General features: G+C 52.7%; 5 protein-coding genes across 7 annotated transcripts; 4 read left to right on the forward strand and 1 right to left on the reverse strand.

Annotated features, from left to right (window-relative positions):
• Positions 1-487: 487 nt before the first annotated feature.
• On the forward strand, positions 488-6,405 carry SP6 (Sp6 transcription factor). Its single transcript, XM_041725968.1, has 2 exons — positions 488-622; positions 2,770-6,405. Exon 2 carries the CDS (start codon positions 2,828-2,830, stop codon positions 3,956-3,958), a length of 1,131 nt encoding a protein of 376 aa, XP_041581902.1. The 5' UTR covers positions 488-622; positions 2,770-2,827; the 3' UTR covers positions 3,959-6,405.
• Positions 6,406-10,432: 4,027 nt separating this feature from the next.
• Positions 10,433-14,076, forward strand: SCRN2 (secernin 2). The gene is made up of 8 exons (XM_041725741.1): positions 10,433-10,524; positions 10,921-11,094; positions 11,324-11,505; positions 12,082-12,281; positions 12,731-12,946; positions 13,074-13,239; positions 13,332-13,512; positions 13,772-14,076. Exons 2-8 carry the CDS (start codon positions 10,921-10,923, stop codon positions 13,928-13,930), a joined length of 1,278 nt encoding a protein of 425 aa, XP_041581675.1. The 5' UTR covers positions 10,433-10,524; the 3' UTR covers positions 13,931-14,076.
• A 521-nt stretch (positions 14,077-14,597) lies between these two features.
• Positions 14,598-19,999, reverse strand: LRRC46 (leucine rich repeat containing 46). 2 transcript variants are annotated; one of them, XM_041725744.1, is made up of 8 exons: positions 19,877-19,999; positions 19,432-19,537; positions 17,489-17,597; positions 16,539-16,585; positions 16,157-16,266; positions 15,911-15,980; positions 15,445-15,593; positions 14,598-15,108 (listed from the first exon to the last, which is right to left on the reverse strand). In XM_041725744.1, coding segments are annotated over exons 2-8 (855 nt in total). In that variant the 5' UTR covers positions 19,434-19,537; positions 19,877-19,999; the 3' UTR covers positions 14,598-14,740. The 2 variants fall into 2 exon arrangements, with proteins under 2 accessions (XP_041581678.1, XP_041581676.1); XM_041725742.1 differs by having other exon boundaries at positions 19,637-19,993.
• Positions 20,000-20,043: 44 nt separating this feature from the next.
• Positions 20,044-26,252, forward strand: MRPL10 (mitochondrial ribosomal protein L10). The gene is made up of 5 exons (XM_041725747.1): positions 20,044-20,154; positions 22,727-22,896; positions 23,738-23,902; positions 24,165-24,309; positions 25,270-26,252. The coding sequence occupies exons 1-5, from the start codon at positions 20,103-20,105 to the stop codon at positions 25,524-25,526; spliced, it is 789 nt and encodes a 262-aa protein (XP_041581681.1). The 5' UTR covers positions 20,044-20,102; the 3' UTR covers positions 25,527-26,252.
• A 141-nt stretch (positions 26,253-26,393) lies between these two features.
• Positions 26,394-43,496, forward strand: OSBPL7 (oxysterol binding protein like 7). Of its 2 annotated transcripts, XM_041725745.1 has the most exons (24): positions 26,394-26,463; positions 28,149-28,260; positions 29,570-29,724; positions 29,855-29,980; positions 30,170-30,223; positions 30,848-30,961; positions 31,276-31,386; positions 31,507-31,624; positions 32,286-32,389; positions 32,752-32,844; positions 32,932-33,064; positions 33,147-33,241; positions 33,435-33,530; positions 34,693-34,830; positions 35,402-35,495; positions 36,165-36,412; positions 36,555-36,692; positions 39,975-40,038; positions 40,152-40,230; positions 41,392-41,536; positions 41,640-41,784; positions 41,872-41,998; positions 42,175-42,297; positions 42,451-43,496. In XM_041725745.1, exons 3-24 carry the CDS (start codon positions 29,650-29,652, stop codon positions 42,557-42,559), a joined length of 2,529 nt encoding a protein of 842 aa, XP_041581679.1. In that variant the 5' UTR covers positions 26,394-26,463; positions 28,149-28,260; positions 29,570-29,649; the 3' UTR covers positions 42,560-43,496. The 2 variants fall into 2 exon arrangements, with proteins under 2 accessions (XP_041581679.1, XP_041581680.1); XM_041725746.1 differs by lacking the exons at positions 26,394-26,463; positions 28,149-28,260; positions 29,570-29,724; positions 29,855-29,980; positions 30,170-30,223 and adding an exon at positions 30,262-30,734.
• The last annotated feature ends 24,058 nt before the right edge of the window (positions 43,497-67,554 follow it).

A 67,554-nucleotide genomic window follows, 5' to 3' on the forward strand; every position in this document is an offset into this window, starting at 1 on the left:
GAGGCAGCAAGCGGCGCCCTGAGGGTCGCCCCTGATCACCCCGGGACCCCGCCCCCTTCTCCGGGCCCCCGGGGTCTGAGTCCCGCGTCCCCCGCCAGACCCAGCCGGCTCCGGCGCAATTCTGCGCGCGAGGGGCGGGTCTCGGAGCCTGGGAATCGCTCCGCCCAGGACCCCCGCCCGGGGAGCCGAGGGGCCGGGGAGGGGCGAGGGAGGGGCGGGAGGCGACCCAGTTAGCGAGCCCGCCCCCTCTCCGCCGGCCCGGCCGCCCCGACCTCGGGTCCGGCCGAGCCCGCAAGGGTTAAAGGCGGCGGCAGGTGAGGTGGGCGGGGCCGCGGACTCCGGGGAAAAAGGAGCGCAGGGCAGAGGATGAAGGCAGAGAGCGCGGGTGAGTCACGGGCGGAGCTGGCCTCGCTCGCTCGCTCGCTCCCAGGCTCCCGCCCGCCCGCCGCCCTCCCGCCGGCCCGCCGCTCCTCCGCCGCCCGCCGCCGGGTCTGGTCGCGGCCCCCGCTTGTCCTCGGCCCCGGCCCCTCGCCGCTGGAGAGCCCGCCGCCGCGCAGGGCCCATGAGCAACCGTCGGTAGCGCGCAAGCCTGCCGAGCCCGGAGCCCGAGCACAGCCTCGAGGTAGGAGCCAGGGTCGGGGCGGCGAGGGGCGCGCGCCCCGGGGATCCTCCCGAAAAGCAGCGCCCCGAACTCGCTGCAGCCCCCGGTGGCCTCGGGGGAGGTGGTCCTAAAGAATCCGAGGGCTTAGGGCCCCGGCCGAACGACAACTGGGCGGAAGGGCGAGACGGGGGACCGGAGAAACTGGAGCGACTGGGACAACCGGAGGCCTGGGCCCCTGGGGACTGGGAGCACGGAAGCCCTGGCCACCTGAGCGCCGGTGATCGGGAGAGGGAGACGGCGGAAGGGGGAGGAAGGGTGTCTCTACCCGGCTTCCTGCGTCGGGGCGCGGGAAGCCGAGAGCGCGCGCCCTGCTGTCTCCCTTCCCGAAACCTGGCATCCCGAGACTGGGCTCCCTGGCTCTGCGTCGGGAGAGGCCACTCTGGAGCCTGGGTCGTTACCCCCACGCCAGTCCCTGGGGCAGTTCCCAGACGCCAAAAGCTATTAGGGTCCTAGGCCTCACGGCTCCCGCCCGGCCCCTCCTGGGCTGCCGCGCCTGGGCCCGAGGCTCCATTCCTGCTGCTTCACCCAGTTCCTTTCTTGTGGTAAGGCAGCCGGAGCCTGAGTAGGCGCCCCAGTCCCCCTCTCCCCCCTCTCCCAAACTACCTGGGCCACTTCTTTGGTCGCAGAGGCCAAAGGTGGTAGGGTCAGCGGAGCGGTGCTTTGGAAAGAAGTCCCGGCCCTAAACCACTGCACCTCCTCCTCCCCCACCATCAGAGAAGGCCAGGCGCACGGACTCACACCTGAAGCACCAGGGCTCCCAGGCCTTAGGGAGAGGTGGTGAGAGAGAGGACCTTCAAATCACAGAATCGTGGTTAAGAATGAGGTGGACGTCTTTAGGCTCCCCACAATTTAGGGAAAGGGTAACAGACCGGGAGTCCAGAGATCTGGTTCACAGAGTACATATTTGTTGATGGAACAAGTAAATGAATGTTCCAGTCACCTCTCCAAATACTGCCTCAGTTTCCTCTTTTTTTTTTTTTTTTTTAAATAAGAGGGTTGGCTTGAAGAGTGGTTCTCAACACTTTGCAGCATCTGGGAACCATCTGCAGAACTCCTAAAAATGATCCATGCCTAGAATGCACCCCCTTATATAATCTCTTGGGGGTAATTCTTAATTTCTGTGATTCTGGTTTTTCTTGTTCCCCCTTGCTGTCCCTACTTTGACATCCTTTACCGGGGTGACAGTATTACCTTCCTGAGCTTGTTAGTAAGCTCTTCTCTGGCTGACCCCCTTCCCTGGGAAAGCTGACCCCTCCCAGCTTCACATCTGGGTCTCCCCTCAATTGAAGGAAGGGATGGGTAGCAGCCAGACAGAGCTGGCTGGCGCCAGTGTGGGTCAGGACAGCAGAGGAGGCTTAACTTTCTCTGGTAGGGAGATGTCCCCTGGGAATGGGCACTGTGGCTATAGGGGGGGTGGGGGGGGTGGCGGGGTGAAGTCCTTGCCTGAGGGAAAGGGGTGGGGGCCAGTGTGGAAGGGGATTTGCTGGGGCCATGGCAACCCAGTCAGGCAGAGAGCTGAGGGGAATGGAATGAGGTCTCTTTCTCTAATATCTCAGAACCTGCTTTGGGCTTTGGAAAGTCAGGTCACCTCAAGCTTTGAGTTTCAGAAACAGACCACCACCCTCTCCTCATCTGGGTCCTCTGGTTCCCTAGTTAAACTAGGGAAGCAGAGATGAGTCTCGCTCGGTCCTCCAGTGGGGTGGCAGCCCGTCTGCAGGGGGTAATGCCACTGCCCTTTGTGCCAGCCTGGGCACCTGGGGTGGGGATGGTTTGAGTGCTGTACTGTAGGTGTATCTGACCTACCAGCCTGGGACCAGCCCAACTCTCAGGATTCGTGGAGTCCCCACAGGAGGGATCAGCTAGATGAAGGTAGACTCACCCCCCCATCCTTGGCTGGGAACCTCATATCCTCAACCCTTCCTATGACTCTCAAAATCTGTTTAGGAGTCTTTAGTCCCCACTCAGAGGTGCCTTCCTCTTTTTCGCTTACCGGCCAGCTGCCAGCCCAGCCCAGCGGGAGAGGAGCACTGTGCAGGGAGGGTATCTGGGTTAGGACTAGAAGTGAGTTGGCGACTTTGCTCACTTCACCTCTTCTTTGCCTCCCTTAGGTTCCACTTGAGGTGCTCCTGACCATCCCTGCTCCCCACCCCACCCAGGATCCCGGCAATGCTAACCGCTGTCTGCGGCTCTCTGGGCAGCCAGCACACGGACGCGCCTCACGCCTCCCCACCGCGCCTCGACCTGCAGCCTCTCCAAACATACCAGGGCCACACGAGCCCGGAGGCCGGGGACTACCCCTCCCCGCTGCAGCCTGGAGAGCTGCAGAGCCTCCCGCTGGGCCCTGAGGTGGACTTCTCGCAGGGCTATGAGCTGCCGGGGGCCTCCTCTCGGGTGACCTGCGAGGACCTGGAAAGCGACAGTCCCTTGGCCCCGGGACCCTTTTCCAAGCTCCTGCAGCCGGACATGTCACACCATTACGAATCGTGGTTCCGGCCAACTCACCCCGGCGCCGAGGATGGCTCGTGGTGGGACCTGCATCCGAGCACCAGCTGGATGGACCTCCCCCACGCTCAGGGCGCGCTGACCTCACCCGGCCACCCCGGGGCGCTTCAGGCCGGCTTGGGGGGCTACGTCGGAGACCACCAGCTCTGCGCGCCGCCGCCCCACCCACACCCGCACCACCTCCTCCCGGCCGCCGGAGGGCAGCACCTCCTGGGGCCTCCCGACGGGGCCAAGGCCTTGGAAGCGGCCGCCCCGGAGTCCCAGGGGCTGGATTCCAGTCTGGACGGAGCCGCCCGGCCCAAAGGCTCCCGGCGGTCAGTGCCGCGCAGCTCGGGCCAGACCGTGTGCCGCTGCCCCAACTGCCTGGAGGCGGAGCGACTGGGGGCTCCGTGCGGGCCCGACGGGGGCAAGAAGAAGCATTTGCACAACTGCCACATCCCGGGCTGCGGGAAGGCCTACGCCAAGACGTCGCACCTGAAGGCGCACCTGCGCTGGCACAGCGGCGACCGTCCCTTCGTGTGCAACTGGCTCTTCTGCGGCAAGCGCTTCACGCGCTCCGACGAGCTGCAGCGCCACCTCCAGACCCACACGGGCACCAAGAAGTTCCCCTGTGCGGTCTGCAGCCGCGTCTTCATGCGCAGCGACCACCTGGCCAAGCACATGAAAACCCACGAGGGCGCCAAAGAGGAGGCGGCAGGGGCGGCCCCAGGCGAGGGCAAGGCCGGCGGAGCGGTGGAACCCCCCGGGGGCAAAGGCAAGCGGGAGGCGGAGGGCAGCGCGGCTCCCTCCAACTGAGCTCCTCCGGTACCGCGCCCCCCACGCTGGTCTCCCTTGGCGGCGCGAGAGGAGATGTCCCGCTGCGCTGATCGATGCCCGTGGGGGGCGCCTTGTGTACGGGGAGGAGGTGGTTATTTATTGAGGGGGAGAAGAAGGGGTGCGGGGTCAGGGAGACGGGGCGCTAGGGGTTCTTTTAGTCTCTGGGGCTGGACCAGACGTGTTTGACTGGCTGGGCTGGGAGGAGCGGAGCAAAAGCCTCTCGGTCCTCCCCTTCCTCACTACTTCACTCCTGTGCCTCTGCTGGGGGATTGGGGTGGGGTCCCCCTGCCGCGGCTGGAGGGCGGAGGGGACCTGCTGGAAGAGACGGCGCGTCCCCGGAGCAGAGAGGAGTGGGGCCGCCGCGGGCGCTGGGGGTAGCTGCCTGGACACGTCCTCAGCGCCTGGGAACCGGGACATAAAAGCGCCTCTGGACCCGCCCTGCGGCCCAGGTCCCTTTCATCCCCCCTTATAGTGCTTCTATCCCCATGGTTTCCCCAGGGAAAGCCAAGGTGGAGTGGGGGAGACAGGGGTCCCCCTTCGGGAGGGGTCTCTATCAGGTTGGGAGGGTTGTTGCTGTAGAAATAACTCCTTTGATGTGCCTCCTGATTAACCCTTCCAAACCCACTCTGATGGAGCCATGAAGGAAGAAGGGGAAGAGGCCAGAACCGCAGACAGCTTCCCAGCCAGAGCGGTGGGGTGGAGAGAGCTAGACTGGGGGGAGGAGCACAAAAAGGCCCCTTCTAAAATGAGAGAAATGGATTTGGTGGGAACTAACTAATGGAAGGAACTAACCCCTTACCTCTCTAACTCGGATTCAGTCCTTAATAACTCATGGGTTGTTTTTTTTTTTTTTTTTTTGAAAAATAAAGTTCAGTATAGTTCCCACTCCCCACCTGCTACTTGATCTAGGTTTTCAAGGCAACCAGAAACCCCAGCCCCCACTCTAGCATTGATGTAGTTCCTCGTCCTGGGTCCCCTCAATCATTTGCCGTTCCCTTAGGGACAGAAGGAAAAGGGTTACCTTGGTAGTCTGGGGAGTAGGTGGGGTATCCCAGTGGAGAGACATCCAGTGGTCCCCCTCAGAGTGGAGGACTCTGCCCCTGCCCAGCCATCTTCTGTTCACTGAGAAGCTAAGGCTCACCCTTCCTTTTCTCTACCTTCTCCTTTCTCTGTTGCCTTGCAAGCCTTGCCCCTCCTGTAGGGTGTGTGTTAGGGGGCTCCTTTCTCTCCATCTCAATTCCGGCCAGGGGGACTCCCCTTTCATATGAAGGAGGTGTTCTCCCACTGGAAGGGGTCTGCCTTCTGAGGTGATGTCCAGAAAGCTATCCCTGTCCCTTCCTTTAGATGCTAGAAATACATCCTGGTTGTGATCTTGGAGTGGGGGCTGGGGAGGGGAAAGCCTAGCAGGGGTGGGGCCAGGCAAAGGGAAGGAAGCAGATAGGGGTAAGGATCTGGAACTGGTAGCCTTTTCCAGGCTAGAGGTAGAGGCTGTAAGATTGTCTCTGACCTCCCCTGATCCCTTGCCCCTCTTTCTCCACCCAGAGCCCCATGTGAGGATTAGTTGTGTATTGATTTTTAAGTTATAAGCAAAAGGTATTTTATTTAATATTAGGGCATGTGTGTGTGCATGTTGTTTGTACCTGTATGTGTGTATGTGTGTGTGTCTGTGTGTTTCTCTACTGAGCCTGGGGTCTCCAGCTGGAGAGACCCCACCTTGTTCACCTGTCCAAGGTCCTAGGACTTAGGCCCACAGTGTCTCTTCCTCCCTTGGGGATGCTGGAGCCCAGTCCCAGGACTGGGAGCTAAAAGGGAAGTAGGTTTGGGGTCTGGGTAGGAATATGCATTTGTGTAGAAGGGAGCCCTTCTTAAAAGGGACAGGGTGACTCTCCCTGAGAGACTCATGGGCCTGGGGTAGTTTAAGAAATTATGTTCTTTCTTTTTGCTCCCTCTTTACCCTACCTCTTGCTACCCCAACCAGAGGTCCCTTTCCTCCCTGAGAGGGTTGGGGGCAGGAGAGAGTTGGCATTGCCTGCAGGTTGCCGGGCCAGGTCAGGGGGGGGGGGGGGGAGGACACTATGGGTGTGGGATGCCTTTCTCCACCCATCGAAACCAGCCACCCCCTCCCTGTGCCACCAGGACAGCCCTCCCCAGTGACCATTCTAAAGGGAACTCCAGAATGGGTGTTGGGGCTGGGGGGGGGGGTTACTGGTGTTGCCCCTGTGGAGGACTTGAGCTCTCAGGATGCGGGTGAGGGCTTTGGATGGGTTTTCTTCTGCTCCCCTCCTTTATAGATCTAGGTTGCTTGGCTGTCTGCCCCCTTCTAGGCAGCCCCCTAGAGGAGAAATGTAGGATTTTTTCCTTTAACTGCTGTGAACCCACTTTGGGGGGTGAGGAGGAGGAAGAAACAGCCTGTTTTTTATGCCATAATAAAGTCATCAACCACATCATTGCTTCATTTGTCTTCAGCTCTGGTTTCCTTTTTGACTCAGTGTCCCTCAGTGGTGAGGACCAGGCCGGGCTGCAGGGTGGGGTGGACACTTCCCTTTGATCCCGCAGCCCTGCTGCAGCCTCTCCTCCCTTTGTTTGGGGCAAAGCGGAGCTGATTGAAGGGACAGATCCTTACCGGGAGGTGGCTGGTGCCCGGGGGAGGGAGGAGCTCCCTCAGGGTTGATCACTGGGCTGACTGTCCCTCCCTGGGGATGAGAAGGTTCTAGATATTTCCTTCCTCCTCCACACATAAGCCCCCTCTTTCCCCTCCCCTGTCAAGAACGCTGGTTCCCTGCCTCTCCGGGAGAGAGCCAACCTCCCTACTCAGTCACCCCACCCCCGTGGGGGTGTGATGGGTCCCTCTGGCTGTGAGTGAGGCGGGGGTGACTGGCAGTGATTTCTTCACCCAGGATGATCCCTATCAGGGACAAGGCGATGAAAGGCAGCCAAGATATCTGATGGGCTCCCGCCCAGCTGGAAAGTATGAGGGAAGGATCCTCCTGCAACTCCCAGCTAGAGGGCCTGCCACAGTTACACAAACAGTGCTCATGAACGAATGCACCCGCACTGGACCCACCGGGTGGCCAGGGATGTGCAGAAACGCCCATGTGTACGCACTTTCCTGGGCTGCCCAATGCCTGCTATGCGGCTGGGGCCTAATTTGGGTGAAATGAATAAAAGACCTCAGGAGACCGGAGGGTGAAGCTAGGAAGGTCGACAGAGGAGCCATTTGGCTCGAAAGGGGCAGGTCCAGTATTGCGTCCTTTCACCGTCCCAGCCTACATTTTGACCACAATTCTTATCTTCACTAGTGGGATTCCTGTTTCCCCCACTCCACCCCTAACCCAATTTCCTGGAGCCAAATCTGGTACCCAATTGGCTCATCCCATCACATGCTTGGGAGAATCTGGGGTCACAAAAGTTAAGGCCATTTGGGGATGGGGAGTATCAATGATTTAGGGCTTACAGATAGACACAGAATGATTTTACGGGGAGTAGCTATTTGCTTTCTCTTGCTCCCAGAGTTAGAAACCTGAGAGGAGGAGGGGCAGGCATATACTCCGGTGACCTGGTGCCCGCCCCACTCTGTGGGGTGCCTCTTTTGTGTTCCTACTTCTGGGGGAGTTAGACCCCCAGGAACCCGATGAGCCCTTTCTTCCTTTAGCCCATTGCTGCCCCCAGGGACAAGAGGGCAGCTGTGGGGCCGGCTGGGCCTGTCTGGGCAGGGCTGGGGCCACCCCTCCTCCCCTTGCAGCTCCTCCTGCTGACCTGCATTCTTAGCGGGGGCCTTTGGTGGGGCTCTGATGTTTGCTCACTGGCTCGCATTGGCAGTAATGCTGCTTGGCTGGCCTACCCCCCCCCCCAGGGGGACCCAAGGCCACCACTGACCCCTCAGATCTGGCACCCCCAGTGGGACGATCCTAGAGGGACCAGGAAGGATTTAGGGAACTCAGGCCATGTGGCTGACCCTTTGGGCAACCTCTCTGAGTGGCCACCTCTTCTCTTGGGAGGTGGGAGTATAGGCTCACTAGGATGGGTGAGTGAAATCAGGAATGAGAAAGTGCCCAAGGAGCAGGCAGCCTGGGAACTGCCGCCTGGGGCTGCGCTGTGGCCCACAGACACATGCTTCTCCTGCTGCCCATTCCTGCCCCACAGCGGGCAGCTAGGGAAGTGCAGGAGGGAGGCCCGGTTGGCTGCAGGCCGCTTTGGGCGCTCACGTCTGTCAGCTCACAGCCTTGACATTTGCTTCTGGAATGACCTCCAACAGCAACCACATGACACCTCCCCAACAGCACACCTGAACCAATCTTCACTTTCCATTAATTCTGGTGAGCTCGGGCACCTGGGTGGCTCAGTGGTTGAGTGTCTGCCTTTGGCTCAGGTCATGATACCGGGGTTCTGGGATCCAGTCCCACATCTGGCTCCCTGTGTGGAGCCTGCTTCTCCCTCTGCCTATGTCTCTGCCTCTCTCTGTGTGTCTCTTTATTTATTTAAATAAAATCTTAAAAGAAAAATTCTGGTGACCTCGACAGCTCAGCATCTTAGCAGTATGGGTTTGAAAAACATCTCAGGAACCAGTCTAGCTGTTTTCACCTGGTAGAGGGCATCTTAGAGTCACCCATGGAGTTTCTCAAGACATCCCCACTAACTCTCCAACACCCCACCAAGTTATGTCCTTGGTGGCGCATTAGAGCAGCGCTTCTCAAACTTTACACTGGGGGTGTTAACATGCAACTTCTGATTCAGTAGGTCTGAGGTGCGGCCCAAGATTCTGCATCTTTTTAAAAAGATTTATTTATTTGAGAGAGAGAGAGGGGTGGGGGTGTGGGCCGAGGGAGAGAGAAGCAGATTCCCTGCTAAGTGTGGGGCCCCACTGGGGGCTCAATCTCAGGACACTGACATCATGACCAGAGCCGAAATCCAGAGTCAGATGCTTAACTACTGAGCCACCCAGGTGCCCTAAGATTCTGCATTTTGAACAAGCTTCCAGGTGATGCTGATGCTGGCAGGCCATGGACACTGAGTAGCAGAGTATGAAAGTATGATGTTGTGCAGTGGGGTTGTTGTTGAAAACTCATCCCTCCCCTCCACTCCCCACCCGTGATTGAGAACCACAGATCTAACTCAATGCTGTCATTTTGCCATTGGGGAAACTGAGGCCCTCAAAGAGTAAAATGACCTGCCCAAAGAGACCCTGTAGATCCATAGCAGAAGCAAGATGAGATGCCAATGTTCTGAGTTCCAGGTGATGCTCTTTGTGCCTCCAGCCCAGCTTCTAAGTCAATTCTTCTCTGTTAGGGGCAGTCCCCCTTTTGAAAGTAAAGCCCAGAGACAGCTCCCTCCTCAGGGATGGTTTCCTCTTCAGAATCAGCCTTGGATACCTATAGGCAATTAGGAAACATCTCAGATTTCAGATCCCCCAACAGCCTTATCTGGTACATCTGCCCACAGTCTGCCTCCTGGGAAAGCCTTGGCTCTCATTCTCATCCCAGGAGTGACCCCATGCTGGGATGCTGTGCGGCATGCCCCTCCTCCCCCAAGCAGCAGCCCTGACGGGTTGGCAGGATGGATGTGTGGGAGAAGTAGATAGTCTGCAATATCTCTCCTGTCCCCATTCCTGGAGGGTTCCACAGAGCAAAAAGGTGAAATGCATTTGCTTAAATGCTGGTTATGGGGATCCCTGGGTGGCGCAGCGGTTTGGCGCCTGCCTTTGGCCCAGGGCGCGATCCTGGAGACCCGGGATTGAATCCCACGTCAGGCTCCCGGTGCATGGAGCCTGCTGTTCCCTCTGCCTGTGTCTCTGCCTCTCTCTCTCTCTGTGACTATCATAAAAAAAATTAAAAAAAAATAAATGCTGGTTATGGAGATAGTTTATAGAGGAAAATGACCCAGAAAGCAGAACATCTGGGATCTTTAAAAACAAAACAAAACCAGGACGCGAGTCCTGAGTTTTTTCCTCCAGATGCCCCTAGCAATCCGCGCTAACAAATCTACCCAGTTCTTCTTTCCTCTCTTTTCTTTTTTAAAGATTTTACTTATTTATTCATGAGAGACACAGAGAGAGAGAGAGAGAGAGGCAGAGACACAGGCAGAGGGAGAAGCAGGCTCCCTGCAGGGAGCCCAACGTGGGACTCGATCCCGGGTCTCCAGGATCAGGCCCTGGGCTGAAGGCAGGCGCTTAACCGCCGAGCCACCCAGGGATCCCTCTTTCCTCTCTTTTCATGTGGGCTCCTTTCCACCCCCAGCCTCCACTCCCCACAGTGGCCCCATTGGAAGCCCCCCCCCCCCCCCCCCCCCCCCCGCCCTTCATCGCAGGCTCCGTCCCGCCTGAAGGGGCGCCGCGAAGGGCCGGCGGCCTAGCGAGGTTTCCGAGGCCGCTCGGCTCCAAGAAGCGGTGCCGGCGCGCGCCCTGGTGGATAACCGGGGAACTGCGGCCGCTGGTTCCGGTTCCGCCCCCGGGCCAAAGCCTTCCAGGTCACCTGCGAGCCTCCGCCCAATGACCTGAAGCGGAGGCGGTGGCGCTCGGGACTGATCTGGGGATCTTGCTGGGAGAGAGGGTGAGGGGCACGCCGTATTGGGGAAGCGAGAAAGGGTGGGCAGAAGAGGGGCGCGGGACTCTTGGGGAGGCGGGGTACGAGGGAGGGGGTCTCGCCACTGCCTCGGGGGGCTGGGCTCTGGGTAGGGCAGGGCCCTGGGAGCGTGCGCTCGGAGTGCCCCGACCCCCGAGGCTGCAGCCTGGGGCGAGAGCCGACCCCCGAGGCTGCAGCCTGGGGCGAGAGCCGTGCCTCTGCCGCGCACACCGGACATGCAGTGTGTGTGCGGTGCTGAGCGTCCGGACCCCCACACGTGTCTGTTTACACGTGGTGGGAGAGGGGCTCCCAGGGGCTGAGCCCTGGCCAGGGTGGTGGACAGGTAGCACCAGAGGGACAAGCTCATCTCTACCATCTCCCCAGATGGCTTCGTGTGCCCCGGACACCCCGTGTTCCTGCGATTGTTTTGTCTCTGTACCCCCGGCCTCGGCCATCCCAGCGGTGATCTTTGCCAAGAACTCTGACCGGCCCCGGGACGAGGTGCAGGAGGTGGTGTTTGTACCAGCAAGCACTCACGCCCCTGGGAGCCGCCTCCAGGTGGGTTAGGCCTTATGGGAGTGGCAGAGGTGTAGCAGATCCAGACATTCTGCTAAGACCTTGCTCCTCTGCTGCTCACACCCAGAAAACTGCCACAGGTGGTGGAAAGAGCATGACTTTCTAGTCTCCCGAGCTGGACTTAGCCTATTGTTGAACCTCCTCGTCTGTAAAGTGGGAAGAATAAAACCCTTTCTGAGTGGACTCTCCCTTTCTCCTTCCTTACCTGCAGTGCACCTACATTGAGGTGGAGCAGGTGCCAAAGACTCACGCTGTCATCCTGAGCCGCCCTTCTTGGCTGTGGGGGGCGGAGATGGGCGCCAATGAGCATGGTGTCTGTATTGGCAATGAGGCAGTGTGGACCAAGGAGCCGGTTGGAGAGGGGGAAGCGCTGCTGGGCATGGATCTGCTCAGGTGGGGACCCTGCCCTCCCTCATCTGAAGTCTGAGAGCTGAGTACTGACCCAGGCCATCCTCCCCTCCTCCAAGCCAGGTTCCCAAGGGCCTCCAGCTTTTTGTCCCCGTTGCCATCACCAGAGAGGCTGCCCTTGCTTCTCCCTTCTCCTGGTCCCAACTCCAGTCTGGTAAGGAGCTCCCAAATGTGGCCATTTCTGTGCCTCTCCTGGTCCCAAAACAGGGCAGTGGTTTCAAATTTCTTTTTTCAATAGAAGTGCTTTCCCTCCACCACCACCCCCCAAATTAAATTTCATATGGAGTCCCATTTTAAAAAACCAATAAAGGCAGAGCAGCTCTGGTTGAAGAGAGGCTGGGGGACTCAGTGAACTTCTTCTCTGAGACTGTTTCAGGCCTCTTCATGGGACCCTCAGAGCAGAGCTTGAAAACAACTGGCCTAACTGCTTAATACAACTACCGTTGGCAGATTGTTTATGCGACTTGGGCCTCTCCGGGCTTCTTCTGTCCACTGGAACTTCTGTCTCCAGCCGCTGACACCTTATTGCCCTTCTGTTCCCTGCACCTCTCTTCACACCAGGCTGGCTTTAGAACGGAGCAGCTCTGCCCTGGAGGCCTTGCGTGTGATCACGGGCTTGCTGGAGAGCTACGGGCAAGGGGGCAGCTGCCGAGAGGACCCCACGCCATTCTGCTACCACAACACTTTCCTGCTGGCTGATCGGACTGAGGCATGGGTGCTGGAGACAGCAGGCAGGCTGTGGGCTGCACAGAGGATCCAGGGTGAGAGCCTGGCCCTGGGGCTTGCCTCCTTGAGGTGTCCCTTTTTGTCAGCCTTGGGAGCAGGTGGGATGGATGCAGGGCAGGGTGGATCCAGGTGCAAGCCTCTTGGATAGGAGGCACACCCAAGGAGGTGGGAGATGAGCCCACTGGGGGACTTTTCTCCCCCCCCTTCACTTGCTTAGGTCCTCTTGTGCTCTAGCCTCTTGTGTCGCTTCCTCTGGGGTGCCTTCCTGGACTCCCTGGCTGTCCGGTTTCCCCCTTCTAGGCAAGCAGGTGCCTCCTCATTGCACTCATCACAGCTGTGAACTCACATTTATTTCTGTGATCCTTTTGTCTGTCTGCCTCCCCGTGAGGGCAGGGCTGATCTCTTCCCCACCATGGTCCCGGCACCTGGCACAGCATAGGTGCTTAGTGATCAATGAGCCACCCCCCCCCCACCTCCTCCACAGAGGGGGCCCGCAACATCTCCAACCAGCTGAGCATCGGCACCGACATCTCGGCCGAACACCCGGAGCTGCGGACCCATGCCCTGGCCCAGGGCTGGTGGGGTGGGCAGTGCCCTTTTGACTTCGCTCAGGTCTTCTCCCTGACCCGGCAGCCTGTGCGCATGGAGGCAGCCAAAGCCCGCTACCAGGCCGGGCGGGAGCTGCTGCGGCAGGAGCAAGGTCAGTGAGGGGAGGTGATAGGGAGGGGCCGCAGCGGGGCCGCCTTCTATCCTCCCCCACGGCTCTGGCCCAAGGCCAGGGGCCCCTCTTCTGCCGTGGCGGCCCCTCAGCCTGTGCTCCTTCGCAGGGGGCCTCACGGCGGAGGTGATGATGAGCATCCTCAGAAACAAGGAGAGTGGCATCTGCATGGACTCTGGAGGCTTTCGCACCACGGCCAGCATGGTGTCCATCCTGCCCCAGGATCCCACACAGCCCTGCATCCACTTCCTCACTGCCACACCGGACCCATCCCGGTAACACAAATGAGGCTGGGGAAGGCAGAGGGCCAGGCAGGGGACCTGTGGGGATGTGACAGCCTCTGCTCGTTCCATCTCTGTCCCATCAGGTCAGTGTTCAAACCGTTCATCTTTGGGGCGGGGGCGGCCCAAGTCCCCCAGGTGCTGTCCCCCACTTTTGGAGCACAGGACCCCGTTCAGACCCAGCCCCGATTCCAGACTCAAGTGGATCGCCGGCACACCCTCTACCGTGGACACCAGGTGGCCCTGGAGCTGATGGAGAGTGACCAGGTAACCCCCAGGGAACGGGCTACTCTGGGGGCATGACGCACTTCTCACACCCCCAATTGGGACTCTGGAAATATGAGGGGACCTGGGAGTTGGGGAGAGACTCTAGAGTTGGGGAGAGGAGTCTCTGCCTTCAGAGCTAGCTGCCCAGGAGAATGTCTGGTACCCTGTCCTTTCTCCCGCTTGTGGGGGGAGGCAGGTATCTTCCCTCTATCTGGAGGGAAGCCTGTCCCGGGGACTCATGTCCACCTTTCCTGGGCAGGATCGGGGGCAGCAGCTCTGGCAGAAGCAGCGGGATCTGGAGCAAGAAGGCCTGGAGGCTGCACGGGCGCTGCTGTCCGGGGAGCGGGCTCCACCTGCAGAGAAGCTGGGTGCCCTCTTCCAGGCTTTTGTGGAGAGGGAGAGCCAGGTATATGCCTGAGCGCCATGGTTCCTCCTGGGCTGGGATGTGCACAGGACCCCTGGGGTAGGGTAGTAGCATCAGCATAAGCCCTTCACTCCCCTCAGCCTCGTTCTGGGCAGCCAGCTTGGCCTTTGCCCAAATAAAGTACGTTATTTTCCTGGTCAGTGAACTTGACCCCAGGTGTAGCGGCGGTGGGAGAGTCAAATGAGGGCGAAGGGCAGCCCTGAGCTGACTACAAGGCCTCTGGTTGTCTTGCTGGGCAGCACAGTCTTCTCACTTGGGTGATCGGGAACAGATGGAGAAAGTTGTGGAAGGAGCCCTTGAGGAGAGGTGGCCTCCCCAGGTGTATGAGTGGGTGTGCACAAGAGTTCACGCCTGGCATAATATGGGGCTACTCTTTAGGGAGAATAGAACCACAGGTTTTTGGTCCCTGGCTTGAACCTTGGAAGGGCTCCTTAAGAGTGGCAGTGAGATGTGGCCTCTGTAAGATGGCATCTTCCACAAGGTGATGCCCACTCAGTACCCAGGAAGCCAGGTGGGGACCCGAGGTGCGCCAATTCTTGGGGTCATTCCCAAAAGGTCAGAAACTTGTTCTTTAGAATCAGGTCCTATATTTCTGTGACTCTTTCCCCCTGCCTTGACTGCTTGCTTCCCTTGAGATGCTTCCAATGACATAAAAGACATATTTGGAGCCTGGAAACATTTTACTGAGATAGGTTTCTGCCACAGGTGAGGGGTCAGAGAAGGAGGGGAGGCCCCACTTCATGCCCTGTTCTTCCCCATCCCTTGTTCCCCTGGTACTGCTGATAAGGCTAGGCTGTATGTACTTCATTTCTTGATTTTCTTGGTCACAGTTTTGTTTGTGCCAGGGGCCCCAGCCAGAGAGGCCTTAGGGACTAGGGCTGCTCTGGTCCCCTTCTTTGCCTGAGTGATGCTTTGCTGGCTGGAAACCAGCGGGCAGAGTTTCCTGGTGGCAGAGGTAGCTTGTGACAAGGAAGTGGGCTTGGGGGATGTTTCCTTCCTTTGCCTGGGAGTGACAGAAGGACTGCTGTCCCTTGCCATGGGCTCCCCAGGCAGCTGGGGGAGGTCAGTGAGGGCGGGCTTTGTCTCCATCCTCAGAAGGTGCTCGGTCAGGGCTGCCTGCTGCCTGCGCTCCTTGTGTCTGCTCATCTCCTGCTCTAGCTCCTTGAGGAAGCCTGTGAGGGACCAAGGCAGTGGATAGTAATGGAGGCCCAGGCTTGGCAGGAAGGCCACTGGAAGGGAGGTCTCTGGTCCCCTGGGCAAACTAACCCTCTGCTGTCCCTCATGGGGAGGGGTTGGGGGTTGGGGGCTGAGGGCTGGAGGTGGGGATGGACAAGTCACTCACATGCCAGCTGATAGCTGGCCCTGGCTGCACTGTCCTTTTCTGGCCCAGATGCTGATCTGGGCTTGGGGCTGCCTCCCTAGCTGCCACAGCCATCTTAGCTTCCCCAGTGGCACACAGGCCAGAGCTGAGTTCTAGGGAGGGTGCAAGTCTGGGAAAGCAGGGCCACCTCGCTCTGTGCAGAATGGGCTGCTCAGCTCTGGGAACTCCTCATCCTCATCGCCTGAGGCTTCATCTTCCTCATCCAAGGTCCAGCGCTCTACCACAGGCTGCTTGTCCAGGTCCAGGAGCAATGGCAGGGCTTCTGTCACCAGCTCCCTGCAGTGTGGAAAGAGCAGAGGCCACCCAGGAGAGCACCCATGAGTGGGGAGCCTGGGAGGATGTGCAGACACAAGCCACAGCAACCACACTGGGAGGGGCGGTGTTCATGAGCTGGGAGATGGGGCTGCAGTCAGCCCCAGAGAGCTAAGTGTTGGCTTCATGTGGACCCCTGGGGGTGATGTGAGCTGGGGTGGTGGAGGAGGAGGTGCCGTGGATGGTGATCCCAGGTGTGCAGGCTCAGAGGGACCCATGTGGAGTTAAGAGGGGAAGCTCAGCCATCACCCTTTTTCTTCTCACCCTTAGGTCCTCCTCACCTGTACCCATCCTGGTTGGTGCAGTTGTTTCCAGTCAGGTTGAGGATGAGAAGGCTCTGGGGGAACTCATCTGCATGTACCAGAGAGGGGGAGGAAAGTACCATATCCACCTTCTAGCCCAAAGCCACTGCCTCTTTGTACAGTCTCTCCAGACTCCTAGAGGCTATGCTGCCAATGCAAGCATAGGGATATGGTGGCAGAGAGGGGGGAGGCTTATCCCGTGAGCCAGGGCCAGGGCATTCTTACCCAGCTTCAGTGTTTCTATCAGGTTCTCAGAAAGGTCCAGAAACTGGAGATGTGGGAGGTCACGGAGGTTTTCCACCTGCTTGATTTGGTTTCCTGCCAGAGACAGGAAGCTGCAGGGGGAGGGAGGGGCACAGAGACAGAGCTGAATCACAGAACTACCAGAGGAAGGGAGGAGGGCACCAGGTACCCGGCAACCCTGGTTAAGCAGCCTGATGACAAGTGGGGACACATAGCCTCCCGGGTGAGGGAAGCAGAGTGAGGCTTGCTGCATCCTCAGCGGACAAGACATTAGGTTAGGAGAGGTCTGAACCAGTTCTCTGGGGGCGTTACCAGGTTTCCCTCCCTACCCCCTACCCCAGGCCTGAGCCCTGACACCACATACCGCAAGGAGGGGACGCAGGCCAGGTTCTCAATTCTCTGGATCTTATTCTGCAGAAAGCAAAAGAGTTAGGGAAACCGAGTAGACCATGTCTACTTGTGCAGCTGGAGAGCTGGCACTTTGGGAATGACGATCCTGCTCCCTGAACCGGTTCTCACCACCTGGGGATGATCTGCTTTTTCTCGTGGATGATGAAGGGTATAAACTTGGGGGTTAGCTAAACTTCATTTAAGTATACCGTGCTCACCCCACAGCTGAAGAAGGACCTAGAAATCAAGAAAGAAGCCAAGGGGCCATGGGGAAATACAAAAGGCCCTGGTGGTGGCTTATGCACACACAGGGAGTAATGAATATATATTATTTTTATTTGTGAAGTTTCTGTGGGGAAAAGTTAAAGGAGCTGGGTATATTCAATGTGGAGGAGACTGAAAATCAGCCAGTCAACCAGCACCACCAAACAATCTTCAAGATTATGAAGGATGCAGAGGAATCTTCTGGTTCCCTCTTCCACTTCTTCAAAACAGGAAATGGGCTCGAGCTATATAATGCAAGAGATTTAGGGCAGACACCAAAAAGAACTTCGAGAGCAAGAGAAGTGTCTGACAGTGATTCAAGAGCATTCTCAGAATCTCTTTTGGGAAGATAGGTTTTTCAATTCAAGAGAATTCCTGATTCATCTGGGAACAGTTACTTTCTTTCTTTTTTTCTTTAAGACTTTATTTTTAAGTAATCTCTACACCCAACATGGAGCTTGAATTTACAAACCCAAGATCAAGAGTCACATGCTCCACAGATGAGCCAGCTGGGTGCCCTATCTGGGAACAGTTTCAATGAAGGTCTGCCTACCTGAATGCCTGGGAATGGGCAAGATGACCTGATTGGTTGCTTTCAGAATTAAACAGACTTGGTCCACAGAGGGTGAAGTGGGGGAAGGGCAGGAGGCAAGAAGTTACCGCTTGCAGATAAAGGCTGTGAAGTTTCTGCAGGCCCTCAAGGTTCCCAATAGTGGTAATCCCCTCTCGGTCCAGGCGGACAGTCTGCAGTTCAGCAAGAGTGTGAAACCTGGAAGAAGGGTCAGCAGATGTTTTAACACAGCGCCACTTCTGTGGCATCTCTGCAGGGAAGATGGGGTGGGGGGAGGTGTTTCAAGCTAAGTGGCTTTGATGGGATGTCAGGAACAATTTCCTGGCTCATGTGGCAGTGTCCAGCTCATGAACTGGGTTGACCTGGAGACCTGGATCTTGGTCAGTAGCACTGAGGCGGATCAGAGGGTGAGAGGAGTAGGGCCCTTCAGGGAAATGGGTGATAAGCAGCTTATGGGTTCCTGGAGAGACTCAGAGGCAAGGAAAGCCTTTGTTGGGCCAGTGCAGATGGTAGAAGCAGGGGCCAGGGAAGATAAGACAATCTATGCAGGAGGATCCTTCCTCATTTCCCTTTGAGTGGCCCATGGAAGGAAAAGCACTTGTTCCATTCACTCATTCATTAATTCCACAACATTTAATAAGTGCCCACTAGAGACAAATGAGTGTCCCTGCCCATCAGTGTTAGGGAAGCAGACCAAACATACATAAATTCATTCATTCATTTATGTTTTTATTTATTTGAGAGAGAGAGAAAGGACAAGCAGAGGGAAGAGGCAGAGGGAAAGGAAGAAGCAGGCTCCCCACTGAACAGGGATCCCGATGCAGGGTTCAATCCCAGGACCCTGGAGTCGTGCCCTGTGCCAAAGACAGACGCTCAACTAACTGAGCCACCCAGGCACCCCTAATTTTATTTTTTATTTTTATTTTTTAAAAGACTTTATTTATTCATGAGACACACACACACACACACACACACACACACACAGGCAGAGACACAGGCAGAGGGAGAAGCAGGCTCCATGCAGGGAGCCCCATGCGGGACTCAATCCCAGGTCTCCAGGATCACGCCCTGGGCCGAAGGCGGCACTAAACTGCTGAGCCACCCGGGCTGCCCTAATTTTATTTTTTTTTTAAAGAGTGAGTCAATATATTTGCAAATAACATATCTGATAAAAATACTGTACCATAGCATACAAGTGATTCAAAATTCAGTAATACCATTGCAAATAATACACAAATGATATATTCATATTATTGCTTAGATATAAAACCAAGAAAAATAAAAGCACATGTTCATACAAAGGATTAGACTTTTCTAATAATGTCCCTAGTAGCTTTACTTCCAACAGTGTAAAACTAGAAACAATCCAAATATTCATCAACACTATGGTATAACCATATGGTTCAATCTTACTCATCAGTAAGGCATTCATTATTAATATATCAGGCCAAACATTTACCACAAGTGGATGACAGACACAAATACAAGGCACTAAGGGAGTACATGGACTGTGCAGTGAGTCCTGAATAGGGGAACAGGCAATGCTTCCTGGAGGAGATGACATATAAGTAGGAGTTAGCCAGAAAGGGGAGAAGGGGAAGAGGAGAAGGCATTTCAAGCAGAAGGAAATAAGGATGAAAAGGGAGCAGACGTCGACTCATGCTAAGGCATTTGGATTTTATTCTGGAAGTACTAGAGAGCTAAGGAAGGCTCTATCAGGGAGTGCCCAATCAGATTTGTCATTTAAAAGGATTACTTTGGCAACAGTATGGTGAGCCTCCACTGAAGGCAGGGAGACTAATTTAAAGTTTGTGGAAAGGTGATGGCTTAAGGGCTTTATTTAAGGCAGTTGAGTGGGCATGGTAAAAAGAATAATGTTTAAGGAGGCAAAATCAATTGGATATTACCACTGATTGGATGAGTGGAGTAAGTAAAGAGAGGGACGAAGATGAGTTGACAACCAGTACAGCCCAGGGGACTGGTCATCCTGTTTCAATCGTCCAGCGCCCCTTTCTTACCCCCCGGCACTCACATCTTCTCCGACAGATCCTCATCCTCAGGGAAGGCCAAGTTCCGCTTAGTGATAAGGGCTTCGGTAATGCACACGCTCCCTTCCTCTGGACTCTGGGCAAGCTTAGCTGTGAACAGATTGGTCCGATTGTTCCATTTCCTTATTCTTGGAAGCCTGACCCTACCGTTATCCAACTGTTCTACCCGTCACCCATTCCCCTACTCACCTCCGGGCATGATCTAAAGGCTACTGGCCTGGCACAGAAGAGAACTAAGGGAAGCCAACCAACTTGGACCACCTCGGGGATGGCGGAACTCAGGAGGTAGCAGGCGAGAGAAGCTCGGAGACTCGAGGGACGAGGGGAGGTGGCTAATTCAGAGCCAATTAATGAGGTGGGGTAGAAGACAAAAGTAAATCGAGGCGGGAGCTCTAGAGTTTTTTGAGGGGTGCGAAGGGGTTTGCAAACCTGGCGGATTGTGGGTAGAGAGAGTGGCGGGTGCGGATCGAGAGAAGAGCCGAGCTCAACGGGCAGAGCGTCGTTGCTAGGAGACTGGACGCCGGGTCGGGCGCGGGGGCCGGCGGGCTCAGCGCACGCGGATTACTGCTCCGGCCGGCCTCTTCCGGCCCCGGGACTTCCCACAATCCTTAGCTCCTTCTGTCTCTCCCGCCTCCCGTCCGTTCCTCCGGTGGCGATGGCTGCGGCCGTGGCTGGGATGCTGCGAGGGGGTCTCCTGCCCCAGGCGGGTAAGGAGCGGCCCAGGTCCTCACGGCGCGTTCCTGCCAGTGCTCTTTAGTTCTCCCCCGTCCTCCACTACTGATCCCCTCCCGTAATCTCGTACTCCATACTGCTCGCGGTGACTCCTGGTCCCGCCAGACTGCTGGCCTCCTCCCTCCGTCTCATTCCCTGTGGCTGCAGACGCTAGTAGTAAGAGCAGCGCAGCAACAACGTCTGCGACGACCGCAGTATTTCTTCCCTCCGCCCGAGTCCCCATTCCTTCTCTGGGCTTTTATAACCCACCACCCAGCTCTTGCTCACCTCCAGTTCCCTTTGCTTGAACCACTGCCCGCCGCGATCTTGGCGCTCTGCCACCTTTTTACGGTCTCAGCCCCAAAGTCCCCGCTCAGGCCTGTCCTGGCCACATTCTGCAAAGCAGCTTTCCCCTGTTAAATCTGTATTTTGCATCCTGTTTATGGACCCCTCTTCACCTTTCACAATCGGTAATTTTGCATTTGTTTATGTATTGTCTCCTCTATTAGACTTCAAACTCGGTAAGGACAGAACCATGTTCATTCAGCATAGCCAGCAGGTGGCGTGGTGCTTGGCCTTAGGCATGCAATAGACATTTGTTTAATGAAGAATTTTGAGCACAGAATACAGGCTAGGCACAGTGACAGATGATTTAGTATTATCTCATTTAAATCTTAAAGCACCTCGAGAAGAAGTCATTATCTCCTCTTTAGAGTCGAAGAAATTCAATTTTCAATGAGTGGCCGGTCAAGGTCACAGCTAGTAAGTGACTGAAGAGAGATTACACTCTTGTTCCATCTGTGGGGTGTCTGGGTGGTTCATTCGGTTAAGCATCGGGCTCTTGTCTTGGTTTCAGTTCAGATCATGAGATCAGGGACGTGAGATTGAGCCCTGCATAGGGCTCTTTGCTGTTGAGCTTGGAGCCTGCTTGGCATTCTCTCCCTCTCCCTCTGTCTCTACCCTGCTTTCTCTCTCTCTCTCTCTCTCTCTCATTAAAGAAAAAAAAATCTGGTTGCATCCGATCCAAAGCCTGTGTTCTTAACTTAGGTGTTGTGGCTGCTGGCAGTAAAACCTCTCCCCCCAGCAAACCTCTGTGCTCTTTATTAAAGCCACCTTCTAGCTGCACTTTTCCTTGAGATCCCATCCCAATCTTGGGAAGGGCCGGAAGTGGGAAATGCTAGTGTGGGTCCTTTTGTTGAAGATGTAGGGGTCACTTAGGCTTACAGCTTTCGAGTGGCTCCCTTGTCTTCTGAGGGGTGCTCTCCACCAATGCCTTTAAACAAGAATTGAGGGAAAAGAGGCTTGTTTGGGGGAGTTGTGAGGGCTTCAAATCATAGGAGAAGGCTTTAGAGCAGTGGTTTTCAGACTTCAGCATGCATCTGGAACACCTGGAGGGCTTATTAGAACCGCTGTTTGTTGGTCCTCCCTCCTCTCCCCCCCAGTGCTTCTGATTCAGTACGTCTGGGACAGGCCCTGAGAACTTGTAGTTCCTTTTTTTTTTTTTTTTTAAAGATTTTATTTATTTATTCATGAGAGATACACACAGAGAGAGGCAGAGGGAGAAGCAGGTGCCTCACAATGAACCTGATGTGGAACTCAATCCCTAGACCCAAGATCACGCCCTGGGCTGAAGGCAGATGCCCAACCACTGAGCCCCCCAGGCATCCTGAGAACTTGTATTTCTAACAAGTTCCCTGATGATGCTGATGTCGCTGGCTGGGTGGCAGCAGCACATCTTGAAAACCACTGGCTTAGACCAGGGGTTGGCATACTGTGGAAGGACTGGTCACCGTGTTTTATAAATAAAATTTTATTGGAGGGATCCCTGGGTGGCGCAGCAGTTTGGCGCCTGCCTTTGGCCCAGGGCACGACCCTCGAGACCCGGGATCGAATCCCACGTTGGGCTCCCGGTGCATGGAGCCTGCTTCTCCCCCTGCCTATGTCTCTGCCTCTCTCTCTCTCTCTCTCCGTGTGTGACTATCGTAAATTAAAAAAAAAATTAAAAAAAATTTTATTGGAATACAGCCACAGTCTACGGCCATACCACCCTGAACGCGCCCGATCTCGTCTGATCTCGGAAGCTAAGCAGGGTCGGGCCTGGTTAGTACTTGGATGGGAATACAGCCACATTTACTTGGTTCATATTGTCTGTGATTGCTTTCATGATACAATGGCACAGGTGAGTAGTGACAGACTGTATGGTTCTCAAATTAAAATATTTACTATTTGGCCATTTAAGAAAACATATGCTCCCCCCCCCCCCTTTAATGTGTTCAAAAGTACTTTCTTCTTCATTCTCATCTTTTTTCCACATCTCTGTGCATAAAGAAGAGCTGGAGAAATGGAAGCCTCAAAGGAGCAAGCAATTGACCTAAGGTCACCCATTAAAGAGAAGACAAGTTTGGGGAATTTAGGATTCCTGGTAGATAGTTTCTTATCCCACTCTCTTGTTGCATCTAGCTCTATGAGCCATACTTAGCTTGCCCAGAGGTAGGCTTTTTCTCCGCCTGAAGCCGCCTGAGGACTCCCAGAGGCTGCACGTCACAATGTTGCCATTTCCTCTCCCAGGCCGGCTGCCCACCCTCCAGACTGTCCGCTATGGCTCCAAGGCTGTTACCCGCCATCGTCGTGTGATGCACTTTGAACGGCAGAAGCTGATGGCTCTGACTGAGTATATCCCCCCAAAACCTGCTGTTAACCCAAGATGCTTACCGAGTCCTCCCAGTCCCCCACAGGAGGTAAGGAGGAGACTGCCTGTCCTTGGTGCCTGGATGGTGGATTTTAGTGATCTGGTCTCTGTAGCCATAATGAAGTGGCTCTCCAGGACACAGCCCTCCACATCATTACTTCCCCTCTTTACCCTGTGTGCCAGATACATTAAAATGAAATGTGTACTTGATTCTGCTTGGCATTTTGGGTTCTGTGGATTGGATGGACCTCCTGGATTTCCATTATTCTTTACTTGTCTCCAAAAATTGTGTAAAAGCTCTCCAAGCAGGTGGGGATAGGGGAGAGTATCTCTCCTGTCGTGAAAGGACTTGAAGCTTGTATGTTTTCCTAGAGGAATGGTGTGAGGGTTTTTGTCCTAAGAAATAACAGAAAGAATTTGTACCTTTATGCTCATGGTCAGGCCCACAAGCAATGAACTTTGAGAAACACTGTCTTCAGAAAATGAAGTCTTGTCCTCGGTTCTGAATTATAACTAAGAAAGAGTTATCTTGTATTTATAATTGGTAAAATTATTCAACATGAGTATAGTGTCAGAGGGATAAAGTGATATTTACGTCATTATTGTCACATAATGTTGACTGGGTCAGACTGGTGACCTGGTCAAGGGGACGAGCCTTGTCAGGTCTGACACCACTGCTCTAAAGACCGTGGTCATCTGGTAAAAATGAAGGGTGGAGTGGAGTTTGTAGCCTTTCTTGAAAGGCAGGGCTCCCTCTCTCCTCCAGCACACCAATCTTTCCCACATTTGGGCACTGCAGGGAGCCCCAGCACCTGTGCCCCAGGGGGACAGAAGGACAAGGAGAAGGGCGGTATCTGTCCCCTTAATCATCCCTCCCTTCCCGGTCTCAGGAGACAGGCCTCATCAGGCTCCTCCGTCGGGAGATAGATGAGGTTTTCCGAGAGAACCGAATGATAGCTGTGTGTCAGAATGTGGCCCTGAGTGCAGAGGACAAGCTTCTCATCCGGCACCGGCTGCGGAAGCACAAGATCTTGTTGAAGATCTTCCCCAACCAGGTAGGGAGCAGCCCTCTGATGCGGGTGCCCTATTCCCCCGCCCCCACCAACTCAGACCCCAGGGTCCCTCCCCAGAGAGGGTGCATTTGACCTTTCCCACCCCTACCCCACGACAAGCAACCCTACAGTCTGGTGCCTAAACTGTGGTTGGGGCCCGAGGAGACTTGTCGGTTTGCACCCTCAACCTGATGTGGCCTGTGATTGGGGTTGGCAGCCCTTCCTCCCACTCATCCACAGGAAGCCCTCTTTTTTGCTGTTTCAGGTTCTGAAGCCCTTCCTAGAGGATTCCAAGTACCAAAACCTGCTGCCCCTGTTTGTGGGGCACAACTTGCTGCTGGTCAGTGAGGAGCCCAAGGTCAAGGAGATGGTGCGAATCTTGAAGAGTGTCCCTTTCCTGCCACTGCTAGGTGAGCAAGCACCCCTGCGGGTTGAGGATGGGGGTGAAAGGGAGTGGGTGCCACAGCAGCCTCATGCCATCTGCTAGGTACATGTGGGTAAAACTGGACATTCTTCGGGGGACATCCTCTAATGGATAGGGCCTGAGTTACTAGCACCATTTGTCAAGGGCTGCCGGTGTCACTCTGGAACCTGTGTTGGCTCACTACCCTGCATCTGTCTTTCCTTCCTTCTTTCCTTCCTTCCTTTCTCCCTCCTTCCTTCCTTTCCTTTCATTTATTTTAGGGAGATAGAGTATCCAGGCAGGGAGGGAGAGGGAGTAGGAGGAGAGAAGCAGACTCTGTGCTGAACAGGGAGTCCTGTGAGGGGCTCAGTCTCACCATCCTGAAGCCATCACCTGAGCCCAAACCAAGAGTTGGGACACTTAACTGACTGAGCCACCCAGGCGCTCTGGTCCTGTATCATTTCTGCAGTAGGGGGAAGAAAAGGGAAGGCAGAGAGAGGGCTCTGGAGGGAGAGGAAGTTCAGACACCTTGTGTCTAGCAATGGGGTATGGAACACCGCACAGATGAAGATACTTAAATAGCCCAGGTAAAGGGCACTGATGGGTGAACAACGTTTTCTAGACTCCCCTGATGCTAGGAATCCCCAGGGATGATTCTTCTTTAGAGAAGACTGGTTTCATAGGGAGTCTCCGTGGGCCCCCCACACCTCACTACACACATGCTCTGTGGTTCTTTAGGAAAGTGTAGGAAACCCCGACTTAGTGGGGTTTGGGCCAGCTGAATGTCTTATGTGAGAGTTTTCTGGGGAAGAGTTAGGAAGGAAGGGAGTTGGGTGGGGCAGGAGTGGGAACCAGATTTGGGGGAAGGCTGAGGGGTGCAGAAGAGCAACAGAACATGCATTGGAACATTGGGTTGGGATGTTGTCTTCAGAGGAGAAAGGCTCCAGCTGACCTTGTGTTCTTCCAGGTGGCTGCATCGATGACACCATCGTTAGCAGGCAGGGCTTCATCAACTATTCCCAGCTTCCCAGCCTGGCCCTGGCGCAAGGGGAACTGGTAGGAGGACTCACCTTCCGTATGGCCCAGACCCACCTCTTGCTTCAGCACCAGCCCTTCCAACTGACTGCCCTGCTGGATCAGTACATCAGACAGCAACAGGAGGGGGACTCCGTCACGCCAGCCAGCGAGCAACCTGCCTCTCCTGACCCTGTTCCGAACTCCTAGCCAGCCTGTTGCACCCAGCCTGCCTGCCCATAAACATGCTGTACTCCTGTTGGCTGTGCCAACATCTGGCAGAGATACAGAGGGAAGTGTGGGGAGTGGCACTTGTTACCTGACTTCACTGACCACAACTTCCTCAGATGCAGGGCCACCTGGGGTTGCAGAGACACTCCATTTCCAAATGGAGGCTCTTAATCACTGTCTTTGTCCCTAGTTTTCCCAACCTGAGACCTAACAGGAGTGGGGTTTTGGCTCTCCAGGCCCAGGGCAGAGAAGCTGAACAGAGATTGTCTTCTGCCTCCAGGCCCACAGTCCTTTGTCACATGTGTCTCCCAGCCTATCCCCTCGTGGATCTGATGTGCTGGAATAGCTCACCCAAGTCATTGTGCTAAGAGTGGCATCTGTTGAGAGCCTGCTGTGCCGGGCTGCGTGCTTACCACTTTACGCACATCAGTTCTACTTCTCACCATGTAACCATATCACCCCCATTTTACAGAAGGCTAAAGGGTGAGAAGTTCAATAGTCTGCCCAAGGTCCTGCAGCTAATAAGAGGCTGAACAGGGACTTGAGCCAGGCTTTCTTCTCTGAAGACCAGGCCCTGGATTTCTGCCCTAGAACTTCCTCATTAGGGTTCTGTGTGTGCTTGAATGTTAATTCTCCGCCCTTGGGGTGTGTCATGTTATGGAAAGGTTGGGAGTACTGCTTTCTGATAAAATGGAATGCATTTTACTTAGTCTGTTCTGCTGTTTGCAAGCTTATTCTCCCTGTAGACTTATTCTCAGGGCCCCCTCTGATTCTCACTTCCCCTCCTAGAAAATCCTTCCTCTTTCCGTGTCCGAGGTCTCTTACCTCTCTGGGCCAATCCCACAAATGGCATCTCTTACATGTTTGTCCTTTTCAAGGCAGCTGCCAGCTTTGCTCAGTCACTAACACGTCCCAGGTGATTCTGAGCAAGAGCTGGGGTAAATCAGAATTCTGTATTAATGAGGGGGTCTGGAGGCTCTCAAATGAGAGGAGTCATCCAAATCTTGGAGAACCAGAAGTCCCTAATGAAGGGGGAGAGAATGTTTAACTAGAAGCCAGTCCTTGTCCTTGATTGGAGTAGGGAAGATGGCTGTTGAACTTTCCTCCCAGACTTGGGGCAGTGCCACAGCTTCCTTAGCACTGGACAGATACCAATCTGGTGGTGAAGATCTGCAGCAACTTTTCTGTGGTGTGGTCCAGGACAATTTCCCACAGTGCCCAGCACAGTGCCATATGCCCGAGGGATGCTCAATCAATATGAAGTGAATTAAAAGGCCCTTGAGGCTCCTGGATGTGAGAGCTGGTCTGGCTAGTGCTGCCCAGTGCTCTCCCTGACTCCCAGAACCCTGCCAGGTGCCAACAACACCCTCCTGGGACAGCAGGAGCAGTGCTGAGTTTCTGAATGATGTAGAAAACAGGCATCTCCTGAGAGAGGTGTAAGATCCTCTAGGGTAAACCAAGGCCTGAGTGGGGCTGAGGTGGGCAGGGGGATGTGTGTGGCCCACATCGTTCCTGGATCAAAGAACCCTACATTGCATCCTTCACCTGCTGGTGATGCCTGAGGCCCCGCCATTAAAAACTCACTTCTTTCCAGAAGGCAGCTTCACTGTCCTTAAGACTATCAGTCCATTTCACATTCATTTTAATGAGGTTTAGGCCTTTGTTTCAAGATTTTATTATTTATTAAAAGAGCTCACATGAGTGGGGGTGGGTGGGTGAAGAGCAGAGGGAGAGAATCTTAAGCAGATGCTGTGCTGAGCACGGAGCCCTACATAGGGCTCATCCTCGACCCTGAGATCATGACTTGAGCCGAAAATCAAGAGTCAGACATTTAACCAACTGAGCCATCAGGTGCCTCAGGTTTGGACCTTTCTTAAGAGCTGATTTAATTAGTACTGAACACAGTACTCCAGTAGAAGAGCAGAGATGCTCAGAAAGGGAGGCCTGGGGTACCTGAGTTGGCTCCAGCTAGCCCTTTCTAACAACCAGCTGGTCACTGCTGCAGACCCACTCCTGATCCAGAGACAGCGAGCTGGGGGTTGTGGTTGTGGGTTACGCCTCCAGCCCCAGTGGGTCCCGCCCTGGTGAGGCATCCCCTGCAATGGCAGCCTCTGTGGGGCTGCTGCCTGGCCCTCCCCAGCCGTGGCTGCCCTGCTGACCGTGCTGTTGACACAGTCTACTGTGGTTCCCCAGGGGCGTACATCTCTTCCCGTCAACCCGATACCTCTGCTAGCTCCAAATTTTGCAATCTATTTTCAGATGTAAAACGAGAGGGGGGCGGTTAATAAGGAAATGGCCTTGGGTACTAACTGGGGTCAAACCATGCTGTCTGAGTGAACCCTTTCCCACCACTGGCTTGAGGCCAGCAGCTCCCCAGTCCCCCGCAATCTGTCTGGAACTGAGCCCAGTGGGGACTCTGCCCCCACTCCCAAGCTACCGCGGTGCTGGGGAGTCCGCCCAGCCCTGAGTCCTCCCGGGAGCAGGGGGGCAGAGCTGAGCGGCCGCCCGGAGCTTGGCGGGAGGAGGGGCCGGGGAGGGGGAGGTGGGGAGATCCGGCTGGAGGGGAGGCTCCAACGTCTCCTTCCTTCCTGGTTCCTGCAGCAGCTGCTGCCACTGCTCGGCTCCGTGAGGAGGGAGCGGGCCACTCGGAGACGGTGACTCAGAGGAAGAGCAGCGCGCGGGCCACGGAGCACTGGCGTCCATGGACCCTGGGGTAAGGGGGCTGCGCGGGCATCGGCTGACATTCCCTGGACAAGCTTCCTCCCACCTGAAGCTGGTGGGTCTGCCCCTCCGGAGACTGCGGGTGGGAATGGAAGTGGAGATGGGGCACCGACCTGGCTCACCTCCACCCCGCACCCTCTACTGACAGAGCGTCCCCCTCCTCCCCCCGGCGGTGAGGGGCCAGGATCCTCCGGGGCCAGGAGAAGGGCACAGGGTACCCAAACACCAGAAGAGTTTGGGAACTTTCAATGGCCAGATGCAAGAGTTTCACCCCCCCCTTCCCTCAGTCAGCCTCTTGCATTCGGTGCCCCTCCATCCTGACTTCCTGGCCGCCACGGCCCCACCGTGTCCTGTCCCTTCCTGGCCTCAGCTCCTCAGGTGCTTGCTGCCTCCATTGGAAGATCTGAGCTGTTTGCCCAGCCTCGGGCCAGCCTCGCCCCTCTGGTCCCCTCCCTGTCTCACACACACGGAGCCTCATGCATTATTGATCTCCCCGTGGAGCCAGGATGGCCGGGGCTGGTGCCAAGGGCGTCTGTGGGCACTGCTGCGGGACCTGTGTGGACCTTGGCATGTTCTTGGCCACCTTTTCTCTTGCACACAGTGCCTCCATGGGCCTGGTGCCCTGCTCTCTCTGGGTAGATGGTGCTTCTCAGGAGCCCCGGGGACTGGGATGGTAGAAGGGAGGCTTTGGTTGGGGGACTGAGGGTCTCAGGCGAGCATCCTAGGGTGGAGGCATGGGGAGTGAGGGAGAGGGGGGCTGTCTCAGGCCTCAGTTTCCCCATGCAGAAATAGAGGATCTTGAGACCATTGGTGGGGAGTTGGGATGAAGGGGTTAGGGGTGCTCTACAGAGGGATTGTAGCAGAGGTGTCTCCAGCCCATGACAGCAGGTTGAAGGGATGTCTGGGGGTCCTGAAGGAGAAGCCTGATTGAGATCTTGTTTGTCCAGTCTTTGAATTCCTCTGTCCTTGTTTAGAGCTGCTTTTTTCACTCCCAGGGAATCCTCCAGAGAAAGCACTGAGTGTTTCCTAGAGCCTGAGATGTGGGCCCGAGGTGGGGCTGGGTGGACTTCTGTGGTTTTCTCTTGGCACCAGCCTGTGGGCTGTGTGCTCGTTCAGCTAGTTCACCTCTGTGAGCAGTGGCCACAGCCGGAGGGTGTGGGCAGAGAGACTGGCCCAGGGTGTGGGGAAGGCACAAACTCGGAGAGGCCTGCCAGATGAGCTCTTAGCTCAGTGCAGTAGGGGTTGGGGTGGGGAAGGTGAGAGCAGGGTCTGTGCTAATGGGGTCTCCCTCTTGCTTCCAGGGTCCTCTCAGGACAAGGTGACATCCTTCTCCTTCCACCTTGTTCTACCTTCTCATCAGGGAGTGGCTGCTCCCTTCTCCATGGACTTCCAAGAGAGGGTCCCTAACTCCTTGGCCGAGAACATTCAGTCTGCGAAGCTGAGCAGTGCCCAGCAGGTCTGGGGGAAGGGACGGGGTGGGAGGCAGGCAGTGGGTGGCTAGAGCTTGGCCCTAAAGTTGGGTGGGGGGCGCTTCCCACATGGTCACCTTCCCAGCAGCTTTCCTGACTCTCTGTCCTGGACTGCAGGCCTCAGAGCTGTGGGAGGTTCTAGAGGACCCTCGGGGAAGGCTGGGAGCAGAGGGTACCATGCCAGAGAGGCAGGAAGGCCACCTGCTCAAGAAAAGGAAGTGGCCTCTGAAGGGCTGGCACAAGGTAGAGTGGGCAGGGCAAGGGGAGGGGCCAGATGCTGGGGCAGGCTAGGCGGGAGGCGGGGGAGGGTGTGGGCAACCTAGGGAGTGCACGTGTGTGTACAGAAAAACAGTCCACGTGTTTGCTTGCTCTCTCCTCATGCCCTTTCCTCTCTGCCTCCTGGGTTCTTGTTCCTTCTGGACAATGTCACAGAGATACTTTGTGCTGGAGGACGGAATCCTTCATTATGCGACCACTCGGCAAGATGTAAGTCAGGGACCCTGCTGGGGGTTGTGGGATGAGTGTGGCCCCAGAATGCTCCCAGTAGGCAGAGGACTTCTGGAATCCACCATGGCAGGGTCTGAATACCAGGTTCTCACACATTGCTGGGTGAGGGGTCTTGGGCACGTTCCTTCTTGGGGCCCTCAACACACTTGTCTCTTAAGATGGAGAGAGTACACTCTCCCGTCTGTAGGGTTGTCATCTTGGTGAGGGCCTTTGGGACGGTGCTTGGCACAAAAATAAGTGCCCAGGAAACGGGAGCTTTATCATCTGTGCCTTCATCCCATTCCCGTGCTGGGAATAGGAGCTGAAGGCCTTTGCGCTCAGGCTGTTGCATAGATGGGGTGTTTGCCTTCTGGGCCTTGGGGGTCCCGGGAGTAGTTTTCCTGGCTCTGTGACTCCCTTGAGGTCAGAATGTGACTTGATGTAGCAGGGTGTTCTGTGTACAGGAGGCCGACCAACAAGTCCCTGCTGATACTGCGACTTGGGCCTCAGGGTGAGTCAGCTGCCCAGCCCTGGAGCCTAGAGTCATCTCTGGAAGATGGTGGCTCTGTGGTCCTGGGGACCTAAAAACAGTCCCATTTACCCCCTGCCAACCCTCCACTCCAGATCACCAAGGGGAAGCTTCATGGCTCCATTGATGTCCGACTCTCTGTCATGTCCATCAACAAAAAGGCCCAGCGCATTGACCTTGACACCGAAGACAACATCTACCACCTCAAGGTGACATTCCTGGGAGCCAAGTGGTGGCTTGGGCACCAGCCTAGCAGAAACACCAAGGCACACAGGAGAGAGGGTCTGTCCTTGAGGTTGAGGACTATACAGTGGCCAATGGCAAACTGCCTTTCTTGGTTGTCATGTAAATGAGGGCTCAGACACCTGGGGAAGCTAGGCTCTGCCTCCTGCAAGGAGCCTTTACACAACCTGGGGACTACAGGGAGACACCCTCCCTGCCTGGGGATCAGAGCCCCGACTTCCTGCCCTGTGAAGCTGTCCTTCCTTTCATGCTTCCCTGCCCATCTCCATCACCTCTGCAGATCAAATCCCAGGACCTGTTCCAGAGATGGGTGGCCCAGCTTCGTGCCCACCGCCTGGCCCAGCGCCTAGACATGCCCCGAGGTTCGCTGCCCGGCACCACTCACCGGAAGGTAAGAAGGGCCCTGTGCAGGGGCAGGACTGCCATGGGGACTCAGGGGTGGTGGCTTCAGGGAACCATGAGCCCTGGGGAGGTGGGCACTGCCCTGCCTTATCCTTGACTCACTGCACAGGTTCCTGGTGCCCAGCTTCCAGCAGCAGGCAGCGCCTCGGCTCTACCTGGGGTTGGACCTCGGGAGAAGGTGTCTTCCTGGCTGAGGGACAGTGATGGGCTTGACCGCTGCTCTCATGGTGAGGGGCCTGTAGCACTGCACCTCTGCAGGCAAGGCCCATGCTCTTGGGTCCAGGTGACATCAGCAGCCACAAGGAGGACTGTTAGCTCCATCCCTGCCTCTGGGAACCTGGCTGATGCAGGAGATAGCCATGGCCTCCAAGTCAACTGGGTCTAGTCGGGCCTGCCCTGGGGAGCGCCAGTCTTAGAGAGGAGGGCAGGGCTTGTACCCTAGGCACATAGACAGGACTCAGGGCCCGGACTTCCGAACAAGAAGATACAGAAAACCAGTACGGGGAGGGGTCCTGAGGAGTAGCGCCAGGGACGGGGCATGCTACAGAAGCTGGTTCCTGGAGTGAGCAGCTATGATGTCGGCCTGGGATGAAGTGCCAGCCAGTGGGTACAGAAGGAGTCAGTCTGTGCGGAGGCAGCAGAATTAAGGTGTGTTGTGGAGACAGTGGGGGTTGGGGGTGCCAGCCCTCAGGAAACCAGTGTGAAGCCAAACCAGGGGTGAGAAGTGGGAACTGCTTTGGGCTCGTGGGCTGAGGAGAGGGATAGAGTGTCAGAGTTTCTATGGCTGCCAGGTAGAGTGTTTGGAGGAGGAAGGGAAGCTGAGGGATAGGTTTTGGGGTACCTGGTCAATGTTGGGAAAGGGACTTCGTAATTTATTTTTCCCCGCAGAGCTCTCTGAGTGTCAGGGGAAGCTCCAGGAACTACACAGACTCCTCCAGAGCCTGGAGTCCCTGCACCGAATCCCCTCGGCCCCTGTAATCCCCACGCACCAGGTGAGAGCCATGGGAGGAGGCAGGGTCTTGTTCAGGGGACTCTTCTGCTTGATGCCCTCATGTCCACCACTGCCCTGGGACAGATCCCCAGTCCCCTTGTATGTGAAGTTCCCTGGAGAGCCATGTACCTGCCTAGTGGATCCACCTCCCATGTCCAGACTGTCTTGGGGTTGTCTGCCTCTTTGGGGTGACCCCTACCTGTGACACATACACATTTCCGGGGTGTCCATCTTCTTCCTCTGGGATGTCAGATGTCTCTGAGGCCCCCTCCATGGCCATCTGTCTCCCTCCTGGCTTTTGTGGTTGCTGCCCATCTCCTCACCCTGACTGAGACTCACCCCCCCCGTCCCCCCACTTGCCAGGCCTCAGTGACAACCGAGAGACCCAGGAAAGGGAAGCGCACCAGCCGCATGTGGTGCACACAGAGCTTTGCCAAGGACGACACCATTGGACGGGTGAGGCGGGGTGTGGACACAAGGTCACTCGGTGGGATGTCCTGAAGAAGGAGGCTGTCACCTCCGACCCCTGCCCTTCACCTACAGGTCGGTCGTCTCCACGGCTCTGTTCCCAACCTGTCCCGCTACCTGGAGTCCCGGGACTCCTCGGGCCCTCGTGGGCTGCCGCCTCCAGACTACGCCCACCTGCAGCGGACTTTCTGGGCCCTGGCCCAGAAGGGTGAGTGCGTGCAGGAGGGGCAGCTGGGAGCAGGCAGGGATGGGGAGAGGAAGAGGAGTCTGATGTGTGCCCTGCCCCACAGTGCACAACTCCCTCAGCAGCGTCTTGGCTGCCCTCACCGCCGAATGGGACCGACTCAAGGACCTGCACCAGGGCTCAGAGCTGTCGCGGACAGGGGTGAGGCTCAGGGACCGGGGAGCTGTGGGAAGAGAGGGCTTGAGTCTGAGAGAGGCGCATAGGCCTGGGAGTGAGAGCAGAGCTGGGCCTGGGGAGAGCGTGGTTAGCAGAGGCAGTGGGTGCAGAGATTGGTGTGGTAGGGTGGGGAGGGTTTTGTCCTCCTGGCCCCTGGCCCCTTACCCTCTCCCTGCAGGTCTCTGAGGCCTCAGGTGGCCCAAGGCGCCTCCACTCCCTCTCCGTGTCCTCAGACACCACTGCCGACTCTTTCAGCTCCCTCAACCCTGAGGAGGTAGGAGCCAGGCTGGACTGTGGGGACCATTTCTCCTGTACCTTCTTCCACAGCAGAAGTGAAGGCCCAGCTGGTCTTCAGCCCCAAAACAATGCCCAGAAATCCTAGCTCCATCCCCTTTCCTATAACATTGGCAGCAGCCTCATTGTGGTCATTCCTGCCCTGCCAGTGTACAGAGTGCTTTTACTGTTAATTTGGGGTCCCCTGAGGCCATGATCCTCAAATTCGTGGTGGAGGAAACAGAGACTCATAGAATCTGACCAATGGGGGCCCAGGCTCCCACAGTTGCAGACTGAGGGGACTAAGAATCAAATTGACATGAGGCAGGCTCGCCAGTCAGAGCAGCAGGACTTGGGATGATCAGAGACAAGGAAGTGCGCTTAGAGCAAGGACAATGATATAAAAGTCTTGCTGTAGGAGTTTCTCACAATTGGAACTTCTTCATGGAGCTAGAAGCTACCACTCACATAGTGGCTACAACATGTGGCAACTCACAGGTTCTTTGAGACTCTTTTTAGCAAGTTCATTGGAAATATAAAAGGACCCATGTAATTAATTCACGTACCAAGAAAAAAAGAGGCCCATATACGTGTGATAAAAATTACTATGTTAGTAATTGTAGAAATGCAAATTTTCATTTTTCTTTTATCAAGGTGACAGATGTTTCTTCAGTGATAATTTGGAATCTTGATGAGCATGCAATAAAATAGATCAGTGACTGCTAGAAGAAAAAAAGAACTAAAAACAGAAACCAAAAAAACTGGGACTTAGGTGTTCTGAGCAGACTTGGGGGCCAGGCTCCACGGGTTTCAGTTTGGCTTTGTCACATGCCGGCTTTGTGAGCCTGAGCCTCAGTGTCCCAATCTGCAAATTGGGAGGGGGGGATCATAATTACACCCACTGCATCGGATGAGGGTCAGGATGGATTGTGTTCCTATACACAGAAGCCTTGGACCCAGGCTCAGAGTCTGTGCCCAGGCAGGAAGAGCAGCTGTAATGGAACCCGTGTTTCTATGCTTCCAGTTCATTCCATCATACCTTCATATTCCCGTCTTCTCCTGCTCAGCAGGCTTTCAGACTCAGGCAGTGAGCCCCAAGGTGCTTCCCTCTCAAGGGAACTGTCAGGCCGGGGAGCCCTGCCTGACACCTGTCCTTCCCACAGCAAGAAGCTTTGTACATGAAGGGGCGGGAGCTGACCCCCCAGCTGTCCCAGAGCAGCATCCTGTCCCTTGCTGATTCCCACACAGAGTTTTTCGATGCCTGTGAGGTTCTCCTCTCGGCCAGCTCTTCTGAGAATGAGGTGAGTTGGGGGGGGGGGAGGGCAGGACGCTGGGAAAATTGGATGGGGTCCAGAGAGACTAGTATTTGTAGATTCCCAAATACTTTCCTAATGCCCTGGCTGCTATCTCTGGTAACATGTCCAGACCCACTGGGTTTATGTGGCCCTGCTCAGAAATCTCTGCTGGTGACCCTTCCTCCAGTTTGGTGTGCTTTATCCACATTGGGTTCTCCGGAGACTGCTGCCTCAGCCCCATCCCAGCCATCCTCCTGCGAGCCCATCAGCCCCCGCACTCCCTTGACCCCTGCCCCTCAGACTCTGGATCTCAGCGATGCTCTGCTGCCCTTTCCTTGTGTACTACCAAGTCCCTGAGCTTTCTCCCCACAGTGGGAGGGCCAGGTGTTCCCCTCCCAAAGTGGCAGTGCACACTCTGTGATGCCGGTCTTGCGGCTCAGACCCTCCCCCACCCCAAATACATGTCTTCCCCCTTCCCATCAAAGGACTAGCTGGGCAGAGTCTTGTCAGGCCCTGGGCATTGCCCAGCTGCCTGGAGAGGCCTGGTCTGCCCGGCCTGTCATCTGTCCTGGCCCAGGGCTCAGAGGAGGAGGAGTCGTGCACGAGTGAAATCACCACCAGTCTGTCTGAGGAAGTGCTGGACCTCAGGGGAGCTGACCACTATCCGAAAGGTGCTGCTGGGTGTGCAGCTGTGGAGGGGCTGAGGAGGGGTAGAAAGGGTATTTGTCTACCACCCAGGGCCCTTGGGAGGCAGTCTCTTGTGGTGACGGGTGGGCTGATAGCTTTGGATGCCAACTCCAGAAGTGATCTCAGGAGAGGAGGAAGGCTAAGCTGTGAGCTACAGAATGTTCCAGGAGTGGCTCCGTGGGTGGGTCTGGCTCAGGCCTGGGGGCTAGCCTCCAGGGCAGTCTTCTGAGAAGTTCACATAGGGCAGAAGCCCCCACCTTGCCACTCTGTAGCAGCGTGGCTTTGGACATGTCATTTTACTTTTTGGAGCCTGTTTCCACACCTGTAAAATGGGCTGAATAATCTCTCTGGTGGCTTCAATTTCTGAGTTTATGTAGGGGAGCGGAAGGTTAGGGCAGGGACTCAGGAGGGGCTTCTGGGGTACAGGGTTCCAGCAGTGGGGACCTCCCTCTCTGAGTGGTTCTTGGTCCAGCTGCCCCCTAAGTCCCCCGTTCAGCTGCCATTGGCTTCCCAGCTGCCCCGGCCTGCACTGAGTCCAGAGGGAGGCTTGGGAGTGACTATCTAGGAGCCCCTCTGTGAGTGGGGGTGGGGCGTGCCTTGGGGCTGGCTCCTGTGCCCCAGGGAGCGAGAGTGACGTGTCGGGTGGGCCCCAGGGGCATGTGTTCCAGGTCGAGCTGCAGGACCCCCACGACGCCGCTGCCTGCCAGCGGCCAGCGGGCCAGGAGCCGACGTGAGCCTATGGAACATCCTGCGGAACAACATCGGCAAGGACCTGTCCAAGGTGTCCATGCCTGTGCAGCTGAACGAGCCGCTCAACACCCTGCAGCGGCTCTGCGAGGAGCTGGAGTACAGCAGCCTCCTGGACCAGGCCAGCCGCACGGCCGACCCCTGCGAGCGCATGGTACCTCGCACCTCCCAGCTGGGCTACTCCTGACTTCAGCCCAGGATCCAGTCCCTGCAGGCGGTGGGGTTGCGCCCCGCCTCCTCTGACCCCACCCCCACTCCAGCACCCAGCGGCACCTCCCTGCCCTTCCCCCCCGCAGGTGTACATCGCAGCCTTCGCCGTCTCTGCCTACTCGTCCACATACCACCGAGCAGGCTGCAAGCCCTTCAACCCCGTCCTGGGGGAGACCTATGAGTGCGAGCGGCCTGACCGGGGCTTCCGCTTCATCAGTGAACAGGTGTGGGCCCCTGAAGAAGAGGGTGGCCTCATGGGGCCCTGGGGCAGGGAAGCACCCAGGCTTCAGAGGGGCCAGGGCTTGGAGAGGAGTGCTGGCTCTGTGCTGGGCACTGTGCCACATGGTGGGGGCAGGGGCGGAGGACTCCCTGCTCTGGAAGCTCCCTGCTGAGGGTGGCCAGGACCCAGAAGCTCACAGGCTGCTATTCAACCTCACCTGGGAAGGCAGGCTCTAGAGGCCGATCTTGAGCTAAGTCTTGAGGGGGGAGGAAGTGAAGTGCAGCCGGGAGTACCATGAGGAAGGTGGGGGTGGAGAATGGGATGCTCCAGGCAGTGTAAAGGGACAGATGGAGCATGTTTAGGAAGAGTAAGAGATGCAGCTGGAAGACAAGACGGGTCCAAACTCTGAGGATCCCTGTAGGTGAAGTGCTTGTTTTCAAATGCTGAAGGCAATGAGGAGTCATTGGAGGGTTTTAGGCAGTGGAGTGACACGCTCCGAGTTGCACTGTATAAAGAACACTCAGGCCGTAGTGTGCGGATGGGTCAGAGAAGGCCACTAGGAGGCCATTGTGGTCACCCCTTTAAGAGCTGCTGAGGACCTGTACTTAGCCTGTGGCAACCGGGTTGCGTGGACATTAGATTCAGGAGCTGTTTTGCATTGATCTTGATGGGACTTGGTGGTCAACAGAATGTTGTTACACATAAGAGAGAGGGGAGATGGTCAATGATAGGGAAAAGTCGGGCTTGGCCTTGAATTTATGGTTTGGGGGATTTGGCAGGTATGTGGCAGAGCCAATGAGCAAGATGGAAAGGACATGAGGAAGGTAACAGAATTAGGGAGGCTCCTTGTCTGTGTGGGCTTGACTTCCAGGAGGAGATGTCCAGTAGGCCCTGGGCCACATGAGCTTGGAGCTCCTCAGGGAGCTGGCAGCCCCAGAGTCACCAGCTTAGAGGATGGGTGACATCATGGGTGGCTCCAGGGACAGGGTGTGGAGGGGAGGGGGCAGGGAAGGCAGAGGAGCTCTGAGGCCAAGGGAGTGGGCAGATGGTCCACAGGACTTTAAGGAGGTGTCATTGGTTTACTGACTGAGGGAGGCTTCAGAGAAAGCCTGGGGGCCAAGGCTGGGTTACAGTGGGTGTGTACTAAGAAGTAAAATAGAGAAGAATGCTACTTAAAAAAAAAATTAAGGTAAATGAGGCACCTGGCTCGCTCAGCTGGTAGAGCATGCAACCCTTAATCTCAGGGTTGTGAGTTCAAGCCCCATGTTGGGCAAAGGGATTACTTATAAAAATAAAATTAGGGATACGCGGGGGGCTTAGTCAATTAAGTGTCTGACTCTTGGTTTCGGCTCAGGTTATGATCTCGGGATCGTGAGATTGAGCCCAGTGTGGGGCTCTGTGCTCAGTGGGGAGCCTGCTTGGTATTCTCTCTCTCCCTCTTCCTCCCACCAGCTCATGTGTGAGCTCTCTAAGTAAATAAGTAAATAAATAAATAAAATTAGATTAAATTAAAATAGAGAAAAATTCAGATTATTTCCAAAAGATTTTACCAGGAGGGAAAAAGGATTTCAGCCAGAGGTAGGGATAAAGAGTTGAAGTGTTTTTTTTTCGTTTTGTTTTGTTTTGTTTTGTTTTGGTTTGTTTAGATTTTAAGTGTTGTTAGTTTTGTTTTGTTTTTTAAGATTTTGTTTATTCATTTGAGAGAGAGACGGACAGAGAAGACAAGTAGGGGGAGGGGGGAGGGGAAGAGGGAGAAGCAGATTCCCCCTGAGAGGAGAGCCTGACATTGGACCTGATCCCAGGCCCCCAAGATCATGACTGAGCTGAAGTCAGACGCTTCACCGACTGAGCTACCCAGGCACTCTAGATATTAAATTTTTTTAGTGAAAAGTTCACACAGTCCAATAGTATGGTAGAAAATGACTCCCAACTCACCCTTCTGAGAAGACTGCTGCTGCCACTGTTGGTTCTGTGCATCTGTGATCAAAGGGGTGTGTGTATGGAAAAGAAAGGTTTACTCTTTTTTCAAAAAATATTTCATTTATTTATTTAGAGACACAGAAATAGGGCAGGTGTTGGGAGGAACAGAGGGACAAGCCGACTCCGCGCTGAGTGAGGAGCCGGATGCAGGGCTCCATCTCAGGATCCTGAGACCATGACCTGAGCTGAAACTAAGAGTCGGTCACTTAACCAACTGAACCACCCAGGCACCCCAAGGTTTACTCTTTTTTAAGATGGAAGAACAGGAATTATTTCTACGTATAGAGAAAGAGAAATACAGAGGGAAGGGCTGCAGGACAGAGGGAAGGGAGGAGGGAGGAACCTGCAGGAAGGGGTGAGAGGCAGCAGGAGGAGGAGGGGGCCTGGGCCTGGCAGTGGGTTCAGGGGGCTGGGGTCAGCGTGGGAGCCGTAAGTTGGTAGAAGGAGTTGCCAGCTCTGCTCTCCCTCTGATTGTGGGGGGGTTAATGTGGTTTGAAGGGGACAGATTGGGTGTCAGTCCTCAGAGGAGGATTAGGTGCAGGTGTGGACACAGTGTAGAATTAGAAGTTCCCACTGTGTGCTCTGTGTGTTCTGTGGCCCAGTGGCAGTGTCTAAAGGTCAGGGAACCAGGGACCAGAGGAGGGAACAACAGGGAATGAGGCCATGCAAGGGGTTGTGGCAAGTTGGGGCTGCGGGTTGTCGAGGGTACTGGGTGAGAGGGTGGAGGTGATGGAGCGATCCTAGCCAGGTGGGAAGAAGGTGAAGCTGGGGCGATGGGCCACGACAAAGCAGAGCAGTAGGAAGTCTTGGGAGGAGCCATGGGCCACAGGGAAAGGGGAGGGGGCAAGGCTGCGGGCTGTGGGATACCCGAGTTCAAGTTCCAGATACAGAACCGTTCCAAGGAGGACAAGGCCAGGCTTTTCCAAGGCTGTGTTGTGGAGACTGTGACAGTAGTGAAGGAGAAGATGTTGAGGGAGAAGGTCCTCTGGAGGGCTGGCTTTCAGGCAAGGCACAGGGGAGGACCCACCTGTCACTGCTGGAGGACTTGATAGGCCAGAACACGGGTTCTAGGGCTTTGGGAGGAGTGAATGAGAAGGGGGATCATGAGGCCTCATGAGAAGAGAGAGAACCAGAGAATTTGGGGTGGTGACCAAGGCTAACAGAGACAAGAGCCCTGGAACTAACTAGTCTTCTGGGTTGAAGGGGATCTGGGGATGGGGGTCGGGGACTTTGGGAAGCTGTGGGGTCAGGAGCAGACCCCACGGTCCTCAGGGGCAGATTCAAGAAGCCTCCTCTGCTCACCAAGGTCTCCCACCACCCCCCCATCTCGGCGTGCCATGCGGAGTCAGAGAACTTCATCTTCTGGCAAGGTAAGGAGTGGGGAGCTTGAGGGGGGGCGGGTGTGGGGGTGCAGGGCACGTGGTGAGGGCCGGAACATTGTCTGGTCTAATTTCTCCCTCTCCCTCTCCCAACCCACTTCCAGACATGAAGTGGAAGAACAAGTTCTGGGGCAAATCCTTGGAGATCGTGCCTGTGGGGACGGTCAACGTCAGCCTGCCCAGGTGTGTTCCTAGGTTCCTAGGTGCTCAGCAGCTGGGCTCAGCCCACAGGCCACCCTCCAGGCTGGGGTGGTGAGGTGGGAGGGACAGGATAGAAAGGGCTGGCCAGAAGCCGCTTGAGGTGGGTCAGTGTCTATACATTTTACACCTGTATTTACAGTGTTGTGCATGAAGAAAGGTGAAAAATCTTAGCATAAAAAAAAAAAAAAGAAAAAAAAGAAAAATCTTAGCATAGTAGAGCTGGGAGGGCCCATCGAGGTCATCTGATGCAGTGGCTTTCACACTCTTTTGACCGTGACTCACAGTAAGAAATGCAGTTGAGACTTCACGCCAATGCACAGGCACACCCATACACACACACATCTCCACAGAAACTAAGTGGATCTCAGGACTGAAATACCCTCATTAGCTCATGTCATTTTATAAGTGGGGACCGCAGCCAGAGTGAGAAGGGGGCTTGCCTGGCAGAGGCCGGTCCACAGGCAGGAGGATCCCCGGCTTCCGAGTCAGAAGTCCTGGCCGGGGGTCTTGATTCTATTACTTCATAATTACGTGAGCAACAAAGAGACTTGATGCCTCCCAGCCTCTCGAATCTGCTCTTCTATAAAATAAGAATAATGAGGGCAGCCTGGGTGGCTCAGCGGTTTAGCGCCGCCTTCAGTCCAGGGCATGATCCTGGAGACCCGGGATCGAGTCCCACGTCGGGCTCCCTGCATGGAGCCTGCTTCTCCCTCTGCCTGTGTCTCTGCCTCTCTCTCCCTCTCTCTCTCTGTGTCTCTCATGAATAAATAAATAATCTCAAAAAAAAAAAAAAAAGACTAGTGAGTAGTACCCAGTAGAAGTCGGGAGTAAGGAGGATAATACATGTGACCGGACCTACCCTGGTCCCTGGCACCTAAGGGCAGGGACTCTTGTCTATGTATTTATCCCCATGACTTTGGCTCTCAGAAGCTTTATCAAGTGAGTGGAGACGTGTCGGCTCAAACAGCTGTGACAGCTTCTCTGCTTTATGGATATGTGATCCTTCATGACAGAGGCAGAACTGGGACCCCAGTGTTCTTTCCACAGACCCACATGACCCACTCCCTGGCTCGGGGTGGCACTTGTTCCCTGGGGCCGGTCAGCTGCCCTAAGAGTTCCCTGGGGCCGCTCCATCTCTCTCAGGTTTGGGGACCACTTTGAGTGGAACAAGGTGACATCCTGCATTCACAACATCCTAAGCGGCCAGCGCTGGATCGAGCATTATGGGGAGGTGCTCATCCGGAACACGCAAGACAGCTCCTGCCACTGCAAGATCACCTTCTGCAAGGTGGGCATAGCACCCCAACCCTGCCTGTCTGCCCCCAGTGGCTCACCCCAGGGGAAGGGGCAGGGACATGCCCCTAAGTCCCCTGCCCCCACCCCTACTCTAGGCCAAGTACTGGAGCTCCAACGTCCATGAGGTGCAGGGTGCCGTGTTCAGCCGGAGTGGCCGTGTCCTTCACCGCCTCTCTGGGAAGTGGCATGAAGGGCTCTACCGGGGGACCCTGCCTGGCGGTCAGTGCATCTGGAAACCCAGTAAGTATGGTGGTCAGGGAGGGCCAGGCAGGGCTGAAGGCAGCTACGACACAGTCCACCTGCCCCAGCCCCATGCCTTCCCACCAGACTCAATGCCCCCAGACCATGAGCGAAACTTCGGCTTCACTCAGTTTGCCTTGGAGCTGAACGAGCTGACTGCAGAGCTGAAACGGTCCCTGCCTTCCACGGACACACGGCTCCGGCCAGACCAGAGGTCAGTGGCACATGGGACCCACCCTAAAATCACTGGGCTCCCCCCTACCCCGCATGGGTTTCCACAGAGCTGTACCTGGCCTTCCTCTTGGAGCCGCTCAGGGGGCACAGCTGGGCGGGGGATCGAGGCCTGGGGTCTGAGGGGACCAGTCCACTGACTGCCGTCTGGAAGCTCAGGTACCTGGAGGAGGGGAACATCCAGGCCGCTGAGGCCCAGAAGAGAAGGATCGAGCAGCTTCAGCGGGACAGGCGCAGAGTGATGGAAGAAAACAACATCGTTCACCAGGCTCGCTTCTTCAGGTAACTCTGCCCTCTTCCTGGGTGTCGTCTGCAATCCAGGCTCCTCTCTGCCTCCCCCTGGCACCTTCTTGCTTTGCTTGGGGCCGGCTGTGGAAGGCAGCACCCGGGAATCTTGGCCTTCATTCTGGATGTTCACCCCTCTCCTTCCTCCAGGCGGCAGACAGACAGCAGTGGGAAGGAGTGGTGGGTGACTAACAACACGTACTGGAGGCTGCGGGCCGAGCCAGGCTACGGGAACCTGGATGGGGCCGTGCTCTGGTAGCCCTGGCCTTTGGGGGCAGGAGGCTCACACTCCTTCCTGTCTCTGCCCCCCATGGACACACGGGTGAGGCCAGGCTCCCTCACTCACTGCCCTGGAGACCAAAGGGGCAGCCCTGGCCCTGACTCTGTCCCCTCTGCCGGCCAGAGGGGCTGCATCTCAGCCTGTTGCCCACCTCAGGTTTGGGGTGGGAAGCAGGATCTGTGCTTCCCCAGTCTCGTTTCCCTGGACAACCAGCATGTACGCCCCTTCTTGCTCTGTCATTTCCCCTTCTCACCCCCTTGGGGTACTTCGGGGAGACTCCCGGCTCTCCAGGATCTGTTCCCCATACAGTGCCTTCCTAGGACACAGGGGATCCCTTGATGCTCCCAGGCTTCCTATGCCCAGGGCTGGCCCGAGCTGTGCTGTTGGAGTGAAGGAGTGAAGGAGAAGAGACAGCCGTTTCTTCCATCCCCGTCCCTCCCATGCCCCCCTCCAGCATCTTCTCCCCCATGCCCTGGTCCAGTAGGGCTCTCTTTGCTTGGTCCTTGGCAATCTCTCCTATCCCCCTGGATCCCCTTCTCCCAAACTGCTAAATGCCTGCGGCTTCCAGCTCCTTTGGCCTCGTCTTCAAATGGTTCCCTTCAGTCGCGGCTCAGCAGTTCCCCCCCGAGTGGATGAGGCCTGTCCAAGAGGCAGGGAGCCAACTGAGCGGACAGGGTGCCTGGCCTCAGACCCACTGGGAGTGAGTGTGCACGTGTGAGAGTGCGAGTTTGTGTAGGAGTGTGTGCATGTGTGCGTGTGCCCGCGTACTGCTTGCAGGCGAGCAGGGTTCCCCATGTAGCCCGGACCCCGTGCTGGGCGTCCGCCACAGTTGCTGCTCATTTCCGCACGGTCTGCCTCTGATGAAGGTGAATCGCAGTGACATTCCAAGCTCCAATAAAGACTGTCCCAAACTTTGGCCTGAGACCATTCATTTCAAAGCACATATGCACGGGTCACCTGGGGGGCTCAGTGGGTTAAGCATCTGACTCTTGGTTTCCCCACAGGTCATGATCTCAGAGTCGGGAGATAGAGCCCCACCCTGGGTGTAGAGCCTCTTTAGGATTCTCTCTCCCTCTCCCTCTTCTCCTGTCCCCCCTACCCCCCCCCCCGCCCCGTAAAAGAAAGAAATAAAAATAAAAACACATATGCACAAGCACAGTGGACACCTACAGCTACCCACTCACCTGGGCTAAAAATCCTATGTCCTCTTTCCCTTAATCCTCACATCCTGTCCGTTGTCTCAGATGCCTCAGCTCTGACCCCTTCTCTGAATGGCCCCTGGCTTAGGCTGGGCCCTTTGCAGCCCCTGCCTGGACTATCCCCTTGAAGCCCCTCAGGGAACTTCCATTCAAATGCTGGCTGTTTTTTTTTTTTTTTTTTTTTAAGATTTTATTTATTTGAGGTGGAGAGGGAGAAGCAGGCTCCCCACAGAGCAGATTGTCCGACGTGAGGCTTGATCCCAGGACCTTAAGATCATGATCCGGGGCTGAAGGCAGACGTTCAACCAACTGAGCCACCCAGGGTCCCCTAATGCTGACTTTTAGGGTGCTGTTTTATAAGAGGAGATAGGGTGCCTCATGCCTGCTTCAAATACATCCATTGCTTCTGAGTACCTAGAGGAGAAACCCATACTCTTCAACCAGACCAAAAACTGTGTGGCGCTGTCTCCCTCTGGTACAGAGTGCTGACCCCCACCCCCAGCATCTGTGGTCAGGTCTCTTCCCACTCCAGATTGATGAGTGTTCAAGGAGAGGTGGGAGTTGGCGGGGGGGCGGGTTGGAAGGGACCAAAGAACAAGTTTTGCTCTCCCCACCCAACCCAAAACAGTTCAAATCCCAGCTCTGCTACCAATGTGGTTTTCTTGGTCAAGTGCCTTCCCTTTCAGTTTGGAGACTTCATTCCCTTCTTCCGGCTTCTTTTATGTCAGAGGAGAATACATGGGATGTGGCCCAGTCTCCTGATCTCATTAGCTGTCTCTTAGCCCCTCACCCTGTCCCACTGCAACAATAGGCACCTCAAGCCCTGCTCTGGTTTGATGGATGTGTCAAGAGTGAGCTCCACTTTCCCTGGGTGGGAGTGTGTGTGGCAAAAACAGAGGGGACCCCTAAACTATGGCAGCCCTTCCAATCCTGCTCCTTTTCTTCTCCCCTCCCTCCCCACATTTCCACAGTTTATTTCCAGAGGGTGTGAAAGTTAAAACAAATACGCTCATCCTGACACCATGTACCAGAGAACCTCAACCCATTCCAAAAAAAGCCAAAGCTTGCACATATTATGGTTTTTTAAATACAGGGTCCACTGCCCTCCTCCCCAACCCTTTCCACTCAGAGCAACACAGCCTCCGGCTGGCCAGCTTACATTCCACTTGCACATATTTTAAGAACTGGAGTTCCAAATAGACTGAATTCCAAAGTTAGTTTTCTTTCTTTTTTTTTTTTAAGATTAAAATTTTTTTTTTATTTATTCATGAGAGACACACACAGAGGCAGAGACACAAGTAGAGGGAAAAGCAGGCTCCATGAAGGGAACCCGTTGCGGGATTCGATCCCAGGACCCCGGGATCATGACCTGAGTCAAAGGCAGATGCTCAACCACTGAGCCACCCAGACACCTTCAAAGTTATTTTTCAAATGGAGATAAGAAACTAGGAACTTCTTTGCCCATGGGAACCAGACCCTCTGTGGCCCGACCAGCATCCTCCCTCAGCCCCAGCTGCCAGCTCACTGGCAGGAGAATGGGCACATTGGTTTTACTCCTGTGGTGGCACTCCCTGCCAGAGAGCTGTTGTCTTCTTAGAAACTCTCTCCCTCTGGCCAAGGTATGGTGGGTCATCCCTGACAGGGTGCTCAGGCCAGGCTGAGGGGAGTCTGGAGCTTTGGCCCGGGGCCATGCTCTGTGGACAGTACGTGCAGGTCCCAAAGCAACCATGGGTACAGAGGACAGTGGTAGCCTTTCAGCTTCTGGGAAGACAGGTGTGGAGGTGCTCAAGTCTGGTCTGAGGAAGGAATGGTGGGCCCTATTCTCAAGCCTATCTCAGTCTAATCCAGTGACATCCAGGAGTGCTGCTCACCATTGGGCTTGGGGCAGCCCACCACAGACCTGGACCTCCCAGTCTTGGTTGGAGGATATGGTGGGCCTGGGGCAAAAGGGAGGAATATGGGTTTAATGGCCCCACATCTCAACTTGGGAAAGGTGCAAAGCAGAACACACCCAGTTTGTAAAGCCGGGGACCTACTTCCCTGGATGAGTAAAGGTCAGAACTTGAGAAGCAGGGAAACATTGTGGCCCAAAAAAGTGGCAGAGGGAGAGGAGGCGCACAAGAGGTATGAGTCCTTATCTCACCCACTCTGGGCCCTCCAGCCCCAACCTCTCCATCCAGAGGGAGGTAAAAATGGCCTTTTAATTTTTAAAAAATTTTTTAGAGATTTTATTTAATCATGAGAGACACGGAGAGAGAGGTAGAGACACAGGCAGAGGGAGAAGCAGGCTCCCTGTGGGGAGCCCGATGCAGGACTCGATCCCAGGACCCTGGGATCATGACCTGAGCTGAAGGCAGAACTCAACCACTGAGTCACCCAGGCGCCCAAAAATGGCCTTTTAAAATCGAGCTCTTGCATAGCTGATGGGGACGCCTGGGTCACCAGGGGCAAAAAGGCCAAGAATACGTATACCTCTCAAGTTCCCTGAATTTTCTGAAAAAACAGGTGGTTTAGGGTGTGTGTGCATGTGTCTGTAAGAAACCAGAGACAGGAAACACTGCTGAGCCAGCCAAGGAACTAGGTGTCAAAGATAAACACAGGCAGACATTAAAGGGGTGAAAACAGATTTTATTCAGTAACTGCTGACAGTGGGGGCAAGAGCTGAGCTTCCTTCAATCTGTGCAGAGGTGACTGGGCATTTCAAGGGAGGAGGGATGAGGGATGAAGGAGAAGGGAGGAGGGAGGGGTGAGCAGCGGCTCCAGTAGTCAGAGAAGTAAAATATGACAAAGGATTGGCCAGTGTAAATGCAATTAGGCAAAGGGTGCCTGCTAGCTGGCAACAATCAAAGTCCAGATTCTCTCCTCCCACAGAGACTGGGAGACAGGCCAGTCTTCTTGATGGCCACATTTCAAAGGAATGGCTTTTAGGTCCTTGAGAAAGACACTCCTGAGTTGTAGGAGATACAAGCAAACCTCAAAGGGACAGAGGAAGGAGTCATAATTATAAGCCCTTTTAGGCAGATGCTCTAAGAAAGGTATGTCAAGGGCCTATCAGCAGGTGTTTGCTAGAACAAACACTAAATTCTCCCGGCAGTATTGAGTTCTCTCAGGCACTTTAGAGAAGGTTTGGGGTCATCCTAGGGACATTCTAGGGATATGGCCTTATGCTTTTGTACCCTGTGCTAGAGTTTGGTGCAGGTGGATCAATGATTTGAATGGATTTGTCATACGCTGGGTTCTGCAGTTCTCACGGGCACTTCACGTCCCCTCCTTGAGATCAGAGTGAGGACCTGATCCCCCTGAGGCTGGAGTGGATGTTCACAGCAGAAGGAGGCCAACAGGCCCACACCTGCCTCCCTGCTTCACCTGATGGCATGTACCGAGGTGGATGGTGTAGGGGCTCCCCTCACTCTGCAGCAGAAGGTAAGCAGTGGGAGCAGTGGTGGGTGCCCCCAGATCCTGACTGACGCCATGGTACAAAATCCTCAGTTTGCAGAAAGGATTCCTTCCCTGTACACTAGGGTGCTGGAAGCATCTTCAGCAACCTCAGATAAGTCCAAAACCTAGTCACCTGGCCCCATGATGCCAGGACCCTGAGATTCTAGGTACTCCTGGTTCCTAATATGAGGGGCCTCTCAAAATGATGGGTGGGTTGGGTGAGAAAGGTATGGGTGGAAGAAGAAATTGGAAGGTCGGGCAGGAGCAAGAGAGGAAATCCCGGAGGAGAGCTGGCTTCAGAGGACCAAGGTGGTGAAATTCTCCAAGTGTCCTCAAGAGGGCGCCTGGGTCTCTTGAAAGGATCAATTCAGGCACATCCCGAGCCCACCTGGCAAACGGCTGCACCCACTGTCTGCTCAGAGTATAGGTCCCCGAGAATCTGGCAGTGGTCGAGGCACAACTCAGCAGTGACGAATGACAGTGCAGACTCTGTCTGGCCTACAGTCCTGCAGATTGCCAGGGCGCTCAACCACTGCCCACCTACACTTTGCAGAGAACATTGAGTCAGGAAACCCCTTCTCTGGGAGACCCGGGTGTGCCCAACCTCTGCTAGAAACTGCCCAGGTGGGCTGGGGGAGAGCGGTCAGGCCCCCTTTGCCTCCTCCCTGCAGGTCACTGCCTGCAAGGACAGCTAGTCCAGGACCCCTCATACACACACACATTGCCTTCATCCGAGAACTTTCCCCTGGGCTTCCACTAACACTCCTCCTGCTTCTGCAGCCCCAAGAGCTATCACACATAGGATCAGGAATCATGACAGTGCCTCAGGGGGCTAGGATCTATGGGGCTGAGAGAATGTTCTACCGACCAAGCCCTCATAGATAACATTCTGGGTCGCTGGGACCCTGGAATTCCTGATCAACTTCTAGATCACAGTGCAGGTATCTTTCCCAGTACACTCTGTCAAGGATTGACTGTGCCTGCCACTGTGTTTACCCCCTTCCGATGCATGACAGACATGGGGGGGTCTGCCATTGGCCTACGGCTGGGTCTCCCTACACTGGTGAGGAGCTCAGGGGAGTGTGAGAATTGTACATTCCAACCAGCCTTTTCAGGTCATAATGAAGTTATATTTTGTGACGCCTGGAAAATAAAACATATTTTAAGCCATGCTTGGCTTGTAATCTTTAAGTATTTAACCAAATGATATACGGCCCTCCGAATGTTTGCAGGCCTGAGAAGATTCCTTGCATTGTGCTCCTGAAGGGTATGGGGCAGCAGGGAGGGTCCCCTTGTGGCCTCCTGGGAGGGATGAGATTAGGGATGAGTTTGAAGACAAGAAGGAAGCTAGGCCACTGCCAGTGTGGCCAAGAAGTCTTGGCTGGTGTGGGAAGCCATCTCACCTGGACCCCTGGAGAGAACCAGTGAAGGTGGGAGGTGGGGAAGCCAGGTCATGCTGGCCCTCTCTCCCTTCTCTGTCATTTAGCAAAGCATTCAGGCACAGGGTAGCCTCTCTCCTCCTAGCTGTGCCACCAGGGGCCACCACACTTCCCTTCTGCCACCTGCCAGGCAGCATGGGCTGGGAGGAGCACTGGACTAAGAGCCAGTGGATCTACTGAGTTCAGGGCCTGGCTCTGTAGTTCCCCTTCGCATTGGCCATAATCCTAATAGTCCAGCTCCTTCTTGGATTTCTCTCCTTTGTCAATGAGAGCGCGGGACTCCGCATTCTCTAAGCAGTGGAACACAGGCAATGGTGGCCAGTGTCACCTCTGGCTCTGCTGCCCCCACACCCGGAGCTCCCCCCCTCTCCCCGCCCCATTGCAGCGGCAAGTCCTCCCTGAGAGAGGAAAGCAGAGTTCGGACGAGTGTGGGTGTGCAGACGCCAGTCGTTGCCCTGGTTCCCAACACTTTTGCCAAGAGGATACACCCCAAACGGTGAGGAGGTTCACACACCGGTCGGTCAAGGGAGAGGGGGTAGCACCTTCATCTCCGCGGTGCGCTCACCAGCAGCGTCCTGTCCGGGAGCTGTCTGCGCCCCCCCCCCCCCAGTTAGGGAGCCTCGGGCCGCGGACCTCGTGGCCCAGCCGCCTCCCACGCCCCGGGACACCCGGCCACCAGGGGCCAGAGAGCCCCCAGGCCCGCCGCCCCGGCTGACCGCGGGGCAGGTCGCGGCCGCGGAAATGCGCGCGCGCTCCCGGGCAGCACCTCGGGCGCGCGCTCTGGGGCCCGCAGCCCCTGGCCTGGGCGGGCGGGGCGGGGCGCGTGCGGACGGCGGGCGCGGCGGGAGCCCGGGGCGGAGGCGCGCAGCCCAGCCCGCCAGCCGCTGCAGCCCGCCCGGCGGCCGCGGGGCGGAGCCCGAGGACCGGAGCCGCCCGAGCGCCCGCGCCTCCCTCGGCCGCGCGGACGGAGCGGGCGCGCCGCGGCCTCGGGCGCCTCTGCCCCGGGCGGCGCGGACGCCGGGGTTGTCCCGGTCGCCCCGGATCCGGGCTGCGGGGCTGCGGGGCTGCGGGGCTGCGGGGGGAGGCGGGGCGGCCGTGCTCGGACCCGGGGCCCGCGGCGGGGAAGCCCGGCTGGGACGCGGGAGGGAGGCCGCGCGCGGGGAGCCCCGGCTCCGGGCGGGACGGAGGGGGCCCGAGTCTCCGCGCCCGCAAAGGCGGGTCCGCTCCCAACACCGGCACACGGGGCCGCGCCCCCAGCCTGCACCCCTGCGCACAGAGCAGGGCACCCCTATCCTGGACAGCCTCTTCCAGCACAGCACCCTCTACACCCTCGCCCCTTTGATCTCGATGGATTTGGGATGTGTCAGGGGGTGACTACCTGGCAAGAGGGGTCCTGGCTGAGGGGGTAGCATGGCTCCGAAGAGCCACAGACGGTGAGAAAAAGAGGCGTGGAAGCAGGATTGTCTGAAGGCAGAAAGATTTAGGGCCCCGTGTCTGGAGAGGAGGCGGTGACCAAATTCTCTTTCTTTTTTTTTATTTTTATTTTTTTAATTTATTTATGATAGAGAGAGAGAGGCAGAGACACAGGCAGAGGGAGAAGCAGGCTCCATGCACCGGGAGCCCGACGTGGGATTCGATCTCGGGTCTCCAGGATCGCGCCCTGGGCCAAAGGCAGGCACCAAACCGCTGCGCCACCCAGGGATCCCCAAATTCTCTTTCCAAGTTGTCAATGTCTCTTTGTATTTCTTTTCTTTTCTTTTTTTTTCTTTTCTTTTCTTTCTTTTCTTCTTTTCTTTTTTCTTTTCTTTCTTTTTCTCTCTTTTTTCTATTACAAATGTTTATTTAACAAAAAAGTTCAATAGAAAATGCACATGACCTGATTTAAAAAAAAAAGATTTTATTTATTCATTGAGACAGAGAGAGGCAGAGACACAGGCAGAGGGAGAAGCAGGCTCCATGCTGGGAGCCCGACGTGGGACTCGATCCAGTGTCTCAGGGATCACGCCCTGGGCTGAAGGAGGCGCTAAACCGCTGAGCCACGCGGGCTGCCCATGACCTGATTTTTGTATTGTAGTAAAACAGGTGTTATGGAGAGGTGACACGTGGAAGCAGTCGATTTTTTCCGGTGAACACACCCACCGTTTACACTTGGTCCAAAACTTCTAACATGCTAAGACTATTTCCTCATATTACTACAATTCCAATATTGTTGCCCACTAGCTGCACTCTCTCCTTCTATTTCTTTAAAATTTATTTTTTTTAAAGATTTTATTTATTTATTCATAGAGACACAGAGAGAGAGAGGCAGAGACACAGGCAGAAGGAGAAGCCGGCACCATGCAGGGAGCCCGATGTGGGACTCTATCCGGGTCCCCAGGATCTCGCCCCGAGCTGCAGGCAGCGCTAAACCGCTGCGCCACCGGGGCTGCCCCTTCTATTTCTTTAAAAGGACAACATGGCAGTGACTGGGTGGCTCCGTGGGTTGAGCATCTGACTCTATTTCAGCGCAGCTCATGATGTATCCCTGTGTTGGGCTCAGTCCTCAGCAGGGAGTCTGCTTGAGATTCTCTCTCTGCCCCTCTCCCTGCTCCCTCTCTCTCTAAATAAGTAAATAAATAAAATCTTAAAAAAAAAAAACCCCACAATGATGACATAGCACAAGTCTTTTGTTTTACCCCTCCTCACCTCTGTTAAAAATAATGAATGTTCGGGGCTCCTGGGTGGCTCAGCAGTTGAGTGCCTGCCTTTGGCTCAGGGCGTGATCCTGGGGTCCTGGATTGGGTCCTACACTGGGCTCCACGCAGGGAGCCTGCTTCTCCCTCTGCCTGTGTCTCTGCCTCTCTCTGTATGTCTCTCATGAATAAATGAATACATACAATCTTTAAAAATAAAAAAATGCATGTTCATTGTTGGACAATTAGAAAATAACAAGAAAGGAGAAAGAAAAAATACAAAGAGCTCACTATATCGTATCCCAGGGACTTTTTCTTTTTCTTTTTCTTTTTCTTTTCCTTTTAAAAGACTGTATTTTTAAGTTATCTCTATACCCAAGAGGGGCTCAAACCCACAACCTCGAGATCAAGAGTGACAGGCTCCACCAACTGAGCCATCCAGGTGCCCCCAGGGACTTTCAATAATTAACATTTTCTTCTATATATGTTACATGACCATGCCATACATAGCTTTGCATCCTACATCAAGATCGTGTTTCCATGTCATAGTCTTCAAGACCATGATTTTTAAAAAATATATGGAATATTCCATTGGAGAATAAGAAGAGGCTTAGATTTCTAATCTTTAAAATATATCATAATAATATAGTAATGAAAGTCCTTGAATCTTTGTCCTAATCTGCTCTTTTAAGCTAAATTATTAGAACTGGAATTATTAGATCTAATGTAGTGGTTTCAAGCCTGGCCGCATATTCCATTGCTCTGAGAATTTTTACAAAAGGCCGTGGGTGGGGCCAGGGCCTTTTTTTTTTTTTTTTCTTTCAAATTTTTAAGTTAGCTCATCATTGAAGGTGGGGCTTGAGCTCACCACAGGGAGATCAAGAGTCACATGCTCTGCTGACAGCCAGCCAGGTGCCCCTGGGTCTTGCTATTTTGAAAATGTTCTTCAGGTGATTCTCATGTATAGCCGGGGTTTGCAACCACTGGTTTAAGGGTAAGAATATTTCATCTTAGTTTATTTTTATTCTGAAAGTAATATATACTCCTAGGAAAAATATTCAAACCAAAAGGAAGGTATAAAAGACCTGAGACATAATAAACATCCTGTCCCCACATTCTCTCTTACTCCTGGGTTCCCCATGAGTTGTTTGGTGTTGGTGGCCCTTCCTTTTTATGTGTGTATATAAATACACGTGTATGTTCAAAAACAAATATGTATATGATAAGGATATGGCATGTGAGGCAAACAACAGTGGTCCCCCACTGTTGTTTGCCTCACACAAATAAACAAATAAAATAATACACTCATCATAAAAACAAATCAAACAATATAGTAGTATAAAATAATAGTGTACCCCAAGTGAAATAAAATCAGGCAGCTGGCAATCTGAACCTAGTACCATTGAAACTAAACCACAATTCCAACCCAACCATTATCAGAATTGCCTTTTGAACCCTGGGTTTTGTGAGAAGATGGAATGAAGGGGACACCAGCAAAGAGCAAACTGCACTACTTCCGGCAAAAGCTAGCACTCACTTAGCTATTGCTATAAATTGAATCTTCATGTCCCCTCTCATCAAAATTCATATGTTGAAACCCAATCCCCTCAGGGCGCCTGGGTGGCTCAGTTAAGCATCTGTCTTTGGCTCAGGTTGTGACCCTGGGGTCCTGGGATCGAATTCCACATTGGGCCCATGCAGAGAGCCTGCTTCTCCCTCTGCATGTGTCTCTGCCTCAGGGTCCTGGGATCGTGCCCCACAGAGCAGGGAGCCTGCTTCTCTGTCTCCCTCTGCCAGCAGATCTCCCTGCTTGTGCTCTCTCTCCTCTCTGTCAAACAAACACATAAATACCCAATCCTCAATGTGATGGGATTAGGAAGTGGGGGGATGCCTTGCAGGCTCAGTCAGTAGATCATGCAACTCTGGACTTGGGGTACTGAGTTTGAGTTCCATGTTGGGTGTAGAGATTACTTTAAAAAGAAAAAGGAGGGACGCCTGGGTGGCTCAGTGGTTGAGCGTCTGCCTTCAGCTCAAGGTGTGATCCCAGAGTCTCTGGATCAAGTCCCACATTGGGCTTCCTGCATGGAGCCTGCTTCTCCCTCTGCCTCTGCCTCTGCCTCTGCCTCTGTCTCTGCCTCTGTGTGTGTGTGTGTGTGTGTGTCCCTCATGAATAAATAAATAACATCTTAAGAAAAAGGAAATGGGACCTTTGAGAAGTAATTAGGTCATGAGGGTGAGGTCCTCATAAATGGGATTAGTGCCCTTATAAAGAAATCCCCCCCCCCCCAAAAAAAAAAAGAAATCCCAGAGAGTTGGTTTGCTCCTTCCCCTCACATTGATGAGAACACGGCAAGAAGATGGTCATCTATGAACCAGGAAGTGGACTGTCATTGGACACCAGATCTGCTGCTACCTTGATCCTGGACTTCCCAGAACCCAGAACTGTGAGAATTAAATTTCTGTGGTTGATAAACCACCCATATGGTACTATGGCATCTGAAGGAATGGTGGTGGAAGGGTGGTGACACTGGTGTCCATGTTCACCAACGAACCCTATCCACACCTTGCTTCTCTCTCGGCCCCTAGACTCCACATTCACCAATTGAACCAGCCTCCCAATGGACCCCTCTGCTTCTAGTCCCCCTCTTTCCTGCTGGTCTCCAACCTCAGATCTTCCCACAGTCTGCTCCTACATGTGGAACAATACTTTATGATCATGATACTTCAATTAATATTATTGAAGTAAATTCGAGAGGAAAAAAGTATGTGTATATATTCAATTTGTGATCTGTACCTGAAAACCACTCTATTACACATATTTTTAAAGTAACTTTAGAATTTCTATTGTTATTTATTCATTCATTTGTTCGGGGGGGGGGACATTAGAGTTGTTGCTATTAAAACCAATGCTGTCATAAATATCCGTCTTTCGTGTGTGCTTATGTATGGGATAGTTTCAAGATTAGGGTGCCAGAGTCAAAGGGTACTTCTCTCCACAAGTGAGTGAAAGCAGACAGTGACACTTCAAAGCTTCAGGGACTTGGCAGGAGTGAGTGCTGCTCAGGACAAGAGGAAAACTCTTCATTGTCGCCCCTCACTCCCCCAGCCCCCAACCTCCAACCTTGGAAAAATCAAACGTCTTCCTTGTTGCCTGCCAGCCTTACCCTACTCACACCCAGAGGTTTTAGCAGCGCTGACAATTAGTACATTGCTGCAATTAAAGCAACATTCAGGGGCACCTGGGTGACTCAGTGATGGAACATCTGCCTTTGGCTCAGGTTGTGATCCCTGAGTCCTGGGGGCCTGCTTCTCCCTCTGCCTCCGTCTCTGCCTTTCTTTCTGTGTCTCTCATGAATAAATAAATTAAAAAAAAAAGCAACATCCATAAAGCTTTAGTAACACCTGAAAGTGCTCCTGTGGAATAGAAAATTTTACATCAGTATGACCACAGCAAGGAAAAATGAATGCACTAAATGGAAAGAAATGATCTAAAAGGCAGCATTTATCGTGGTCTTTGGCGACAGGAACATGAATGATTATTTTCTCCTTTTGGCATTTCCACATTTTTCTATGCATTAAGAGGATCGAGTTATTTTTTTTAAATCATGGCATAAATGAAAAGTTGACAGGCAACTTTATAACAGAGGCTTCGAGTGATTACCAGCTGAAGCTACAGATCAATATTGGCATCACTAAGAATGGGACAACCTGACATTATGTGTCTTCTTTTTCCAATACAAGAGTTAAACTTGAATCTAATCAAGGCTTTAGACCTAACTTCATGTTAACAGGAAATACAGAGGACAAAGGTACAAAACACACAAATCTGGAATACGGGACATTGTACAGGATAACTGGCCTAGTTTCTTCAACAAGATAATAAAATGAAGGTTGAGAGGAAGGAAGATTAAAAGTTTGTGGACGTGTGGCACCTGGCTGGCTCACTAGAGGGGCACAAGACTCTTGATCTCGGGGTTGTGAGTTTGAACCCCATGTTGGGTAGAGATGACTTAAATAAGTAAACATATAAATAAGCAAACTTTAAAAAAAAGAATATCCATTACCTCCAAATAAATTCTTAAAAAAATAAAATAAAAGCATGTGGACTTGGGGTGCTTACGTGGCTCAATTGGTTAAGCTTCTGCCTTCGGCTCAGGTCTGGTCCCAGGGTTCTGGGATCAATCCCTGCTCAGCAGGGAGTCTGCTTCTCCCTCTTCCTCTGCTATTCCTGCCGCAGCCTCCCATTTTGTGCTTTCTCTCTCTCTTGCTCACTCTCTCTCCTGGAAAAGAAAAAAAATGTGTGTGGACTTGATCAGATCTAAATTCAAATAAGCCAACTGTAAAAAGACATTCTTGGAACACTTGGAAAATCTGGAAAGAAATGGACTAAGTGTTAGATGACACCAGAGAACTATTATTATTATTATTATTAGGCATCATAATGGCCCTTTGGTTTAAAAAAATCCATATGTTAGAAATGTAGGGTTGAAGAGATATGAGTTCTGGAGTTTAAAATAATAATAACAGAAAGAATAGATTAGGCAAGTGTGCCAAAAGCTTGATAATTGCTAACTTTGAGGGACAAGAATATGGGGTTTCATTGTCCCCTCTACATTGTCTGTTTTATATTTTCATCATAAAAATTAAAAATTCATGGGGATGCCTGGGTGCTCAGTGGTTAAGCGTCTGCCTTTGGCTCAGGGCGTGATCCCAAAGTCCCAGGATCGAGTCCCACATCGGGTTCACCTCGTAGAGCCTTCTTCTCCCTCTGCCTGTGTCTCTGCCTCTGTGTGTGTCTTTCATGAATAAATAAAATCTTTTTAAAAAATTAAAAATTTATGGAACAGGTGAAGATCACAAATAATTGGTGGGCATCTTGGAATAAAATTTCCAGGGGCAGCATCCTGCATGATGCAAAATGGCTTATTTTGAAGTAGCTCCAATGAAATTGCTCAAACAGTCCTAGTAGTGAAAACAAGAATAATGATACCAAAGGAGCAATTTGAATCAATTTGTTTCATAACCCTCTTACACTGTTGGTGGGAATGTGAACTGGTGCAGCCACTCTGGAAAACTGTGTGGAGGTTCCTCAAAGAATTAAAAATAGACCTGCCCTATGACCCAGCAATTGCACTGCTGCTGGGAATTTACCCCAAAGATACAGATGCAGTGAAACACCGGGACACCTGCACCCCGATGTTTATAGCAGCAATGTCCACAATAGCCAAACTGTGGAAGGAGCCTTGGTGTCCATCGAAAGATGAATGGATAAAGAAGATGTGGTCTATGTATACAATGGAATGAATATTCCTCAGCCATTAGAAACGACAAATACTCAACATTTGCTTCTACGTGGATGGAACTGGAGGGTATTATGCTGAGTGAAGTAAGTCAATCGGAGGAGGACAAACATTATATGGTCTCATTCATTTGGGGAATATAAAAAATAGTGAAAGGGAATAAAGGGGAAAGGAGAAAAAATGAGTGGGAAATATCAGAGAGGGAGACAGAACATGAGAGACTCCTAACTCTGAGAAACGAACTAGGGGTGGTGGAAGGGGAGGTGAGCGGGGGGTGGGGGTGACTGGGTGACGGGCACTGAGGGGGCACTTGATGGGATGAGCACTGGGTGTTATTCTATATGTTGGCAAATTGAACACCAATAAAAAATAAATTTATAAAAAAATACATAAAAATACATAAAAAATAGTTTCATAAAACAAGAGAGTGGCAAAGCAGTATTTCTAAATATCTATGATATATTGTATTATTCCATATAATGGCTTTCAATATAAAAGTGTAGTAAAACTAACAATATAAATTATGAAGCTACTTTCTATTTTTTTATTTTTTATTTTTTTTAAAAGATTTTATTTATTTATTCATGAGAGACAGAGAGAAAGAGAGGCAGAGACACAGGCAGAGGGAGAAGCAGGCTCCACACAGGAAGCCTGATACGGGACTCAATCCCAGGACTTCAGGATCACGCCCTGGGCCAAAGGCAGGCGCTAATCCGCTGAGCCACCTAAGGATCCCCTGAAGCTACTTTTTATTTTTTTTTAATTTTTTTATTTTTTAAAGATTTATTTGTTCATTCATTTATTTATGAATGAGAGAGAGAGAGAGAGAGAGAGAGAGAGAGAGAGAGAGAGAGAGGCAGAGACACAGGAGGAGGGAGAAACAGGCTCCATGCCGGGAGCCCGACGCGGGACTCGATCCCGGGACTCCAGGATTGCGCCCTGGGCTGAAGGCAGGCGCTAAACCGCTGAACCACCCAGGGATCCCTGAAGCTACTTTTTTAAAAAAGATTTTATTTATTTATTTGAAAAAGAGAGCAAGAGAGAGCTAGAGAGAGCACCAGCAGGAGGTGAGGAGAGGGAGAAGCAGACTCCCCATACTTTAAAAATGCACATGGAATGGTTTTCAGGTAAAGACTACAGATTGGGATCCCTGGGTGGCGCAGCGGTTTGGCGCCTGCCTTTGGCCCAGGGCGCGATCCTGGAGACCCGGGATCGAGTCCCACGTCGGGCTCCCGGTGCATGGAGCCTGCTTCTCCCTCTGGCTATGTCTCTGCCTGTGTCTCTGGCTCTGTCTCTCCTTCTATCTCTCAAGAATAAATAAATAAAATCTTTAAAAAAAAAAAAAAAAAAAAGACTACAGATTGAGCGTGGGTACATACTTCTTTCCCTGTCAAAGCACCACTAAAATGAAATGAAATGCATTTAATTGAAGTATAATTACCATACAGTAAAATTAACCCTTTTTAGAGTACAGTTCTATTATTTTTGACAAATGCATACAACTGTGAAACCACCACCACAATCACCCCCCAGAATTCTCTGTGTCCTTGTGTTGTCAACTCCTTCTCCCACCCCCAACCCCCAACAACTACCAATCTATTTTATGACCTTATAGTTTTGCCTATTCCTGAATAGCATATACTTGGAATAATGCAATACATAGCCTCTGGAGCCTGGCTTCTTTCACTTAACCATAATGCATTTGAGATTCATGTGTTTGTACACATCCATAGTTCACTTCTTTTTGTTACTGAGTTTTTCTTTGCATAGATGTATCATAATTTATCTATTTACCAGTTTAAGGACATTGAGGTTATTTCTAGTTCTTGGCAATTATGAATGAAGCCACAATAGATATCCTTTATATATATAAGATATCCTTTATATATATATATATAAAGATTATTTATTTATTCATGAGAGACACAGAGAGAGAGAGAGAGAGAGGCAGAGACACAGCAGAGGGAGAAGCAGGCTCCTCGCAGGGAGCCCGATGTGGGACTCAATCCCAGATCCTGGGATCACACCCCGAGCCAAAGGCAGGCGCTAAAGCACTGAGCCACCCAGGCATCCCATGATAGACATCCTTATACAGATTTTTGTATGAACTTGAGTTTTCTCTTCACTTAGATAAATATTGAAGAGCGGAGGGACACCTGGGTGGCTCAGTCAGTTGAGCATCTAACTCTTTTTTAAAAAAGATTTTATTTATTCATGAGAGACAGAGGGAGAGAGGCAGAGACACAGGCAGACAGAGAAGCAAGCTCCCCAGGAGCAGCCTAATGTGGAACTTAATCCCAGATCTCAGGATCACGCCCTGAGCCAAAGGCAGATGCTCAACCACTGAGCCACCCAGGCGTCCCAAGCATCTGACTCTTAATTTCGGCTGAGATCATCATCTTGGGGTCATGAGATTGAGCCCCATGTCTGCTCCGATCTGGGCATGGAGCCTGCTTGGGGTTCTCTTTTTCCCTCTCCCTCTGCTGCTCCCCACACCTCTGTTTTTAAAAAAAGAAATGTGTGTGTGTGTGTGTGTGAGTGTATTGAAAAGTGAAAAAAAAAAGAAAAGTGAAATTGCTGAAACTTACATTAGGTATATGCTTAACTTTACAAAAATTAAACGTATGTTTAACTTTATTGGAAATTGCCAAACCATTTCCCAGAGTGGCTGCACCATTTTGCATTCCCACTAAGAATGTGTGAGATCTCTAACCATTTCACATCTTCATCAGCAGTTGTTATTGTCAAGAATTTGGTTTTTATGTTTTTAGGTATTTCAGTAGATGTGTAGTGGTATCTCATCATGGCTTTAATTTGCTTTTCACTAAAGAGTAATATCTTAGTTTTTTTATGTGCTTGTTTATCAGGAATATACCTCCTTTATGAAAGCACCTGTTTGAATCTTTTGCCCATTTATTATTGGGCCATTCGTTTTCTTATTATTGGGTTTTATTTTTTAATTTTTTAAAAAGATTTTATTTATTTATTCATGAGAGACAGAGAGAGAGGCAGAGACACAGGCAGAGGGAGAAGCAGGCTCCATGCAGGGAGCCCGATGTGGGACTCGATCTCGGGTCTCCAGGATCATGCCTGGGCTGAAGGCGGCACTAAACCGCTGAGCCACCAGGACTGCCCTATTTTTTAATTTTTTTTAAAAAGGCTGTAACTTTCTTTCTTTCTTTCTTTCTTTCTTTCTTTCTTTCTTTCTTTCTTTCTTTCTTTCTTTCTTTCTTTTTTTAGGATTTTGTATTTATTTATTCATGAAAGAGAGAGAGAGAGAGCCAAAGACATAGGCAGAGGGAGGAGAAGCGGGCTCCATGCAGAGAGCCCAATGTGGAACTCGAACTTGGGATTCAAGGATCACATCCTGAGCTGAAGGCAGATGCTCAATCACTGAGCCACACAGGTGTCCCTTATTATTGGGTTTTAAAAAGACTTGCCAATATATTCTAGGTCCAAATCTTTTATCGGATATATGTTTTGTAACTATTGTCTCCCAGCCTACAGCTTGTCCTTTTATTCTCTTAATAGTGTCATCTGAATAGTTAAAGTTTTAAATTTTGATGAAATCTAGTTTTATCAATTTTTTTCTCTGATGGATCATGCTCATGGTGTGGTGTTTAGTGGATACCTGCCTAACCTAAAATAAAAAATATTATCTCGGGATCTCTGGGTGGCGCAGCGGTTTGGCGCCTGCCTTTGGCCCAGGGCACGATCCTGGAGACCCGGGATCGAATCCCACATCGGGCTCCCAGTGCATGGAGCCTGCTTCTCCCTCTGCCTATGTCTCTGCCTCTCTCTCTCTCTCTCTGTGTGACTGTCATAAATAAATAAAAATTAAAAAAATATATTTAAAAAAATATTATCTCTTCTCTTCTAGACATTTTATAATTTTACACTAGGTCTGAGGTCTGTTTTGAGCTAATCTTTATGGTAAATTCTCTTTAGAGGAATAAAAATAAGGGGAAAAAAATCTTACTGTCACTGGGCTTTTTACCATTTCCACCACACTTCTTTAGGTTGAGCCAAGTTTCTGCCTGTTTATCACATCCAAGGGGTTGAGATTTTTTTGTTTTTGTTTTTTAAAATATTTTATTTATTTCAGATAGAGAGTGATTGAGAGAGAGAGAGTGCACAAGCCCAGGGGAGAGCCAGAGGGAGAAGAAGAAGAAGACTCCCTGCGGAGCAGGAAGTCCTGGATCCCAGGATTCTGGGATCATGACCTAAGCTGAAGGCAGACCCTTAACCGCTTAACTGACTGAACCCCCCCAAGTGCTCCTAAAGAGTTGTTTTTAAAAGACATTTACAGATGTTAAAAGATGAGCATAGTGATTGAGATAGGAGACAGGATCCATGACATTTTGTGAGGTTTTTATTCAATTCATTAACATATAATGTATTATTGGTTTCAGAGGTAGAGGTCAGTGATTTATCAGTCTTTTTTTTTTTTTTATGATAGTCACAGAGAGAGAGAGAGAGAGAGAGAGAGAGGCAGAGACACAGGCGGAGGGAGAAGCAGGCTCCATGCACCGGGAGCCCGACGTGGGATTCGATCACGGGTTTCCAGGATCGCGCCCTGGGCCAAAGGCAGGCGCTAAACCGCTGCACCACCCAGGGATCCCCTATCAGTCTTTTTAAAAATATTTTATTTATTTATTCATGAGACACACACACACACACACACACACACACAGAGGCAGAGACATAGGCTCTCATACACGGAGAGAGGGAGAAGCAGGCTCCATGCAGGGAGCCGGATGTGAGACTTGATCCCAGGACTGCAGGATCACACCCTGCGCTGAAGGCAGATGCTCAACCGCTGAGCCACCCAGGCGTCCCTATCAGTCTTATATAATTCCCAGTGCGCATCACATCACATCACATGCCTTCCTCAATGTCCATCACCCAGTTACCCCATCCCTCCCTCCAACAACCCTCAGTTTGTTTCCTATGATTATGAGGCTCTTATGGTTTGTCTCCTTTCTGATTTCATCTTGTTTTATTTTTCCTTTTCTTCCCCTATGATCCTCTGTTTTGTTTCTTAATTTCCAAATGTGAGTGAGATCATATGATAATTCATTCTTTGATTGACTTATTTTACTTAGCATAATATCCTCTAGTTCCATCCATGTCATTGCAAATGCCAGGATTTCTTTTTTTCTTTTCTTTCTTTCTTTCTTTCTTTCTTTCTTTCTTTCTTTCTTTCTTTTTTTTTTATGGCTGAGTGGTAGTCCATTATGTATGTCACCCAGGCACCCCATTGTTTTGTTTCTTAAATTCCACATATGAGTGAAATCATATAATAGTCTTTCTTTGATTGACTCATTTCGCTTAGCATAATACCCTTTAGTTTTCATCCACATCATTGCAAATGGCAGATTTTGGTTTTGTTTTTTTTATGGCTGAGTATCTGTATATATATATACCACATCTTCTTTATCCATTCAACTGTAAATGGGCACCTGGACTCTTTCCATAGTTTGGCTATTATGGATATTGCTGCTATAAACTTTGGGGTTCAGGTGCTCCTTCGGATAACTAAGTTTGTATCTTTGGGGTAAATACCCAGTAGTGCCATTGCTGGGTTGTAGGGTAGCTTTATTTTCAACTTTTTGAGGAACTTTTATACTGTTTTCCAGGGTGGCTGCACCAGCTTTCATTCCCACCAACAGTGTAAGAGGATTCCCCTTTCTCTGCATCCTTGTCAACATCTGTCGTTTCCTGACTTGTTAATTTTAGCCATTATGACTCGTGTGAGGCGGTATCTCATTGTGGTTTTGATTCGTTTTTTCCCTGATGCCACGTGATTTTGAGCATTTTTTCATGTGTCTGTTGGCCATTTGTTTGTCTTTGAGCCCTGACACTTTGGAAGCTGAAAACTAACAGTGAGTGGTAACTCTTCTGAGAAAGCTGCCTGTAGACCTGGCAGTGGAAAAAGCCTAGGGTGACCCTGATTTTTACATGGTTCCCCAAAGGCTGGCATGGAAGGTACCAGGTACTTCTGGAAATGAAGGAGAAGGTAAGGTTGGAAAAAAGGGAATGAGAGGATGATTTAAGAGCCTGTTTAAAAAACAGGTACATCCTCAGATTCTCTTCACACTCAAAACAGCTGAGCAAACTTCCCTTCCAGTTCCCCAAAGAAACTGGGGGCTTATTGTGTGGAGAGATTAGAATAAATGGTCTCTGAACTGCAAGATACCAGATGTAGCTGAGGGCAGGACCACAGTTCAAGAACCAGGAAGAGAGGCACCTGGGTGACTCAGTCGGTTAAGTGTCTGCCTTCGGCTCAGGTCATGATCCCAGGGTCCTGGGATTGAGCCCCACGTTGGGCTCCCTGCTCAGTGGGGAGTCTGCTTCTGCCTCTTCCTCTTCATCTCTTACCGTCTATGCTCTCACTCCCTCTCTCTCTACCTCCCTCTCTTTCTCTTGCTCAAAACAAAACAAAACAAAAGAATCAGGAGGAAAAAGTGATGTTTATGTGTGAAATTTTGAGACCGCCTTCCCAAACTCCATTTTCCACTTAGTGTACAGACTCTGGCCATGAGGCTTAAGTCCCATGAACAAGAGGTCAAAGGATCCTTCTTAGAGAGTCCGACTAGCTCATGAGGAAAGACGCACAAGGGTTCTCCACAAAAGGTCCAGCCTGACCTCTACATGAGTCCACTGTACATAAACCCGCTCATGAACTCAGCTATTCCAATACGTTTTTAGCACCATTCTCAAACATATGCAGACAAAAGGGTCTCTGCAAGCCTCTGGGCAAGTCTCTCTCAAGCTTTAGCCCATCACCAAATGTGGATTTTGACCATTTCAAGTTGGAGCAGGTCAAAAGCTTTCAGAAGAGATTTCTTCAGCAAAGATAAAATAGATTCATATCAAAGCACATCATCACAAAACACAAGTCCTAGTGATCCTGAAAAGACCCTACAAGCTTCCTGAGAGAGAGAATAAAAGAGCCCACATGTGAAAGATCAAAAAAATCAGAAAGGCTTTAGACCCCTCAAGAGTAACACTGGAAGTTAGAAGGCCATGAACCATAACTTTTCTGAGGGAAAGTTATTCCTTAGAATTTTGTACCCAGGAAAACTCATCATTTCGTGTGAAGTGAACGAAAAAGTTCAAGATGTGCAAATTCTGAAAATACTTACCTGCCACGTAGGCCTCCCCAGGAACCTACTGCAGTGTATACTGTACTGAAATGAGAGCAGAAGCCAAGAAAGAAAAGACACAGGACATGGGAATCAGGAATCCAACTCAAGAGAGAAGCAAAAGGACTCTTCAGGGTGACAATGGGCTGCAGCATGGAAAGCAGTCAGCTCAGATCAGAGCAGGAGGGAAGATTCGGTTTGGGAAAGATTCTTCCATAAGATGAAATGAATGAAAATACCTGATGTGTCAAGAGTATTGAGACGTGATTTAGATAATTGGCAAAGAGTTTGGGATTGGAGTAATGATATAGAAGAACAGGTAAGCAAAAACAATTACTAACTTCAAAGGGAAAAAAAGTTGTTCAGGGGCACCTGGCTGGCTCAGTTGGTGGAGCTCGTAATTCTGGATCTAGGGGTTGTGAGGTCAAGCTCCACATTAGGCATAGAGATTACTCGTAAATAATTGTTCAGGAAAGGAATTCTATGAGTTTCAGTTATGAGTAGGGTTTTACATGGTCCCAATAACATAAACACGGGATATTGATCTTATGTATTACATTTCCAGCCGTATTTAGTGTACAATTATATTGAGAATGTGTGGGGAAGTACGTGTGTTTATGATATAAGGATTGGAGATGAGGAAGGTAAATCCTAATCTTCCATATTAGGAAGTAAATAGATAATGTCTCCAAATTGAAAAACAAATACGTAGCTATAACAACATGTTATTTTGAGCTAAAGAATTGAGGGAGGTTGCCTCAGAGAACAAATAATGGGGGTCTGAGAGGCCAAAGCTTTTCACAACGAGCCTTTCAGAATAATTGAGCTCTTTAAACTACTCTATGATAAAAGTTAGAAAGGAAAGCTATATTTTAAAAATTAAATGATGAAGAAGATTTATATTTATTGACCAGGAAGTATTTCTATGATTTACTCTTGAATAAGAAAAGCAAATTTCATAGTAATGTCAACTATATGATCCAATATTCATTTTTTTAAAGTAAAAAGAAAAGAAAAAAATCATGACTGCATGTATATATTTTCATGTTTTTAGAAGCATAAAGAATGGTAGGTAGGGACACACACTAAACTCTACATAGTGGTTGTGTCAGGGGGATGGAATAGGGCAGGAAGAGAGAGAAATTACTACAATCATCCTTATGCTTCTTGCATTGTTTGATTTGTTATTATGAATATATATATTACTTTTTTAAGATTTCATTTATTTATTCATGAGAGACATAAAGAGAGAGAGGCAGAGACACAGGCAGAGGGAGAAGCAGACCGCCCTGTAGGGAGCCCGATTCGAGACTCAATCCCCAGGACCCTGAGATCACACCCTGAGCCAAAGGCAGACGTTCAACCACTGAGCCACCCAAGCGTCCCTATATATTACTGTTGTAATAAAAAATTTTAATGGCATCTTCTTTGCAACTTGTCAGTGGGATTCTAAATGTTATTGGTATTCTAGAAGAATAAACACAGGAGACTGTTAAGAAAAAAATTGAAATATTGTTCACCCCCTCAACAATCAAATGTTTAATTTCCAGGACTTCTGTGTGTGTGCGTGTGTGTGCGTGTGTGTGTGTGTGTGTGTGTGTAATGTTACTTTGCATCCTGTTTCAGCTACTCGCTGTTTAACAAGCTACCCGAAACCAAATTGCTTCAGACAACTATTTGCTCGTGGTTCTGTACTCTTGGCAGACTCAGTGGGCAGTTCTCTGGGTCTTGCTGGTGGCCCATATATCTGCATTCAGCTGGCAGGTCAGCTGAGGCGGGGTCAGCGGGGACAGCCAGGCGCCTCTGTCTCCATGTAGCCCTAAGGGCCTTTCTGTTCCGTCTCTACTTCATCTTGCCAGCGGGGTATCTGGACTTCTTAAATGGTGACTCAGGGCTGCCAAGAGCACAAACACGGAACATAAGATATAAACCCGGAACTGGCACACTTCTGCCATCGTGTACCAACTCAAGCAGGTCATGGGCTAGCCCAGGGCCAACGTGAGAGAGAGGTCACTACCAAGGACACGGACATCAGGAGTTATGGTTCACTGGGGATTGCTCATGTGTCTCACTGCCACTCACCCTTCTGGAAGTACTAAGTATACTTCTTTATATGTCTCACGTTTGCTCAGTTAACTCTTAAGATGTTGGACCTCCCATTGGCAGCACAACGTGCTGCCAGGAGGGACGCGCTGGGAGTTTGCCTTCTGTGTGCGAGAACATCTAGATCCTGCCTTTCCAATCATGGGGCCCACACTCTGTTTCAACATTTCTGCAAAGTGTCACTCACGCCTGCTGCTCAGCAGCAGTGACTAAGGGGGAGCACGGTGCTGCTCACTGCTCCAGATGCAGCACCTACCAGCTATCCTGACTCATGCTCTGGAGCAGCCTCCTACATAAACGTGTGTTGTCATTTTCTTCCTTAGGAAGGTTGATCTTGACTGATTTGCATAGTATAGACATTCTTCAGCATTTCCAGTTTGCACATACTTTCCCAGGACCCGATCTTTCCTGTCCTTCCGTGGGACTGGTGTGAAAGAAGGAGCAGAGGTGTGCTTAATCTGCCATGCCAAAGCAAATCCAGGGCACAGATTTGCCATAACCTGTGCGATCAGTTTCCTCTACAACGCCCACGCAAAAGGTACTTCTAGGACAATCTGTTTCTTCGTCCTGTCTGGCTCAGCCTTGAATCCTGACCTTTCCTCCCACTGCCCTCCCAGGAGCTGACAGAGATGTCTAAGGCGGTGGTGATACAGAGCAGAATATAAACGCTGGACTGCCAGACAAGCAGTAAGTGTGCTTCAGAAGACCTAGACTATGGGATGCCTGGGTGACTCAGTGGTTGAGCCTCTGACTTTGGCTCAGGGCTTGATCCCCCGGGGGTCCTAGGATGGACTCATGCCTGCGACTCCCGCACGGAGCCTGCTTCTCTCTCTGTCTGTGTTTCTGCCTCTCTGTGACTCTCATGAATAAACAAAATCTAGAAAGAAGAAGGAAAGAAAGAAAGAAAGAAAGAAAGAAGATGAAGAAAGAAAGAAAGAAAGAAAGAAGAAAGAAAGAAAGAAGAAAGAAAGAAAGAAAGAAAGAAAGAAAGAAAGAAAGAAAGAAAGAAAGAAAGAAAAGAAAAAGAAAGAAAGAGACACTAGACTAGAGATCTTATCAGCCTGGACAGTCACCCCTTCTGCGCCCACCATGCCTCCTGGTCAGGTTCCCATTCACTCTGGTAATCAGGCAGGAATACCAACCCCCGGCTTGAACACAGTGCGGTCCACGAAGAAAGCAAAATTTTACATCTAATATTCTAAGTCTTATCCGCTCCCCAGTTAGGGAGCCTCGGGCCGCGGACCTCGTGGCCCAGCCGCCTCCCACGCCCCGGGACACCCGGCCACCAGGGGCCAGAGAGCCCCCAGGCCCGCCGCCCGGGCTGACCGCGGGGCAGGTCGCGGCCGCGGAAATGCGCGCGCGCTCCCGGGCAGCACCTCGGGCGCGCGCTCTGGGGCCCGCAGCCCCTGGCCTGGGCGGGCGGGGCGGGGCGCGTGCGGACGGCGGGCGCGGCGGGAGCCCGGGGCGGAGGCGCGCAGCCCAGCCCGCCAGCCGCTGCAGCCCGCCCGGCGGCCGCGGGGCGGAGCCCGAGGACCGGAGCCGCCCGAGCGCCCGGGCCTCCCTCGGCCGCGCGGACGGAGCGGGCGCGCCGCGGCCTCGGGCGCCTCTGCCCCGGGCGGCGCGGACGCCGGGGTTGTCCCGGTCGCCCCGGATCCGGGCTGCGGGGCTGCGGGGC

This window comes from Vulpes lagopus, chromosome 12 (genome assembly GCF_018345385.1).
Source record: "Vulpes lagopus strain Blue_001 chromosome 12, ASM1834538v1, whole genome shotgun sequence".
Lineage (NCBI taxonomy): Eukaryota > Metazoa > Chordata > Mammalia > Carnivora > Canidae > Vulpes > Vulpes lagopus.

Bases quoted from the DNA above. Each gene is read 5' to 3' on its own strand.
- MRPL10 (XM_041725747.1), top strand. From the start codon at position 20,103: ATGGCTGCGGCCGTGGCTGGGATGCTGCGAGGGGGTCTCCTGCCCCAG. The intron at 22,897-23,737 runs GTAAGGAGGAGA...TCCCGGTCTCAG, and splicing joins CTCCCAGTCCCCCACAGGAG to GAGACAGGCCTCATCAGGCT. The intron at 24,310-25,269 runs GTGAGCAAGCAC...GTGTTCTTCCAG, and splicing joins CCCTTTCCTGCCACTGCTAG to GTGGCTGCATCGATGACACC.
- SCRN2 (XM_041725741.1), top strand. From the start codon at position 10,921: ATGGCTTCGTGTGCCCCGGACACCCCGTGTTCCTGCGATTGTTTTGTC. The intron at 11,095-11,323 runs GTGGGTTAGGCC...CCTTACCTGCAG, and splicing joins CCCCTGGGAGCCGCCTCCAG to TGCACCTACATTGAGGTGGA. The intron at 12,947-13,073 runs GTCAGTGAGGGG...GCTCCTTCGCAG, and splicing joins GCTGCTGCGGCAGGAGCAAG to GGGGCCTCACGGCGGAGGTG.
- SP6 (XM_041725968.1), top strand. From the start codon at position 2,828: ATGCTAACCGCTGTCTGCGGCTCTCTGGGCAGCCAGCACACGGACGCG.
- OSBPL7 (XM_041725745.1), top strand. From the start codon at position 29,650: ATGGACTTCCAAGAGAGGGTCCCTAACTCCTTGGCCGAGAACATTCAG. The intron at 29,981-30,169 runs GTAGAGTGGGCA...ACAATGTCACAG, and splicing joins CTCTGAAGGGCTGGCACAAG to AGATACTTTGTGCTGGAGGA. The intron at 30,224-30,847 runs GTAAGTCAGGGA...CCTCCACTCCAG, and splicing joins ATGCGACCACTCGGCAAGAT to ATCACCAAGGGGAAGCTTCA.
- LRRC46 (XM_041725742.1), bottom strand. The intron at 16,267-16,538 runs GTATGTGGTGTC...CTCCCCCTGCAG, and splicing joins GCCTGCGTCCCCTCCTTGCG to CTTCCTGTCTCTGGCAGGAA. The intron at 15,594-15,910 runs GTGAGGAGGACC...TCCACACTGCAG, and splicing joins ACCAACCAGGATGGGTACAG to GGAGCTGGTGACAGAAGCCC.